We start from the raw sequence: 72,089 nt of genomic DNA, 5'->3' as shown, positions 1-72,089 counted from the left end.
ATACATATGGATAGATATTTGAGCTTGACATGTTTCTATGCTCTGAACTGTCTGGGATATTATATGATCGAAGGATTGAATTGCATGGTAACTCACTATGGAAGGGTATTTGGATATTTCTATCAAATTTCATATCTTCTAGATAGTTTTGAGATGTTGCTAGACATCAATCTTAACTTGTAGACTCATAAGAATTAAAAGAGTTTAATCTGAAAATTAATTAGAAGGTGTTCTGATTAATTGATGCATTTGGGCTAATCTAATCTAATCGGATTGGTTTAGATCATGAGCCTGAGTCCACTGCTGGCTAGATATGGAACCCAATAGATCACATATATTAAAAATTTGATCTTGATCAAATCTGATTGGATTTATTATAAATCTTATGGGTTAATTAAATTTCTAGCATATGAATTAACCCAAGTTTTCAATTTGATTTAGTTCAAAGGTGTTTGAGCTAACCTAGAACCTATGGCCTTGACCTAATAGGATTAAGTTTAAACCTATAGGCTTCTAGTTGGTTTAACTTATCCATATGGAAGAGTTCCATATGAAAACCAACACCTCCACACCAAAAGCCATGCCATATTAATTTCAACGCCCAAAATAAATGGTGCCCAAAAGGAAGAGTCCTTCTGGGCTACTCCTCTTAATTTTCCTGCCTAATCTTCCATGCCTTGCATTAATCCCATGCCTCTCTTTATTTTTTGCACCATCAAATGGCATTTAGGAATAAGTGGGCATAGAAGTAGAGGAGTCCTTCTGCTTGAAGGCTCTTCCATGCCATATTTATTCCTTGGTGATTTAATTCACGTAGAATTTAAAGATAACTCGTGTGAGAAAATATGGGACGCACCATATGGATGGCACCTTGCAATCTAAACACAAAAAGAAGAGTCTTCTGTGCTTAAAATTCCTCCATGCTCCTTAGTTTCATGCATTGGGATTTATTTCTCTACGTGAGGGAAGCAGAATGCCAAGATATATAGCGGCAATGGAAATGTTCCATGCCCCTTGGACTTTCATAAATAGGGGGCGCTACCTATCGTTGTGGTGTGCATTCCATAAGAGGATAAGGTGTGGGATCATATGAGAAAAAGTAGAAAAAAAGTCAGAAAAGAAAGGAAAGAAAAAGACAAGAAAAAGAGGAGACAAAAATAGAAAGAAAATCAAGAGGAAAAATGGAAAACAATTGTTGCTTGTCTTAGGATTCAGATTATTCAAGTATTGAATATTTGAATCTGATTTGTATGGTGAGATCTTTTAAGAAAAGGTTTCTAGTATCATTCTGGTGGAGGATAGAATGTAATTAGGTGGTGGTGCAATCTAATCCTTGAGAAGAAGTCTAGTAGTGCACTTGTGAAGATGGCTACAGCACTACATTAAATTGGAAAAAATCCTGATCTATCCCGTGTAGATCACTATTGGAGGATATCTATTTTAGAGTCTTATAGAGATCATGGTTCACCAGATCCTCATCTTCAAGAAGGTATAATATCTTACCTTAATGCATGCTTGAAATGTCTGATTGTAATCATCAAGGTGTTCTTAAGGTTTGTGTTCTGGTTTGCATGTTTTAAATGTTAAATTTTATTTTCAATAGTTGAATGTATGTGAAAATTTTATTTGAAAATCACATTCCACTGCATGACCGGAACCCAACACAGGATTGGTCAGGCTAAAGGAGCATGGGTGGATGAATTGCATAGTGTACTCTGAACCTATCGAACCGCTCAAAAGACATCCATTGGAGAGACTCCTTTCAATCTCTCCTTCGGAATGGGAGCCATCATCTTGATAGAAATTAGACTCCCTTCACATCGGGTGGAGAACTATGATGACCAAAGCAATGCAAAGCAGTTTCGTACAAATCTAGATCTACTCAAAAGAGTTCAGAGAAAGCATGGGTATGAATGGCAGCCTATTAGCAAAGATTCTAGTTAAACTTTTGTAATTGACTTGTTTTAGTTTGTTTTAGGATTTTTATTTTAAAAGCAAACTCGACTCCCACTATTTCTTCGAATCTTTCACACTCCTCAGGTGGAGAAATAAAAATTTTTTGGCAATTAGGATTTCAAGTAGATACTACAGTCCCACTGATTGGTGCACTACCTCACCTAATAATTATTAAGATGTGTCAACTAATGCATAGATAACTCTCGTCCAATACTTTTCAAGCATCTTATAGTGGTCTTCAGTCTCTAAGTCCTGCAGACCTCATCTGATAATTATTGGCCTCATTCCTTAGTTAAGTCAGATCCATCATTCTTGCATAAGTGAAGCCATTATTGGATCCATCACCTAACAGTTATTGGGCCTAACCCCATCTCCACCCCACAACATCTCATGTTAATAGAGTGGTTGCGCTTTTTCGATGTAACTGAACCACTTTATCCAGTTGAGAACAGTTGGGAAGGATCCCTCACTAGTATGAAATATAGATCCCTTGCCCAGGATCACTAAAACAAATGACAATGTCGATACCACAACAAGAAAGAAGAAGAAATAAAAATAGAATACAATCAAATATGTAGATCAGCTCAAGGCTTATCTCCATAAGGTACACAAATTTTATTATGAGAGAACATAACAAGTACAAGAGGAGATCATATATTCTCAACTCTGATACACTAACCTCTCTGTCAATAAAAAGCACAATCCTCACAAAAGCTCTCACAAAATCCTTCAAGGAGATCCTCTCACAGGTCTGTCGTGCCAGGACCTTGATGCTCCTGGATGCTTTTTGTGATACTCTCAACCACTATATCATGCCTCAGCCCCTATCCCTACACTCACGGTCACTCCCATGACCATTTCAAGACACTCTTGACTATTGTTGATGTACCCTAACTCCACAGACCATCAGGCCTTTAAAATGATCTGAAATAGAGTCCTAACAAAACTCTATAACCCCAAGCACAATCCTGATCAAAGTCCAAAATATCTCTGACCATCCGATCGCACCTGCACATGTTCTGAGCCGCCCGATCGTGCAAAATAAGGTGGTAGACCATGTGAAGATCGTGTTCACCTGTGAAGCCATATGACCCATAGGTGCACCAGCCTCCTCTCGTGTGCCACATCGCCCGTGCTCGCCAGCCACCCCATGCACCATGATATTCTCCTCTTGGACCACATCTCCTCCTATGGCCCACTATGGACCGCATCACACACCGCACCCAGTGCAGGGGGTCGTGTGCACTATAGGCCAACACCTAGGCCGCAAGCTGCAGTGGGCCTGTGTGCTGCAGGTCTTACACTCCCATGGACCACGCTTGTAGGCCTTGCACACCTATGAGCTATATCTCTAGGCTGCATGCTTATCTGTCCTACATGGACTCCTTTGTCTGGGCTCTGTTACTGTAGGTTTGGCTGCGATGGGTTGAATTCGAGGTGACAGAACAAAAGAAAAAATTAGAAAAGTGGAAGAGCTCAACAACAAAGGGATGGATAGGAAGTCTAAATCTGACTTTGAAAGCCTCTTCATACAGGCCGATCCTACTAAGAGGATGACTGTCGATCCTACCATGAGGCCTAGGAGACTCTAATTTGAAGGTAGTCGGGATCCTATATCGGGCACAGATGATACTCAGATTCTCTGTGCTCAATCTGGATCCGATTGTGTCAGGAACGAAGGAGGGTGCAACATCACACCCTTCGCTTGTACCGACAGGGGCTTCCCCTGAAGAGGAAGAGATTCAAAAGACCAGTTCTCACTAAGACACCTGTAACCCGCCATTGGAACACACAAAGAAAAGAATAGAAAGAGGAGCAGACACAGAAAGAAGGGCGATCCGACTAAAGAGACAAAAAGAAAAAACACAAAAGAAGGAAGGAGACCAACCTATAGCGGCACAGGAGATGAGGATGGTGATTCCATCAAAAGTGAGGATGGTGATTCAAAGAGGAGTCGTAGGTGATCGAAAAAGCTTTTGGAATAGGAAAGAGAATCAGAGAAAAAAAGAAAAGCTTGGAAGAGTCTAAAAGCGTGAAAGAAGAAGGCAGGAAGCATAACCTCCTTCTACAGGTGCAGAAGATTAAAACTGTTCGAATACAGAATTCTGCCCAACCATCTAATGACTGACACATGGCATGATTTTGTTGGTGTGCAAAAGATGCCAATCGGCCCATTAATGATTTTTATGGAAAACGAGGTATACCACTTTTCAAAATCTATCCAACCACCTCCTGATCATGATTACCCATTGATATGACCGTTCGTTCCACCTAAGAACCACAAGTGCCCTTTCGGTGAGAAGGACAACATGTCTTCAGTGAATCAGAACTCATATACTCCCTTCATCCGCACTGAACTTAGGAGTAGAGGCATGTATTGGGGGGAAATTTGTCATCTAGGATGAAGACATGTATTAACAGAAAGACAGATGATATGATATCAAGATCGATGTCACAATGTAGTCAGGAATGGAAGTATTCAATCTCGAAGGAATATATTTCTCCTATATCATAAAAGAACCATCTGAAGTCATTCAGTGCATAATCTGGGACCTCCTAATCCTAGCTTTAGCCCCTAACGATCCTTAACTCCTGGTGACCCCGTTAAGCAAAACACCTAGGATCGATTGACCCTAACTTCGACCTGCCCCTGACTTTAGCCTCATCCTGACTTTGGCTTCATCGAGACTTTAGCCTTAAGCCTATCTCTGTCTCCATGGAAGCCAACATTCGACATCCATCCAACATCTATAGACAATCGGACATCTAAATTAGTCGATCTCCAGCTTCAGCCATAGGTATACTTCAGCCCTCACCGATCTTTACCTCATTACGCGTAGTTGGCTCCAGCTGTCAATTTTCTTCGACATCCGTCTCCATCAGACCATGCCAAAGTCTCGATGAAAGAAGTTGGTCCAATCCAATCTGTGTCCTCATTTCAAAATTCAAAAGTACCTGTAATATTTAGTTGGCTCCTAAACAAATAAGGTAGGTGTAATCATCCGATCTCAAAAATTTTGATCAAAAATTTTGCCATACATATATAAATTGATCACGTAATCTGCCCAAAATGGCTTCTTAGCCCTTACCTACAAAAAGACCTCTAACGAAACCCCAAGATACGTGCGAATAATCTCTCTACACTCATTCTCACATATTTTTTCTAATTTCTGACTTGAGCATCGAAGGATTCTTGTCGGAGTCAACTCCAGCCAGGACTTATCTTGCAAGTCTCTTTTTCGAAAGGATGTACCACTGCTCCAGCCTTTCTAACTGAGTCTCAAATTTTAACGGTAACAAATATCCTATAAAGATACCTTTATCTGACTTGGTATCAAATTTTTCTAATTTATCTTTATCATTATTTAGAATGAAATATTTGCAACCAAAAATATGAAAGTATCTTATGTTTGGTTACTTTCATATTTGGTTCTATCTTTCCAAAGTTTGTATGGATTTTTTTTTTAAATCGATCGAATTAAAGTATGATTTAAAATATAACATGGTGTATTGATAGTGTCAGTCTAAACACATCTGGGGAGATTATTTTTATACAACATGGTTCGGTTATTTCTTTTAATGTTTTATTTTTTTCTTTCAACAATCCCATTTTATTAGATGTTTTGAAGCAAAAAAATTATGTTCAATGCCCTTTTCTTTATAAAATTTTTCAAAATACTAATTCTCAAATTTAGTTTCATAATCACTTCTAATACAAATAACTATTAAATTCTTTTCATTTGAAATCTTTTGACAAAATTTAGTAAATATTGAAAAAGCTTTATTTTTTTGATCTAAAAATAGAATCCAAGTAAATCTTGAAAAGTCATCTACAATCATAGATCCATATCTTTTACCTCTTAGGTTTGTAGTCCTACTTGGTCTGAATAAGTCTATGTAAAGTTATTTAAGACGTCTAGAAGTTGAAACAAGATTTTTGGATTTAAAGAAACTTCTAGTTTATTTTTTCAAATTGATATGCATCACAAATTTTGTTCTTTTCAAAGTCAAGTTTTGGTAAACCTTTCCCAAGATCTCTTTTAATTAATTTGAAAATCAAATTCATGCTAGTATGTTCTAATCTATGATGTCATAACCAGCTAGTCTCATTGATCTTGACATTCATTATAACTAAATATTGGCCATTCTTTATGAAATGATCATCACGATCAACCATGTAGATAGTCTTATGTGTATATCCATTGAGAATAATGCCATTATCAATAGGGCTAGACATAATGCACATTAAAAATTCAAAAACTAGTTTAAATCTTTTATCACAAAATTGACTTATATTTAACAAATTATGCTTTAAACTATCTACTAAAAGAATATTTTCTATGTAAGTGAAAAGAGTAATACAAATATTATCAATATCAATGATATGTCCTTTACTATTATCACCAAAGGTTACCACTCCTTTCTTAGCTTCAAGGATAACAAATTACTTCCTATCATCCATTATGTGCCTTAAGCAACCACTATCAAGGTACCGTTTTTCTTTCTTTCTCTTAACTATTATACACACCTACAAACAAAAATCAAGTAGAAGATTTAGGTATCCAAGTCATCTTGGATCTTTTAGAGTTAGTAAGGATTGTTCCTTTTGAAACCCAAAGTTTCTTAGATTTTTAATCATTTTTTATTTTTTGAAATCACAAGTATATGCTTTATGTCCTAATTTTCTACAATAGAAACATATAATATTTTGAGAGATAAAGGATGATTCTTTAACAAAGAAATTCTTTAAGATTTTTTTTTGTTTATTTTAAGGTTTGAAACCAAGACTAGCCTTGTTGAAGAAAGCTCTTTGGTTACTTAATATCATTTATAATTTTTTTGAGCTATAAGTAAATTTCTCAACTGTAGGCTTATACTTTTCAACTTCTTTTTTCAGTTCTTGATTTTCTTTAAGTATAGATTCTTTATCATTTATAAGCATTTCTTTCTCTTTGATTCAAGTTTGATTTGATAACTTGAGATTTTTATTTTTCAGACTAAGCCTTTTTAGTTCTTCAATTAGACCATAGAAGGCTTCTTGCAGTTCATTAAAAGTAAGTTTAGATTGGAGTTTAGACTTTACCTCTTCTTGTTGAGCCATGAGGCAAAGATTCACCACTTCTTGTGCCCCTCGTCTAAGCTAAACTCTTCACTATCACTCCAAGTGGCCATTATAGCCTTTTTGCTTTATTTTTTTAGAGGATTTATTCAATAAGGGACAATCCATCTTGAAGTGCCCCAATTTCTTACATTTAAAATAGGTGGGTGGCACTTTGTCTTTGTCTTTGTCTTTTTCTTTGCTTGGCTCACCATTGGAGAATGGTCTCCTCTTGAAGTTTGATCTCTTCTTTTTCATAAAGCATTTGAATTTTCTTGTTATGAGGGTCAATTCGTCATCTCCATCACCTTCCTCTAAGTCCTCACTCTCCTCTTCTTCTTTAGCTATTGATTTAAGAGCTATCATCTTTCTTTTCTTAGACTCATCTTCTATATTTTGCTTCATGATTAACTCATGAGTTATGAGAGAATCAAGAAGTTCTTTAAGAGGTAGGTGTTGAGATCCTTTGCTTCTTATATGGTTATCATCTTTGCCTCCCATATCTGAGGGAGAGACCTAAGGATTTTTCTCACAAGATCATTGTTAGAATAGGATAATAGGATCTACCCAGACTCTAAAGGCTATTTAAAATATTAGTTAAATGAGTGAACGTACCAGTTATTATTTCATGTAGTTTCATTTTAAACAACTCATACTTATGCACTGGCATATTAATTTTAGATTCCTTCACTTAGTTGATACCCTTATGGATAACCTCAAGCCTATCTCATATTTTTTTGAAAGAAATACAGGTAAAAATTTGATTAAATTTATTTGCATCAAGTGAACAATAAAGAATATTCATGGCTTTAGCATTCAATTGAACAAATTTTTTTATCAAAATTATCTCAATCTTTTTCTAGTTTGGGAATGATATTACCATCTACAGTGATAGTAGGTGTGTGTGGTCTATTGATTATACACTCCATAGATCATAGTCGAAAGTCTGAATGAATATGCATATATATGCTTTTCAATAGGTATAATTAGAACCATTAAATAAGGATGGTCGATTAGTGGACTGTCCTTTGGTGAGAAAAAAATACTCAATTAGACTGCTATCTGATCTTTTCTTCTAGATCATAAGACAAACAAGTAAAAGAGTACCTACTCTGATATCACTTATTGTCCAAAGATACAACTCAAGAGAGGGGGACAATTAGGTTTTCAAAAATTTTTACACTTAATAGCAGATATATGCACAACTAAGATTGTTTAAGAGTGAATGCAGTGAAAGCAATATATGAATAAGCAGAAATGTATAGCAATAATGTAAGAGAATAGAAAATAAGTCCACACACATAAACAATAAAATGTATAGTAATTTGGTGTCAAGCATAACAATTACATCCATTCTCCAAGTAGCCCCCTTAGGAATTCCACTATAATCATCAAGATTATAGTAAGATTATTTTTTAAATTCATAATATTAATCTAATTGATTTTGCAGGCTCATCAACCAAAATCTATCTCCAAGTCACTCCTAGGCCTGTACAAATCTAATTTCAAACTTAGATGAGCCTATCCTCCAAGTTTCAATTCTATTTGAAACTTGTAGTACATAAAAATTTGAATTCAAAAAATTAAATACAAACTTAAGCTCCTTAATAAGTGGGTGATGTGTCGTTGATGCACAAGTTGAAGAGTTGAAAGCTGTTGCAATTAAGACTCTCTTCTTTCTCTTGAAAGAAGCACAAGAAGATAGTTGTTGGAGTTGAATTTCTCTCCTTGATTGCTTAATGAATGCACACAGAATTTTTGAGGTATGTTGATAATTTCTTGTCCTCTCTTGATTTTTTTTGTTCTCTTGCTTCAATAATGGTTTAGACATTCATAAATCTTTATTAACATCACTAAAAATAGGTTTCTAGCCATTGGACCTTGAAAAATAATCATTTAAATATTTTTATGTAATTTTGCAGCTTCTGAAAAACTAGCCATTGAAGCTGTCAGCTATAGTGGAGTCAACTTGAGGTCTTTGGGAGTCAACTCGAGGTTTATGAAAGTTGACTTTAGCTCTAATATGTAGAAAATAGTTCTCTATTTTGACTAAAAGAGTCAATTTAAGGTGTGTGAGAGTCAACTCCAAGTCTGTGCTAATGTCACTCTACATGCCAAAGTCAATTCAAAATCTAATTGAGTTGACTTAAGGCCTGTGTCATATGCTGAAACTATGCTAGAGTCAACTCTACTCCTTCAAGAGTCAACTTCAGGTCTTCTTCATTTGAAGTTTACATGACTTGATCTCTTTAATCTTGCTTATTTGATCCTTCAAGATGAAAGTCCTGAGCATCTTTGAAATAAATTTCTAGCTTTTTAAGATTCCTCCTCAAATACGTAAATATTTTATTAGTACCAACAATATGCTCAAATATTTTGTTATTCATCAAAATCAAATCTAGGGTCAACATTGTAGAAGGGAGAGGACCTCTTCTTATAGATAGAAGCCCTAGAATTAGGCTCCAGACAAATTTCCTTTTGGAGAAGGAGAAGACTCGACTGGAGTCTTCTTCCTCCATTGCATTCTTTGTTTCTTTTTTTCTTTTTTCTATGCTTTAAAAGTTGTGCAGCCCCTTTGGACCACAATTTGCAATTAGGCTAGGTCAAGTGGACTAAGCCGAAGTTATTCACACTAGGTTATTATAGGTTGCATTTTACTCCAATGAGGTGATAAATACATACATAAATACACACACACACACACAATGTATGTATGTATGTATGCATGCATGCATGCATATACATTGGTGACATCCTTGCCGATCTCAGACACTTTATGAAATTCTAATCTTATTACTTGATGTGTTTTGAGAGCATTTTGGCTTAGTTCCTTGGCCATTATGGCTATCATGAAATTTTGATTATGCTTTAGCCTAGAGCCATTAGTATTAGCGCTCATGATTATCTTAAATGGTCTTTGTAACCATTTTAGCTCAGCTAATTTTGCTATGAACTAATCTTATTATGATCTTAAGTAAGTGGAGTTATCATGGCCTTTTCTTAGCTTTACAATCTTCTAGCCTCATTCAACTAATCTTAGAAACTTATATGTATGCATCTTTAGCTCATTTTGGTGTCCTTGAGATGACCTTGAGCAAACAACCAAGTAACAAATGAAAGAAAAGGTATGCTTGAAAATAATTTCATTTCATTAACAATGTGTGATTACAAAGTAGGTCAATCGGAGTCAACTACTATATTACAAAAGAAGAAAGTTGGGACTGGCTGAGCTCTAATTCTTCAAGATCGATGAATTCGAGAAGGTTGCTTGGCCTAGAAGACCACCCTTCACCTCATCTTGTGCCTCCATGGTGACACCAAGAAGTGCAAGAGGGAGGTTTGTAGAAGACTATTGCTTGGGGCATGATGGCTCCTCGGCTTTGCTGTCACTATTTGACTCTCTGACCTCATTGTTGCTATCCACGATTAGATCAAGGCTGCTGAAGTCAACCTAGAGGAAGAGCCTTGATATCTAGCTTCGACATTCATTGAAGCCCTCCACAAAGGACTCGGTTATGGTGAACCCAAGCGCCGCATGGTAGCTCCCAATGCTTTGAACTTTCCCATGGCTTAAGAAGCCCTCTTCTCAGAATGAGTGACCTAGAACCAAGCAACCTCTAGCTCTTCCTTTATTACAAGCACTCAAAGCAAGGCCACTTTGATCTGATCCCTCTCACTTGCTAGCTCACTTTTGAAGGATCCTACTTTGGCCTCTACCTCGGCCGTTTTCTTCCTGGCATCTCACAAGTCCGGCTAAAGCATCTCCGAGCAATATTGAAGGCATCTATCTCATGGAGGGGAGAAAAGCAAGAGAACCACCATCCAAGGGCAATTTAAAGCAACTGGCAAGTTGGTTCTACAAAAGAATTTTTTGGAGCAATGGAAAAGACATTCAAAACTCCTTTAAAGGTGGTAGATTTACAAGACGCTATCTCTCTCTTTATAGAGTTTTGATGGCTTGAATAAATCTATATGACTGGATCAATATACACATGCCACATCCTCTTTGCCCCCGACGGTCAACATCCCCACAAAAGGCCAAGAGATAGGGCTCGTCCTTTGGTGGACACTACCCATAAGTTAATGCCTTCTTTGAAATGGCTACTTCCTTCACTCGAATCAAGAAAGACATTTCAAACTTGCAAGTAGGACGGTAGTGTTATGTCAATAAATAATTAAGGTGATGTGGCATGACTAGATTCATCCAGCTCATCATTCATATGAAGACTTGGGTGCCCTCATAAATTCTTCAAGATGGTCTTGTTAGGCCTTCCAAGCCGACCTAAATGCTAAGATAAGTGGATCAAAATCAATTGGCCTCCAAAACTGATGTCTCTCAGCTTAGCCTGCAATCTCAATAACCAGCCCAACCCAAGCAAAGCCTTTGCCCAATGTACAGGAGGCTTCGACAATTCCATCGTATGTCAGGAGTTTACAATTCCATTATGTGAATTTTCAAAAGTCTATCTCCACCATATCAACCTGGGCATCTTTCTTTCATAACTCATTCGTTCATTCATTCTTCCATTCTTTCTTTTGTTGAGGTAATTAGCATTGATCAACGGTTGATCAGTATCTAATATTTAATCCTTGTTGATGGAAAGTTTAATTTTCATCCTATAATTCCTAAGCTATTTAATTTTTAGTCCCCAGCCTTGCATACACTTATACCTAGCTTGTACATAGTTAGAAATAATTATATGTACACAAATATAAGTGTGTGAATGGATAATATAATTGTGTTTAAAAACCAGTATAGGTACTATAAGTGTGTGCAAACCTCAAGATAAAAATTAAATGCTAATGGTCAAAGGATCTGGCGTATAAAATGGTGGTCAAAAAAAGGACCAGGTGTTGTGTTCCCAGTCTCTCCCTCTCTCTATCTCTCTCGCTCACTCTAGAAGGACTTGTAATCAATGAGTTACACAACAAGGGGGTTTCCCCGATAACCCTAACACTCCAAACCCAAGTGAAGGTGGGATTCAAGTCGTAAGTTACTCGGTCATCTTTCACCAAGTGTGTGTCATAGAATAGGTATTGAAAGCATGGAACTGGTTCAAGTGAATTTTGAAGTCTACATGCTCTTCTAAGTATCGGCAAATAATCATTCGCCTAGGTGTCGCATGACTGGCGATCAACTTGCATGTTTTTTTTTCTCCTTTCATTTTTCTATAAAGGAAATCTACTAAAGAAATGAGAGTATATTGTGAGTTACAAGTGCATTAGGGTGTCGTAGAAAGATTAATCTTATGGTAATTAGAAAATATTTATATATAATGGCAAATATCAAATTGAACAGATAGTCTATGTATAATGATATTCTGCCATACAGTTTTTGCTTGGACGAGAATAGCTTTGTTTCCTTTACTATAGTGTAGATTTGTTAGGACATGTGAGCCCAATCAAAGCAAATGTAGCTGTATATGCCATCCCCAGGGATGGAAATATGTCAAGTTGGATCTAGTTTGGATTGATTCAAGCAAGGATAATCACATAAAATCTTGATCCATGTCTAATCCTACCCATCATTAAATCAAGACCTCTTGGCCCGTACCCATTTATGAATCTAATATATTTTGTAAGGTTTAATTCCTAATAAACATAATCCAAGAAATCAAATCCAATCATTTAAATTTTTATTTGTAAGCTCCAAAATATTTATAAAATAATACAAAGAAGATCGACAACTCAAAAGATTTTTGTCTCAGATTTTGAGTTGACTTAATCTAAATTCTTCTAACCCAAATAGAACTTTTCTTAATGACCCTGGCTTGGATCAAAACTCTAACCCATAGCCCACAATCAATTAAGACTTTGTATCCAAAAGATTGGATCTATACTTAAAAGAATCATCATCCAAACCCCACCAAGATAAGGTGCATGTTGGGGAGTACCTTTGTGCATGTCAAAAGATTTAAAAATAGATTTTAGGTGTTTGGCAATAATCCAAAAGTAATTTTATACTATGTTGAGAAACTCCTAAAATGTGATTTATGTAAAGTTGATCTTCTCCCACTTTCAATAGATGTAGTCCCCCAAATTGCATGTGACATTTGTAGAAATTTTTTTTTTTTTTGTTATGAAAATGGTGCGCTATCCCTTGATACCCCTCGTACGTCTATTTCTAGCCAACTCTTAAACATATCAGAACTCTTCTTCCTTGACTCCTTAAATATCCTAAGCTCTTCTTGAGATTAATTTCTTATGTTATTCTCTTTCCTAGAAAAGAAAAGAAATCATGAGAAAAAAAAGCTAGTGCCTCTCTTCTTCTTATCTTTTCTGTGCTTACCTGGAATCCAAATTTAACTCATTGTGATCCCTAATTTTCTTCTTCCCAATGCCTCTCTTCTTTCTATCTCTCCTATTTTAATCAAAATCTTCTATGCAAAGTATGACTTTTCACTTTTCTTCTTCTCCTATTTAAAATCAGCTACTAACCCTCTCGGTCTTGCATCCCTTCCCTTCTCAAACAATACCATCAATACATTGTACAGTAAGTCCATTCCATTCCTCACTCTTCCTTTTTTTTTTGCCACCAATCCTCTATGTAGCATGGCTCTAGAGATCTAGATGTAGGAAAGTATCGTAGCTTTGCCACATATCCCATCCTAATTGAGTAGTTTTGTCCCGTTTTCCAACTAGGGTCGGTAGAATCCATGGCAATTTCTCATCCTCACACTAGGCACATATTTTTTTCTTATAGAACAATATATTAATCACATATTATCATCATGAGGTGTTTAGTATTGATGATGAATAGTCACATCCCAATATCCTTCAATTTTAAAATAAACTAATTTATTTATCAAAGTGTCTGGTTGAGTTCTGAGCACTATTTCCCCACCAGTCATCATGTACTAGTGAATTGAACAAGTGGCTAGGCATATGGCTTTTCATATTTTCTTCCTAAAAAATTCTTAAATACATATCATTGAATACATCTGAAACTGCATTGCAAGATTGATGCGTCAGACAATCCTACTCTTTTATAAATACATAGCAGAACCTTTCAAAGATTTGATTTTATAGTCTTCCAATCTCTAGTGGCTGACATTTCAATAGCCCCATATCGCTGCACCAGAAGTCAGCATCTAGGCAGCAAACGGGAACTCCAATATTTTTGGCTTAGAAACCTCACTGGCTTGTCCACATGTAGAAAGAGTTATAGCTTTGCTTAAATCCATGCATCCTAATTGGTCCCATGCTGCCGTTAATTAGTTCACGAATTGTGAAAGAGGAATACAACTGATGCTTTTTATCATGTCCCATTAATTAGTTCTATGTAGAAGAAAAGTTATTTAAAAAAAAATGAAGCCCATGTAAATGAAGCAAGCAACACAATTTTTTTAAAAAATGATGAAATAAAAGAATTTTTTCCTTTTTAGTTTAATAAATATGTACCTACCTACCTCTGTATGTCTTGATTTCTATAATAGTTCTATTCCTCCTTATCATTAGTCATTTAATAGTCTTTTGTAAATACTTTGTCCCCTCTCTGCAAATATTTTTAGCTGTTAAATTTTCAGCATCTCATATTGATGTTAAACTTTGAAATATTTTGATAGTCTTGAAAATGGCAAGTGAGCAGAATATATCCCATATTTTACTCTAAAATATTAGAGAGCGTACATTTGGAGTTTGGAAAAATAGATGAGCTATACTTAGCTGAACACCTACATATAAATTGGATGATCAAATAGGAATTATTATTGTTGGCATGGCACTTCATAACTATAGTAGGAAGCATGCAAAGCATGATGAGGAGTTTGATGAGGCATATAATAATAATAACTATATACCATTTATCGCAAGCGATCTTAACCATAAGAATATCATACAAGAACCCATACCCAACATTGTGGCACAAGATGATAGCTTTTTAGCTCAAGTACATGATAGAATACGTAATTTGTTAATGGATAGATAGATATTGAAGTATGCTAGTATAACCTTCTTTTGATTAAACATGCATAATAATCATTTATTATATTTTATTTTTTATATTATCTATATGTAAAAAAAGTGTTATAAGATTTTTGTTACATTTATTTTTATCATGGTACTCATTTGTGTTATATCTAAATAATTTTAGAATCACTTTAAGTATTTGTCCTTTTTGATCATTTTGCCATTTAAATCGGCTTTTGGGTTTGTCAACCAAATACATAACAAATCACTTTTACTACTTCAGAATAGCTTTTGGATCTATACAGCCAAACAGTTGACAGCAAAAAGCTACTTTATCTGGAAGTAACTTTTAATTAAAAGCTACAGCATCCCCAAACAGACCCAAAATCGGGTTGCATTAGATTATTTGTTCAAATTTTGCTAGCTATAGCCATCCATTAGGCTTTGTAGCCGCCCATATCTAGGAGTGTGCAACAAAATCGGCCAAACCACAAAATTGACCCCAACTGGTTATTTCAATTTGTTTGGATTGAATTTTTTCACATTCAGTCTGATTTTAGTTTGGAATTTTCTAGAACCAGAAATTAGTTTGATTTATCGATTTTAGTTTAAAGAAACCAATTTAAACCAAACTGACCCATATATACACTATCTAGCTTAGAATGGGTGAGCCAATCTGGTGTACTAGTCGCACCCAAACCAGCATAACTCAAGATTCCAAACCTGCTCAAGTAATAAGCTCTCACTACTATGCTCGGTAACACGCCCATAAGGCTTCTTGCTTCAAAGCTAGAAAACTTCATATAAATAGTCAATGTGGAACTAAATGGAACAAGCCCCTTCAACCCTTTTAATCTTAAGACTTCTAAGTCATCTAATCAAACATCAATTGCCTCCATCACCTAGGCTCCGATATATATTCACATACACACACACACACACATATATGAGCGCGTGTGTGAAGTGATAGTTATTGGTTTTGTTCCTCTAAATCCTAGCCACCTACTTTATGCTCTCTCTCCCCTACTCTCCTTGTTGCTCAACCTCATTTTCCTTGAAAAATTGCCACCTCTCTCATGACTCCCTATGAGCCTCCAACCATTCAGAGCCGAACCCTAACCCTAATAAACAATCCTCCTTCCAACCTCTTTTCTTGATATCCCTTGTCACCCCTCCTCCCATGGTCAATGCCACCACCTTTCCTATCCCATTTGGCGTGGACGATGAACACTTTCTCCTCCACTAGGAGTTTTGAGGCTAGTGTGAGGAGATAATTCTCCTCTTCTTCCATACCTTGGCCTCGATGTGCTGTGATGAGGCCATAGTGGACAAGTATGTGCATGAGGTTTCCAAGAGAGGGTTTTGGATGAGAGGATGGAGAGGGAGGTGGTGAGCTTGAAGAGGATGATAGGCTTGCCATGGTTACGGTGAACGTCTAGGATGCCGAGCTTGAGGGTGCACTAGAGAGACTTGGATTTGATAAAATTGAGGGTATTGTATGATTGGTTGCCTCTTCTAGATGAGTTCTATTACTTGTATATGAGCTAGCTAGTTTTCTCCTAAGTAAGAATCTATTGAGATTAATTTTGATAGTTTTAGTCTTTAGATCTAAACATAGCTAGTGGAATAGTTTTTGCACAAAGAATAGTAGATATTGGTATAGCCTTAGCCATAAATTTTTGGTTGATATCTTCATTCATGGTAGCATCACCATCTTGCATACCATTGCCATCCACTTCTACCTTACCCATCTCCTCCTCAAGTTCAACCTGATAAAGTGAATGGAATCGAACCTGATTTTTTGAGCTAATTTGAGCTGATTTTTGTATTAGATCAATTTAGATTCAATTTCAATTTCAACTGATTTAAATTGGTCATATTTTAAAAATATCTCCAAACCACCCTCAAGCTTGTACATGGGGATATTTGGTGACCCAACTTGGATCACCATAGCAATCTAAGATCACTAATGATCCAAATCCTGGGGTGATTTAATCCCTAGTGATCTAAGATTACTATATTTGGTTTGCCATAGTGCAGTGATTAAAGATCTCCGAATATATACAAACAACTTATTTGGTATGTTATGGAAATCTAAGATTACCAACCATATAATATCAAAAATATCTCTGACATATGTTAGATTGATTTTTTTTATGCTATCTATTGTAGAAGAAAGAGATAATATAAAAAAAAAAAAAAGAAGAAATAGAATTAGAGGAAAGTTTTAGATTATCGTGATTGGATTGAAGAAATAAAATCACCGCTTCTCATTGTGGGAGTTGAGATTGAAAATTGGGATTGAGAAAATTTTAGAATAAAATTAAATAAATTTTTTCTCGAAAAAAAGTTTTTTTTTTTTCTTACATGAAGATTACATCCTAAGTACTAATGCGCGTGCAAACCGTCTCTAAAAAAATAATTTAAAATTATCATCGTAATATAATCAAATATGATAATTTTATTCTCTCCATCCATGCCATCTTTGATTGCAGATGGACCACCCACATCAAACACCCCTTTGAGCATGCTTCTCTCTCCCTTCTGTCGTGAATCACGTGTGCCCAACACGGACGAAGAACGATAAGTCGACTTACGTCTGGCTTCTTCCCGTCATCCTGTTTTCTCCACTCCAAACCGCTCGCTCTCCCAATCCACTCTCTATCACCCACCGGAAAGGCCATGGCCGGAGTTCTCACCTCCGCTCCACTTTTCGTTCTCCGGCCACTAAACTCGAGGACCAAATCTACTCGGTGGGTGAAAGTCACCGCCGAGCTCCGCGAAACACCCTCCTCGTCTGCTTCTCTTTCCGTGAGCTCCGGTCAGGAAGAGGGGCAGAGGTTGGGATCTTCGTCTCTGCCTGCGACATTCTCACCTCCGCCTGGCTTCAAGCCTCCTCAGCCGAAGCGGTTCTCCGTCCGCCCGGACAAGTTTCTCGACATCCTTTCTGCTTCTCTCGCCTTGCCTTTCCGCCTTGGCACTGGAGCTTTTGTTCTAGGGTTTGGAATCTCTCTTTCTTATTTTCTTCCTTGTAATTTGATTAGATTAAGTTGAACTTTATAGTTTACGGTTCCGCTGTTGTCAAACCTGGGAAAGTTTTGTTTGGTTTTGGCTGAAATTATGTTTTCAAAACATGAGCATAGAATCGAGTAAGGCTGAGCGTGAAAGTCGTCCAAATTATTTTTCCGGTAAACAATTATATAAATTATTTGGTCACTAGTATTGTGATCGGTTTTGAGCCGTAGTCGCTGGTTTAATGATCTGGATTTCGGAGCAAGTTTGGAGAATCATGATTGGTATTAGATAATAATAATTATTGTTAGGTATAAAATATCCTCGGCCGAAGTTTTCAGCGGGATTGACCCTTACAGGTCCCCTCCGACTTTCAACTGCTGGTAAGCTTCGTCCGGACTCCTATGGGAGCCGGACTTCGTCCCTGACTTTAATTGCAGGAAGACTCCGTCCGGATTCCTACGGGAGCCGGGCTCCGTCCTCGACTCCAACAGCTGCAGATAGACTCCATCCGGACTCCTACGGGAGCCGGACTCCGCCCACGACTTCAACTGTAAGTGGACTCCGCTCGGATTTCTACGGGAGCCGGACTCCGTCCCCAACTTCAACTGCCGGTAAGCTTCGTCCGGACTCCTACGGGAGCCGGACTTCGCCCCTGATTTTAATTGCAGGAAGACTCTGCCCGGATTCCTACGGGAGCCGGGCTCCGTCCTCGACTCCAACAGCTGCAGACAGACTCCGTCCGGACTCCTACGGGAGCCGGACTCCGCCCACGACTTCAATTGTAAGTGGACTCCGCCCGAACTCCTACGGGAGTCGGGTTCCGTCCCCAACTTCAACTGCTGGTAAGCTTCGTCCGGACTCCTACGGGAGCCGGACTTCGCCCCTGACTTTAATTGCAAGAAGACTCCGCCCGGATTTCTACGGGAGCCGGGCTTCGTCCTCGACTCCAAAAATTGCAGACAGACTCCGTCCGGACTCCTACGGGAGTCGGACTCCGCCCACGACTTCAACTGTAAGTGGACTCCGCCCGGACTCCTAAGGGAGCCGGGCTCCGTCCCCAACTTCAACTGCTGGTAAGCTTCGTCCGGACTCCTACGGGAGCCGGACTTCGCCCCTGACTTTAATTGCAGGAAGACTCCGCCCGGATTCCTACGGGAGCCGGGCTCCGTCCTCGACTCCAACAGCTGCAGACAGACTCCATCCGGACTCCTACGGGAGCCGGACTCCGCCCACGACTTCAACTGTAAGTGGACTCCGCCCGGACTCCTACGGGAGGCGGGCTCCATCCCCAACTTCAACTGCTGGTAAGCTTCGTCCGGACTCCTACGGGAGCCGGACTTCGCCCCTGACTTTAATTGCAGAAAGACTCCGTCCGGATTCCTACGGGAGCCGGGCTCCGTCCTCGACTCCAACAACTGCAGACAGACTCCGTCCGGACTCCTACGGGAGCCGGACTCCACCCACGACTTCAACTGCAAGTGGACTCCGCCCGGACTCCTACAGGAGCCGGGCTCCGTCCCCAACTTCAACTGCTGGTAAGCTTCGTCCGGACTCCTACGGGAGTCGGACTTCGCCCCTGACTTTAATTGCAGGAAGACTCCGCCCGGATTTCTACGGGAGCCGGGCTCCGTCCTCGACTCCAACAGCTGCAGACAGACTCCGTCCGGACTCCTACGGGAGCCGGACTCCGCCCACGACTTCAACTGCAAGTGGACTCCGCCCGGACTCCGACGGGAGCCAGGCTCCGTCCCCAACTTCAACTGCTGGTAAGCTTCGTCCGGACTCCTACGGGCCTACGGGAGCCGGGCTCTGTCCCCAACTTCAACTGCTGGTAAGCTTCGTCCGGACTCCTACGGGAGCCGGACCTCGCCCCTGACTTTAATTGCAGGAAGACTCCGCCCGGATTTCTACGGGAGCTGGGCTCTGTCCTCGACTCCAACAGCTGCAGATAGACTCCGTCCGGACTCCTACGGGAGCCGGACTCCGCCCACGACTTCAACGGCAAGTGGACTCCGTCCGGACTCCTACGGGAGCCGGGCTCCGTCCCCAACTTCAACTGCTGGTAAGCTTCGTCCGAACTCCTACGGGAGCCGGACTTCGCCCCTGACTTTAATTGCAGGAAGACTCCGCCCGGACCCCTACGGGAGCCAGGCCTCGTCCCCGACTCCGGCTGCAGACAGACTCCGCCCGGACTCCTACGGGAGTCGGACTCCGCCCACAACTCCAACTGCCAAGTAGGCTCCGCCCGGACTCCTACGGGAGCCGGGCTCCGTCACCAACTTCAACTACTGGTAAGCTTCGTCCGGACTCCTACGGGAGCCGGACTTCGTCTCCGACTTTGGCTGCGGGAAGACTCCGTCCGGACTCTCACGGGAGCCGGACCTCGTCCCCAACTTCGGCTGAAGGAAGACTTCGTCCGGACTCTTACGGGAGCCGGACTCCGAGCTCCTCTCAAACGGGTAGCTAACCACCCCTCTCCGCCAGACACTCCAGCCGAACTTCAGCCGACAGGTCTGCACTCCCTGGCGAGCCACAGTAATGGCCACGACTCTGCTCCTCTTCCTGCGACGGATTCCGCGCGGCTCCATTACTCCCTGGCAGACCGCTATGATGCCCACGATCCTGCTCCACTTCCTGCGACGGATACCGCGCGATTCTTCCATCCTCTGGCAAGTCGCGACAACGGACGCCGCTCCACTCCCCGCGACAGACTCCACGTGGCGTGTCCCGGTGGTAGCCACGATTCCACCCCACTACTCTTCGTAACAAACTCCCTCTGACTCTGGATAGCCCACTGCCAGACGGTTACAGACGTCGCTATCAGTCTGTTGCTCCCTCCGCCTATAAAAGGGGGGACCCCAGATACGTTATTATATAAGCTCTCATTTTTACCTAGAAACTCTGCTAAAATTTTCGTTCGAGCACTCCATTCTTGTTGAGGCAGAGACTGACTTGAGCGTCGGAGGGTCTTGCCGGAGCAACCCCACCTCCAGTTTAGACTTCTTTTGCAGGTCCCAGCGGCGACCGCGACTCCAGCTTCTCCGGCGTAAGCGGATTTTTGCACCAACAATTATTATTTAGAGGGATTGGTGGTTAATAACGGGTCGTTATTTTGGTGATGTCCTTGTGTAAACGGTGGTTATCGAAGGTAGTTATTGCTGTAATTATATATGGTTTTTTGAGCGGCTATGAAGAGGATATTTTGGACCAAATTGTATCTTTTGGAGAACTAGGAGGATTGATCCCTCTAAAACAGGACTTTAGGAGGGTTGGTTTCCCACGAAGTGAACCTTTTCCATATATTTTCCGATTTGTTCTTTTATTTAAATTAGGGACTGTTGCCATTGAAATCCGGCTCTCGGTTGGAAAAGTTGGAGTGGTGGCACATCCTCCCGAAAGAGAGACTTGCAAGACAAGTCCTGGCTAGAGTTGGCTCCGGCGGAGATCCTTCGATGCTCAAGTTAAATATCAGAGAAACAGAAGAGAAGGAGAATTTTTGAGAGAGATTGTATGCGTACTTTGCGGATCCCCTCTAGACCATTTTATGGGCTAGGGTTGAGAAGCCGTTTTGGACAGGTTGTCTAGCCGAATTGGATGTGATATGACAACATTTTTGTCCGAGATCTTTGGGACTGGGTAGTTATGCCTATCTTATTTGTTTTGGAGTCAGCTGCGGTGTCATGGCACTTTTGAATTTGAAATAAAGGTGTAGATAGGATCGGATCGGCTTCAGTGGAGGGAGGTTCGAAGCGGTCCGATGAATAAAAACATCGAAGGAAGGAGGTGGCCGGGGCCAGCTGTGTTCAGTGGGATAAGGATTGGTGGAGTTCGAAGTATACCTACCGTCAAAGTCAGAGATCGACCTATCTAGATGTTAGCTTGCTATGGAAATTGGGATCGACTGGCAAAGTTTAGGTTAGGGGCCGAAGTTTGGACCGGTTGGAGTCTCTGATGTTCTGCATAGGGGGATCGCCGAAAATAAGGATTATCAGAGTCAAATTTAGGATCGGAAAGGTCCATAGTTATGTATCAAATGACCTCCTTCTGACAGCCCTCTCAGGTTCGAGGGAGATATATCTACCTCCGGGATTGGGCACATTCATCTCCAACAGTGCTGTGGTATTGGCCTGGTACACTTCATCATGTGCCCTTCCACCAACTCATGTCTTCGGCTTGGGCAACAATCTACCCCCCAACAGGGACATAACAATTGGTATGAGAGCCAATAATGTTATGTCATTGATACAGTATAGGAAATCCGTGATAATTTGGGTAATATCAAAGTACTACTTGAGAAAGCAATTGAAGAAAATTGATAGATTAGAGAATGCTTGAAGAATGTGGTGGAGAAATAATAGCAATTTGATCAAGGCTTAAGAAATGTAGGGAAGATTATTAAGGAAGCAAATGAATTTGGAAGACTTCTCATATTATGGCTTCATAAACCAATGTCATCAATATCTGTCGAAGAAAAATAGTAACATCAGAGTTTGAGATGAGAGCTCATTTTATAGGAAGCATCATCCTAGTGTGGTGATTGAAGAGTTGTCCTATTGAAGTTCCATGAAGATGAGGAAGTTGGTTGGCTCCTCCACTGAAGCACAAAAGATCAACTCAAGGTCAAGGTTGATTTGGGCAGCGTGGAAGGTTATATAAGCTTATTTATAAGATGTTAGATTAAAATTATTATCAGATTTAGGCGTAGTGATTAGTTGTGGGTTGTTACTTTAGTGATCTTCTTGTGTATTGATGGTTATATGTGGTTATTGAAAGGCAGTTATTGTTGTGATTATGAATGTCGTTATGAATGGTTTTGACATGGAGGAAATTATATGCCAAATTGTGTTCTATTTCAATGAACTAGGAGGATCGTCCACATTGAAAAGGATCTTGGGAGGGTTGGTTCCCCTCAATGTGAACCTTATCTCTTTTCCATGTCTGTGGAACGTCCAGGGAGCAATTGGAAATGAAAAATTAAAATGAAGGAAACTTGAGGATATGCAACAATTTGCATATTTGTAGATAAAAGAATTAGAGAGGTAAGAGATGATAAACAAAAGCAAAAACACCTCCAGCAACAACATCAGATAGCTTAATTAATTCATCTTCCGTGAATGTTTCTTGGATAAAATGTGAAGTACTTTTCACTAAATTGTGAAATCCATGTATCATTGGATGTTTCTTGTTCATTGCACTTTGAGAAAACAATAAAGAATGATTAGGTTGAGTAAAAGAGCAAGAATAATCCAAGATTTTTTCAATAGTATAAATAATTTTGTTACCATATCTTAAAAAATAGATCCTTTGGTTTTTTACAATATTATGAGAGTCTAGACTTCCATATGTGTTGGTTAAATTTGTTCCGTCTCATTGAGATCATGTCAACATCTTATGTGTGGCAAAAAAACATAATGTATGATTCATATGATTGGCAAAGAGAAGATGCCCCCAATTTGTGAAATTTATTTTCATGATGTGAAGATTTTATTGATAATATAGTTAGGGATACAAGTGGATTGGTTTGGATCAAGGATTGGTACACCTTAAATCTGATCTATATTTGAATCATGTAATAAAACTGAACACAAGTCCTTGTCGCTTCCATTAGCGTTAGATAGAGATTGGTTTTACAATATTTTTGTTTGATCCACCGAGGTTTCTTGGTCAAATCAGGTCGAAATTAATCCAAATATGAACCATGAGAAACATGCATATATAGGCTACTATATTATATTATAAGCATGTTTGCATGTTGCCAATGACTAGGGCTAGAATTGAGCTAGGTTAGGTTGGGCTTCCTTATGACCTGGGCAGGGTCTAGAGATTTTTTTTTTTTTTAGCAGTTGGGTCGAGAAAGCTCGTAAAACTCTTTAAGGCTTTGGTTGAACCCGATTGGAGCCTAAACTAGAGCCTTGCCTCAAGCTGAATTGGGCTAACTTGGATCTAGACCTGATAGAGTTGGCAGGGAATGAGAGAGAGGTGGGAGATTGGGAGAGAAGAGATATATATAGAGAGAGGGGAGAGAGATTGAAAGAGAGGAAAGAGTAGAGAGAGACTGAGATAGAGAAAAGAGGGCATTATGAGGAAAAGAGGAGAGGAAAGAGTGAATAGAGAAGAGAGTAAAGAGAGGTTGGGAAGGAAAGAGAGGAGAGAGAGGAGTTTGAGAGAGAGAGAGAGAGGAGATAGATCATAAGAGAGGTCAAGATTGAGATCAAGATCAAGATAGAGAGAGAAGGGCACTAGGAAGGGAGAGAAGAGGGAAGAGAGATGAAAGATCCAGGGAGAGAAGAGAGACTGAAGGGAGAGAAGGGAATGGGGGGGTGCTAGATAAAGAGAGGATAAGGGATTAGAGTGGGAATGTCCCTCAAGTTGGGTTGTATGTTACCCCAAGGTTCAATCTTGGTTTAGGCTGGGCCAAGCTAGATCCAAACACAGCCTTGGAAGTGTAATGAATGATTTGGGTTCAAGAAAAAGGTCATTCTTTTGGGTAGAAGCCATTGTCTGTTCACTTGACCAAGTACGCTGCACTTGTGTATCTAAACTTTTTTTGTCCCTCAAATTTCAGGCCCATGCTTGACTTAGTTATCCTTAGGCCAAATACAAAACTTAGTTTAAAGTAGATCTAAGCTGACAAGCCTCAGATCAGCCTCTACCCATGTCTAGTCATATCAATAGCACATCATGGATAATATTCGATTAATGACGGTGTATAAGCTACAATTAGCAATACAGGTTAATGACCATCTATATACTTGGAACCAAGGTCTGTTGAACTGGTATTGGGGGTTGTAATGACCGGCAAACTAGTTTGGTATAGTATGGACTCATATTGTGGCAATCCGATGCATACTAAACCAGGGAGAGGGAGAGAGAGTGTGATGTAGGATAGCCTTGATTAGGAAAAACACAAGGATGCTTAGTGGGTTGTTTTGGGCTGAAAAGGTAGTGAAATTGTGTAAGAGGCTATGGTTTTTGTTAGTATATGGATGGGGAGTGGGGATGGCAACGGATCGGGTAAGCCATCACTCGTACCCACCTCAAACTTGCCTCAAGATGGGGGTGGGGTGGGAAGAGTTAGATGGGGCACTGTTGGATGGATCAGGTTGGGTAAAGCCACAAAAATCAGTTTTTTTTGTCATACACATCTTTTTTCTCTTTTAGTGAAGAGTTATATATATCTGGATTGGGTTTGGAGTAGGTTTTACCATTACTGTGGCCGCCCCGGATCCACTATAAGTTAGGTAAAGCCTGCCCCTTTACGTTGGGTCGAGTCGGGTACTTAATAGGGTAAATTGCAAACCCTAATAGGAAGCGGATTTAGGTGTAATTTAGAGACAGCAAGGATGAAGTTTTGGGAGTTGATTGTGAGCTGGAAGTATGAAATTGGAATAAAAATTTTGTTTGCTGGTGAATTGAAGGCTGGTTGATAGATGGGTGGCTTCTGGGTAGTTGGGTTTAGTGGGGATGGAATTAGATCTAAATTTAAAAGTTTAAAGTGCTGTATTTAAAGAAAATGAGAAGAAAAGAAAGAGATTTTCTAGAAAGCACACCTAAGATCCCATAGGTATCAGACTTAGGGTTAGAATTGCATCACACACCTATAAAATAAAGCATAGTTGTCTAGGAAAAATTTCTGAAATTTTGACTGCCTTTCATAATGAGAGATTACAACCCTGTTCATAGAGTTCTAATATTTGTACTCCTACTAGTACTAATTGTTCTTTTGTTTAGTAAATTCCTTTTTGATTGTTCACATGATGAAGTGCACATGGGCTCTTTGGGTAGTGAGCTTTAAAGCTTGATTGTCAGAGTTGTTGTTGGGAAAGGATAGAATGGAAGGAACGAGTGCAAAAATCTAGCCAGCTTATATCTAGAAAGATTGGCCTAAAGAAGAGAAGCAAGATGTGGGGGTTGATGACCCTCGGGGGGCTTAGGTGGATCATGGTAACTCGGCGAGTCACTCTCATGAGATCCAGCTTTGCCTTCACAGCTACTGGTGTCATTACCCTGTAAGAAAAGGGCGCTGATGGGTTCCTTAGCATGTTCCTCGCCTGCCTATCATGTAAGGAGGAACCAGGGGGAGTGGGGGCAAGACTATTTTTCTCAAAGGCCTGTTCATGCTAGCCTCGAAAGAGTCACTACTTACAAACTCTTGGTGAATCAAATAGTTCCACCAATACTGAAGAGCCTATACCACTACATAAAATTCTTGGTCATCTGTGCTTACCTCTACTTTGTAGTAGTTAACTTCTCTTTAAGGAAATCAATTGGTCAGCCTTGTTGGCCGAGGACTGCACTTATATCCACTCCTGAATCATTGCATTCCATTTCAAAGACCTCAAAATTAGGCAAAACAAGAAGAGTGGCGGAACATACCTTTCTTTAATCAACTAAAAACTCTGTTTTGTATCATTGTTCCATGGAGACTTGCTGTTTTTCAAGCAATCTATTATTGGTGCAGCTATTGTGCTAAATTTATGAACAACTCTTCTGTGGCAAGTAGCTAAACCATAGAAACTATGCGCTTCTATTCCTAGGTGTGGGCCGGTCAAGAACTATTTTAACTTTATCATCACCCTTGTTCCATCAGCACTCACTACATACCCCACGAATAATAATTTATCCATCATAAAGTGAAACTTCTTCAAATTGATATATAGCCATTCTTTCCTCAAAACTTCTAGGACTTCTCTAATACATTGCAAGTGCATAATCTTATTTGCACTATATATGCGAATGTCAAGAAATAAACTACCAAAATTTTCCTATGAAAGGCTTTAACACTTGATTCATTTAACCTCATGAGTGGGCTTGTTGTATTGGATTATCCAAACAGCATGACCAACTATTCATACAATTCCTCCTTGGTCTTGAATTCTATTCTCCACTCATCCTATTCTTCAATCAGATTTTGATGGGAACTACTTTTCAAATCTATCTTTGAGAACACTTAGGTACCTTATTGCATGTCCAACATATCATCCATCAAGGAATAGGAAGCTGCTACTAATTTTATTAATAGTCCTACTATCAACACACATGTGCCAGGTACTGTTTTTCTTTAGGGCTTAGAAATATTGGTGATGCACAAGGACTCCTTCGCATATTGCTTTCTAATTCACTCGTTAACTTTCCTTTATAGCGCTTTATGCTATTTTGGCCTCATGACCAAATACGATTTTCCCTCCATTTGAGATTTGGGAGTTTCTTCTTTGGGGGTTGTTGCGGTCAAGGGATTGGATGGCTCAGATGGTTGGCTTATGCCTCCGCACTTGCATATGTGAGGTATTGTCCACTTTGGCCTCTGGCACTGTTACACGGGGCCTCATGGTTTTATCCTTTAAAAGACGCTTGATATGGGAGAGAATATTCTAATCTATATAAGCCATACTCTCTCTTGACACAACCGATGTGGGATTAAAGATGCTGTCCCTCCGCAACATTAACTCTTCTAGTTAGGAGGGAGTGTATATGCATGGGTAGGAGGTGATCCCACAGACGGTGCCATTTGTTGCGGTCAAGGGATCAGATGATTCGGATAGTTGGCTTATGCCTTTGCACCCGTATATGTGGGATATTGTCCGCGTTGGCCTCTGGTGCTGTTGCATGGGGCCTCACGGTTTTGTCTTTTAAAAGGTGCCTTACGTGGGAGAGAAGGTTCCAATTCATATAAGTCATACTCTCTCTTAACACATAATCAATGTGGGATTAAAGATGCTATCCCCCGATAACAGGGGTCAAGCATTATTCTCTTACCATCCTTATGAAGACCGAAAACATTCTTGTTTCCATGATGAAGTTTTTTCTATCAAATTACCAATGACATCCCAAGAAAAGATGGCAAGCTTCCATATCAGCCAGACCACACCAAACCTCATCAAAATATTTATTTCCAATCGAAAAAGGAACCTCAAAGTGATGGGTTACTATAACTTTGCTGCTTTTCTTGAACCAAGAGATGTAATAAGGCTGATGAGGCTTAACTTTCAGTTTTAATTGATCCATCATTTCCTTTGACACAAGATTTCCACAGCTAACACCAATAATAACATTATATGACCAGCCTTGATGTGCAATGTGTCCAAAATATCTTATTGCGCAGCCACTCTTCCCCTGTAGTTTTTGGCATGAAAAGAGTCAACGAAAAAAAGACTTAGGTGATCCCTGTCTCCTAATGTAACTTTATTAAAATTCTGACGATCATCATTACCATTGATATCATCATGGTGCTTAGCTTCGATATCATCATGATCTTCTTCAATATCCTCTTCGATTGTTAGTTTTGTGTGTTTTTTGACACTCATTAGCAAGGTTTGCCATACCATGCCGAACCGACCGGTACACCCCATCTCATATCGGACCGACGGGGAACCGACACGATTCGGCCGGTAAAATCGATACTCCGGCGGTACCGAAGAAAAAAGAACAGAAAGTGAGAAAGAGAGAGAGGGGAGGGGAGGGAGGAAGGTGGGAGCCGTCGGAGGCCGGTGGTGGCCGGCTGCGGCCGTCGGAGGGCTTTCGAGCCCCGTATCGTCCGATAGGACTTTCAAGAGAGCAAAAAAGAGAGAGCGAACGCTCGGGGGGGCGGAGAACCTACCGGACGGTGCCTACGTTGCGAGGCTCCCAATGGCCGGCGAGCCGACGCCGACGGCCTGAAGGCGGTCGAGCGGGCTGAGCCCCGGCTCAGGCCATCGAGCGGGGGGAGCCTCGGGGCTCAGGCCTTCGAGCGGGAGGAGCCTCCGAGGCTCCCGGTGGTCGGCGAGCCGATGCCGACGGCCTGAGGACGGTCGAGCCGGTGGAGCCCCGGCTCAGGCCGTCGAGCGGGTAGAGCCCCGGGGCTCAAGCCGTCGAGCGCTCGCTCTGATTGATTAGCATTCTGTTTGATTAGCATTCTGTTTGCTCGCTCTGATTGATTAGCATTCTGTTTGATTGCTCAGGCCCCGGGGCTCAAACAGAATTATCTAGTAGATAATTCATGAGCTCAGGCCGTCGTTCCTGCATTCTGTTTGATTAGCATTCATGCTTTCTTGCCTAGACAGGTCTATGACCCCATGAATTATCTACTAGGCTCTGATTCTACCTAAAGTATTTGCTGCTCAAGAAAGAGATAACTCAATTATAGAAGAAGTGGAACCAGTGGAACAATGTCTGAGCATGAAAGGAATGGCTGTTTAGAAGCCAAGCTTGAGAAGAAAATTAAACAGCTATTATTATTCCCTTTCAAAGAACATGTGTGTTATACATACATACATATATCATACATACCTACACACATACACATACACACACACACACACACGCACACACACACACACACATATATATAGTTCACTCACGGATGAATCCACAAACCTTGACTATGTAATAATCCGAATCTCAAAGCAATCAAAAAAAAAAAGAAACGTTGAAGACTCCGCTGGGAGTCTTCTTCCGCATGACCTCATCGGAGAGGAAGTCAAATCTGGGAAGGATTCGGCCTCCCCTCCGCCTTATAAAATCCCCTCTCCTCTCCTCTAAGGCTGGCCACGACGAACATCGACGAACATCAGTGATTTTCTTCTCTTTTCTCCATTGAAGCTGCGGCCTCCCATTATTGTATTCGCTGGAAAACAGAGGTTGGAGACGCTATCGGAGCTCAGGTAAGGCTCCGACCTTTCTTCCTCTCCCTTTTCCCTTTCTCCTCTGGCCCCAAACCTCACTGCCGGCCGCCGACTTTGCTGGAAATCAAGAAGAAAAGGAATGCCTTGTTTTTCTCCTATTCGGTCGAGCCCTCTCTTCCTCATTTTCGACCATTGGCGCCGCTGCCCATGGTGCCACACCCCTGTAGCATGACCCCCACGTCCCTACCTTTCCTTCCCTGAAGGTTATGGTTGTCGATGATCGTGAAAATAAAAGAAAAGAGATCGGGTCCCCTGTTTTTTTGATTTTTTTTATTTTCTTTTGGCTTGCCGCCTGCCGCCGGCCCTCCCTTGCTCCGTCGACGTCGACCAGACGCCGCCGCCTATGCCACCACACCTCGTCGGAGCGCGAGCCACCAAGCCCCCCCTCGTGTCCCTCTGTTCGGCTAGGAAAAGAAAGAAGAAAAGAAAAGAAGAAATGAAGAAGGGAAGAAAAAGAAGAAAAAGAAAAAAAAAAGAGGATTTTCTCCCTCTTTCTTTCTCTTCTCTCTCTCTTTTCCTCTCTCTAGAATTTCTCTCTCCTTCTCTCTCTAAAATTTATCTCTCCTTTCTCTCTCTAAGAAAGACCTATAGATATTGTATCGGGCTATCTTTTCCTCTTTTAAGAATCTATGTTGACCTCAGCGAGATGATTCCGAATCGATTTAATGTCCGAATGGTCTATCGGACTGATTACCCAGTCAATCATTTTTTTATTATTTAATTTTATTGAATATATGAAATAAAAATTGATCATGATTTAATATTTTAAATAGGGTTATCTGATTCATTTAAGAAAGACTAAAGATCTAGGACGATCGAGGTAAGTGGATCTTACGCTCTTTATTTATTTTTAATAATCATATTTTTTTATGTAAAGAATTATTGTTGATGAAATTATATTTTTCATAAAATAAGGATCAGCATATGTGATATAAAAAAGCATATTTTATTATGAGCATTAATTTTATGCATATGTCTTATGAAAATAGTATGGTTATGAAGTATGAATTTTATGATTTTTTCATCTATGTATAGGTATGTTTTAAGAAAAAGATATAAAGATTTCAAAAGCTCTCAGATAGCTATGAACGAATTTTTATAGAAAAGTCGACATCCGGAGCTAGCATTCATATGGACACAGGTCCTGCCAGCGGGTATAAAGTTGGCATATAAAATATGAACTTGTCGATTAAGAACATTGATCCTGTCATGGGTATAAAGTGATTATAGCAAGAATATTTGTAAGCAAGATTTAGAAATATGATATGGACATATGACAAGAATGATTTACGAAACATATTTATGAAAGGTTAATGATTTATACATATAAGATTGGTTTATGACTTGTTTTATTATATGTTCTATAAAATATTTTATTTTATATTATTTATTATTTTTTAAATATTGTATTATCATGAAAAACTTATGCTTGATCCGGTAAGGAAGCACAGGTTCTATTTATTGGGCTAGTATAGCTCATATTCTTTTTGTTTTTTTTTTTATAGAGGAATAAGGTTAGGATCGATAAAAAAAATTCAGACTTGGAGATCTGCGAAGCAAGCTAAAAAATTTCATAGTGGAAGTTTAGTTTATTTTATGACCATGGATTTGTAGTTATTATGAATATTGAGATTTGGGTTGATATTTATTTTTGGATTTAGATGCTCTGAATCAGTTTTGGTTTAATTAAAAATTTGAATTGAACTTTATTATTATTTTTATTTATGATGCATCTTTTATTATATTTAAGAAGATGAATATTGGCTTCGTGTTATCATGGGCTGTACCCCTTGATATCATGGCCGTATTATGTTTCGGATTTGGGGCGTGACATTTTATGGTATCAGAGCAATAGGTTTGATCATTGGTAGACTTAAAGTCCATTAATGGATAGCTAGATCTCATTTAGCTAGATCATATTTAATTGAATAAGAATAGATAAGTTTTTCTTAAAGTTCCTGTTGCTCATTTAAGGAAGTTAATTGATGTTAATATTTTTAGGTGACAATGAGCAACAGAGAGAATGAAGTCTCAATGAATCCTGCCAGTAGAAAGAGAGGAGCAAGAAAAATTACGAGGGGAGATGCCAACCAGTTCGTTGAGCATGTTCCTAATGCGTCAGCCACTCAGGCAGATATTGCTGGAGTATTTCAAGTGGTGGCTCAGCTTATTCAGCAACAACAGCAGACACAAGTCGCTCCTCAACCTACATCATTAAAGTCATATTATGAGAGGTTTAGAAGGCTTAATCCATTACTGTTTGAGAGTGTACCTGACCCTTTAGTTGTAGAGACCTGGATTCGAGAGATAGAGAAGATGTTCGATGCCCTACAGTATCCCGAGAATGTGAAGGTCAAATTAGCCATACCTATGCTGAAAGGAAACGTCGAGTTTTGGTGGATTGCAATAAAAGCTGTCTATGAGAATATCGATGATCAGTTGACTTGGGAGGAGTTTAAAAAGATATTTTATGATCAATACTTCTCTGGGACAATGAGATTAGTAAAGAAAAATGAGTTCTTGGCTTTGAGGGAAAAAGATGAAATGACAATATTAGAGTATGCAAACAAATTCAATGAGTTAGGCCGTTTCTGCCTTCAGCTTATGGAGTCTGAAAGGAGCAAAGCTAATAGATTTGAGCAAGGATTAAGATATGAGATTCGGTCTCGATTGTCTTCTCACATTTTTAATGATTATAAAGATGTGTTAGAACGAGCTTTAAAAGTGAAGTCCGAGATAAAAAGATCAGAACAGGAGAGGAGTAATAAAAAGAGATTGAGATCAAAAGAAAATTTAAATGATCAACAGAAAACTTCTACTAATATTGCAGAGAATAATAAAGAAGCTATGATCTGTGAATATTGTGACAAAAATCATTATGGATCTTGTCTCAAAAAGCTAGGAGCTTGCTTTTCATGTGGCAGAATAGGACATATGGCATGAGATTATCCTATTAAAAAAAAGAATAGTTCAAAGACTTCCAAGCTAGTAGATTAGAAACAACAATAAAATGCACGGGTGTTCATTTTGACCCAACAAGATGTCAATGCAAGCAATCAAGTACTTACAGGTACCATTCTAATCACTCCATAGATGCTCATATGCTATTTGATTATGAATTTTCTTATTCCTTTACATCTTCCAAGTAATAACTATATAGAATTGAATAAGCCACTATATGTTATATCTTCCCTTAGGAAAGTTATTTCTATCAATGTCTTGTTAAAAAAAAAAAATTGCCTCAATTTAGATGAGGAAGTTAGGATTGATGGAATCTGATCTAAGAGCATAGTAAACATAGTATGAAGATTAAGATCCCTATTAGTAAAAGAGCGAGGATATACCAAGTTTCGAGGATGAAACTTTTTTTTAGGAGGGGTAGAATTTAATAATCCGAATCTCAAAGCAGTCAAAAAAAAAGAAACGTTGAAGACTCCCTTCTTCATGATCTCATCGGAGAGAAAATCGAATCCTCCCCTCCGTCCTATAAAAGCCCCTCTCTTCTCCTCTAAGGTTGGCCACGACAAACACCGATGAACACCGGTGATTTTCTTCTCTTTTCTCCGTTGAAGCTGCGGCCTCCCATTATTGTGTTCGTCAGAAAACAGAGGTCGAAGACGCCACTGGAGCTCAGGTAAGGCTCCGACCTTTCTTCCTCCCCCTCTTCCCTTTCTCCTCTGGCCCCAAACCTCACTGCCGGCCGCCGACTTTGTCGAAAATCAAGAAGAAAAGGAATGTCCTGTTTTTCTCCTGTTCAGTCGAGTCCTCTCTTCCTCGTTTTCGGCCACCGACGTCGCTGCCCATGGTGCCACACCCCTGTAGCATGACCCCCACCTCCCTACCTTTCCTTCTCCGAAGGTTATGGCCGTCAGTGATCGGCCGATGATCATGAAAATAAAAGAAAAGAGATCGGATCCCCTGTTTTTTGATTTTTTTATTTTCTTTCGGCCTGCCACCTGCCGCTGGCCCTCCCTTGCTCCGTCGCCGTCGACCAGACGCCACCACCCGTGCCGCCGCACCTCGTCGGAGCGTGAGCCACTAAGGCCCCCCTTGTGTCCCTCTGTTCGGCCAGGAAAAGAAAGAAGAAAAGAAAAGAAAGAAGAAAACAAGGGAAGAAAAAGAAAAAGAAGAAAAAAAAAAAAAGAGGATTTTCTCTCTCCTCTCTCTCCTCTTTTTCTCTCTTTCTCTTTCTAAAATTTTTCTCCTCCTTTCTCTCTTTAAGAAAGATCTATAGATCTTGTATCGGGTCATCTTTTTTTTTTTAGGAATCCATGTTGATCTCAATGAGATAACTTCGAATCGATTTAGTGCCCGAATGGTCTATCGGATTGGTCACCCAGTCAATCATTTTCTTTTATTATTTAATTTTATTGAATATATGAAATAAAAAGTGATCATGATTTAATATTTTAAATAGGGTTATCTGATTCATTTAAGGAAGACTAAAGATCTAGAGCGATCGAGATAAGTGGATCTTACGCTTATTTATTTTTAATAATCATATTTTTCATGCAAAGAATTATTGTTGATGAAATCATATTTTTCATAAAATAAGAATCAGTATGTATGACATGAAAAAGTATGTATTATTATGAGCATTAATTTAATGAATATGTCTTATGAAAATAGCATGGTTATGAAGTATGAATTTTATGATTTTTTTCACCTATGTATAGGTATGTTTTAAGAAAAAGATATAAAAATTTCAAAGGCTTTCAGATAGCTATGAACGAATTCCTATGGGAAAGTCGACATTCAGAGCTAGCATCCATATGAACACCGGCCCTGTCAGCGGGTATAAAGTTAGCATATGAAACATGAACTTGTCGATTAAGAACACTAGCCCTGTCACGGGTATAAAGTAACCATTGCAAGAATATCTGTGAGCAAGATTTAGAAACATGACATAGACACGACAAGAATGATTTACGAAACATGTTTATGAAAGGTTCATGATTTATACATACATGATTGGTTTATGACTTGTTTTATTATATGTTCTATGAAATACTTTATTTTGTATTATCTGTTATTTTCTAATTATTGTATTATCATGAAAAACTTATGCTTGATCCGATAAGGAAGCGCAGGTTCTACTTACTGGGCTAGTGTAGCTCATATTCTTTTTATTTTCTTCTTTTTGTATAAAGAAATAAGATTAGGACTGGCAAAGAAAATTTAGGCTTGGGGATTTGCGAAGCAAGCTTGAAAATTTTGTAGTGAAAGTTTAGTTTATTCTATGACCTTGGATTTGTAGTTATTATAAATATTGAGACTTGGATTGATATTTGCTTTTGGATTTAGATGCTCTGAACCAATTTTGATTTAATTAAGAATTTGAATTGAACTTTATTATTACTTTTATTTATGATGCATCTGTCATTATATTTAAAAGGATGAATGTTGGCTTCGTGTTATCACGGCCTGTACCCCTTGATAGCATGGCCGTGTTATATCCTAGATTTGGGGTGTGACAGACTATGCTACTGCAAACAAAATATTAGAGAACTATGGCTAAACTTGATACTACTATCCTAGCTCAAATTGGATTTGATGCCTTTCTTCCTAACAATTGACATAATATTTTGTTGGCTGACCTGGGCTCTATTGCATCAATTTCCCAAAACCATTGCTTTTTTGATGTCAAGGTATGAAACCAAATTATGAGGACCTTCTTATTTGTCATCCCATCTGGATCTGTAAATTCAACTTTTACTCCTTTTAAATCTATTGCTAATGATATATAGTTGATTGGATTGATGAATTTGTAACATAATTAGGACTTGCAACTCTGTGGTTTTCAATAGCTAGAGGATGAAATTCAATGGTCTGATAAAGAGAATTAGAAGTATGAATTTTACTATGTGGGTAGGACTTTGAGATGGAGTTCTAACTTTGTCAATCTTCCTAATTGGTTCTTTGCTCTTTCGATCTTAGACTTTGTATGGAATAAACATCATCTGATAATGTTCAATCATTTGGAGAAACATGTGGTGAGTTGAAATTGAATCGCTTGAAGTTTCTTAAGACAATCTTGAAAATTTCTTGCTTCCTTTTTTAACCAGTCTGCTTCTGTTTTGGATCCTTCATATAACCTTTTAGCTAGTCAAGCAATCTTCATTTGGATAAATTGACTTTTATGATGTTAAAGTTTATCTTCTTTGTTGTCATTGCAAACCATGATTTTAGAAGTGAGATTGCTTCTTAAAGAGAGAATGGGATAATTATGGGAGATCAAACTATATATGTACCAACTGATGCCATAACTATACATGTCTAAGCATTAAGGAAAGAAAAGATTAGATAGAGGAAAATAAAGTAAGCAAGTGGATATATCAAGTCAAACCACTACTATTTTTATTCTTTTTTTCATTCATCAATTTATGACTATTACATGGCTTTATATAGACATATGACTCTATAGACTCGTTTGGTTTGTAGAAAGAACTTTTCTTCCTAGGAAGTTAGTTCTATGAAAGTTAGTTTCTGGGAATATGATGTTTGGAGGTATAGTTTTGATATGTTTGGTTGATCATGGAAAAATGGTTCATTTCAGAGTGATTTATGTTTGATTAAGCATCTACTTTCTTAGAAAAATTGTGTAAAATACCTATTATATGCTTGATAGATATGAGACTGTACCTTTTTGCTCCCAAACTCCATATAAATACTAATATAATATTTATATTAATATAAATAAAATATTAATATAATATAATATATCATTAGATCATAATAATTTATTATATTAACACAAAATATATATATTGATATACTATTAATATACTATTAATATTTTAATATAGCAAATTTATTAATATAGATATTAATATAGTATTAATATAAATATTAATATATTAATGTAAATATTATATTAATATTAATAAAAATATCATATTTGTATAAATATTACAATAATATTGATGTATTATAAATATTAGCATAGTATTAATATAATATTATATTAATATTTATAAGGATAATATTAATAGGATATTTTTAGAAAGAGAAAAGGACCATCACTTTCCATCCATGGGAAGTCCCAAAACCCCTTCTCTATGGGTTTACACTTGCCATGAAATGTGGGAAGTGTCTTTCTGTGGGAAGAGTTTTTTACATTCTCTTCTTTTAAAACTCCAATTGAGCAAGAGGACTCTCCACTTCTTAGGAATTGTCACTTCCCTTCTCTACTTCCCACGAACCAAATGAGTCCTACATATACCTTAATTAATACATCTACTTTCTAAAAGATGCATTCAATAATTACCTTCATGAACTTGAAAAGACATGCATGAAGTATGTTTGATAACAAGGATTTAAGTCCCATCAGGACAGGGGCTGTCCTGGCCATCTCATCCTGTCCCTCTGAGAATCCGGCACTTGGGATGGGTGCGGGATCTCGAAACGAGAATCCGGCCTCTGTCCCGGCCATCCCTTCTTCTTGGTCGGATCACTCGTCGGTACAGCCGTCCCAATATGACTTGCACTGTGATCCTTTTTCGATTCGTCATCGGCACCTAGGATGGGTGCAGGACCCCGAAATGAGAATCCGATCTCTGTCTTGGCCATCCCACCTTTCCGGTCGGATCATGTGTCGGTACAGCCATCCCGGTATGGCTTGTACTGTGATTCTCTTTCGATTCATCATGGGGAGGGAGGGAGTTGTAGTCATTTTTTTTCTGCTGCCATCGTCATCATCATCAGGAGGAGCACGGATGGGAGGGAGGAGCCACTCGGGGAGGCGAAGAGAGAAAGAGGGAGGAGGGAGCCATTCGGATCTCCGATGAGGAGGGAGGAGAGAGGAGCGCAGGGGAAGAATCGGTTTGTCAAAACCCTTGAGGCAGTTTTCTACTCTTTCGCCTGATGCCAATTGATCGTGCCCCACAAATCTCAAAGCATCGAACCCCTGTGATTTCATTGCGCATGCGCGTATTGGCTCCATGAGGCACCAGGTGCAATTGAACCAGGGCAAATCACAGAGTATTTACACGGTGGAGAGCGCGCAATCGAGAATCGATGAAATACAAGGTGTAGCGTGGCCTGCTATCCACCGTGGGATTTGCGTGGTCCAATTGCACCTGGTGCATGCAATACGGAGGACTTCACATGGGTGCGCGATTGCTTTGTGCGGGTGTGCACCTGATTGCTCTGTGGGCTCAAAACACTTAGACATTTGTGTGTGATTTTGCTTCATGCGTGATTTGACTATGCGCAGCCTTCACCCGTGACTTGTTGTGTGCATGGCAGCATTATTGGTCTTCCCGGCATGATTTAATTATGCGCGACTTGGTCTCCACAGCATCCAATGAAGCATCTAATGTGCCATTTAATTTCTATAAATTTTTACATCCAGCTCTCAGTCTCCCATGGCCACAGCATTCACCGAGAGTTTAAAGTGCAAGTTCTCAAGGCAGTGTTATTTTTGAGTGCCTCAAAATCTTATCTGAGAAAGGAGAGGAAGGGTGCCAGTGGTATTTCTACTCTCACCTTATTTTTATGTTTTATGCTTTCCATCAAATGAAGTTTTTCTTGTTTTTACTAAATGAGCTGATACAAAAGTGTGCCCAATGGTTTTACAATCAACCGATATTGGCACTAGATATTGTTAAATTTCTTTAATGCTCTTGCAGTTATCAGTAATTTAAGCAACTCATGGTCCTCACTAGCAGCTCCACCCTCCATTATAGCTTTTTGATGTGCAGCAAGCATCCTATTTATCATAATTTTTTTTGTGATTCATTTTTACAAATTCTGTTAGATGTGAGGGTTTGGCTATGAAGTAGTTAATTATTTAATCTTAATCATTTTATTCTGAACCAACCTCTTATGTGGGCTTTGTTACATTCATTAAAGATTATATCTCATGTAGATAAGCGATGATCTTATCAAAATCCCCATAAAAAGAATATAATTTTTTTTATCTATTGTTGTTTTTTTATGTTCTTTTAGTAATTTAAGGACATTTGCTGAAATTTTTCGGTCCCCTGTGATGTACTGGAGTATTTTGCTTGTCTTCAACTTTGTTTCATGTATGGATATATGCTGAATGTGCTGTGGATTCTATGTTTCAGTATCTCTATTAACTTGAGACAACAATGTTTTGATATCAAAAATATTAAATATCATAAATGGTGGTTCTTCTACGGCAATTTCTTCCTTTCTTTTATCTTTTAAATAAAATTACTTTTTTTTGATCAATAAAAAAACTATTCTATATTTATTTTTTAAATATTAGCCAATGAATTTGACTGTCGAGTGGTTAATTTAATTACTGATATTTAATATAGACTTAAGGCCTGAGAGCAAGCTACAGACTGGCTGTTGGTCTAGACGTCTCGTAATTGTTGATTAATCTAAATTGATACGTTTTATAGACCCGCAAGTATAGGTTTATAATTTTGTGATACCTGGTGTTGGAATGCAAAAATTGAATATTTTGTCTGATGGTCACCAAATGACAGAATTTCCCTAAAAACTCCTTGACTACCTATAATAAATATAATATATAATTAAGCTAATTTTTATTAATTATAAAAATAGTTATAAATTATAAGAATATATTTCAAAAATTATAAAAAATTCTAAACGTAAAAATGGATAGTTAACTGGATAAAATAAATATAATAAATAATTAAGATAAACTTTAGTAATTATAAAAATTTTTAGAAATTATAAAAATATATCCTAGACCTAGAAAAGGGTACATAGTGAATGTAATAAATATAATAAATAATTAGAAAAAAGTTTGTTAATTATAAAAATGTTTAGAAATTATAAAAATATATTTTAGAAATTACAAAAAATCCTAAACATAGAGATAGGTAATTGAATATAATAAATATAATAAATAATTAAAATAAATATTATTGATTATAAAAATATAATTTAGAAATTACAAAAAATCCTAAATGTAGAAATAGGTAGGTAACTAAATATAATAAATAGTTAAAATATTAAAAAATATTAAAAAATTATAATAACTTTGGAAAAATATGGATATCGCATGTGAAATTTAAATCTAATTTCTAGATACTCATAATTATTAATTTCATAAATTTTTTTAAACTAGATGGATCCCGATAGCAAGCAACAGAAGGATCTGGATATTTGGTGGCATTTTGAAAAAATGGAGAAGGATCGGCATCAATTGAAATGTAATTACTGTGGATTAGAAAATAGAGGTGGAGTCATCTGATTGAAGCAACACTTGATAGGTGGCTTCATTGTTGTCAAAAAGTGTCCAAAGGTATCTGTAGAGGTTCCAACGATGATGAGGGATCATCTGTAGAAAGAAAAGGAGGCAAAATAGCATCCAAAGCTTGAGTTGAAGGGAAGTATTTGATCATCGAATATCTCAATCATATGTTCACGTAGACTTAGATGATGATAATGATTATTTTGATCCAGATGATTTAGAGGCAGCTCATCTACATGAGGCTATTAGGACCTCTCGATAAGACCAATGGCGACATGAGGAGGTATTAAGACATAGAGCATAGTTTGGACGTTCTCAATTTGAGAAGGGTGGTGGTTTTGGTGCAGGAGAAAGATCACGTTTATATTTACAATTTGCTGGATTAGGGAGGAGTTAATCCACGAGGATGGAATCATCTTTAATCAAGTCATTGTTCAGTGCATTTAGGAAGAAGTCGAAGAAGAACTCAAGAGATCCTAGTATCCATAATCTAGATCTTACAGCATATGCAGATCTAGAGTCAAAACAACCACAATTGATGACTATATAAATAAAGATAAGAAAAATAAATAGGAAGGGCAATTAATAATTGATTTCACTTTAGCTATATTCCAGCATGGACAGCGATAAATACGTACTTTCGATTGATGATCGCTATAGTACAGAAAGTCGGTCTAGGTATTGATCTTCCTATACCCTATGAGACATATGGACCATATTTGTAATAGCAAGTTGTAGATATCAAATCTTGGATTGAGAGTTATAAAAGGGAATGGAACACTTATGGAGTGACATTAATGTGTGATGGTTGGTTTGAGCCTATTAGGAGTATTATCAATTTCCTAGTTTATTGTGATAGGATGACCATCTTTCACAATTCAGTTGATGCTTCAGACAAAATACATAATTCTAATTATATTTTAGGCTCAATGAGGGATGTAGTTGATGAGATTGGTGAAGAGTATATCGTCCAAGTGGTCATGATAATGGGGCAAACTATATGAAAGTAGGAAAGGATTTGATGCTAGAAAAGCAACATCTATATTGGACCCCTTGTGTAGCATATTGTATAGACCTGATGATGAAGGATATCGGGCAGCTACCTAAAGTAAAATCCACAGTAGACAGTGGACAAATAGTATTGAAATACATCTACAATCACACCTGGATACTTGCTCTTATGAGAAAACATGTACAAGGAAAGCTGCTCAGATTGGGGTTGACAATATTTGCCACTAATTATATAGTATTAAAGAGTCTTCTTGATAATAAGTTTGGTTTGAGAGCTATGATGACTTCTGATGAATGGAGGACTTCCAAATATTCAAGGATCAACGACGGACGACGTGTTGAGGGCATTATATCAAGTAATGATTTTTGGGATAGATGCTCTGAGATTGTTAAGGTAGTAGAGCCCTTGTATGTAGTGCTATATATGGTAGATGCTAAGAAGTTCCCTCAAATGGGCTATGTATATCCCAAGATGTTTGCCTGCAAAGAAGAGATTATAGCAGCAATAAGACAAAAGAAAGTAGCATTATATTTGCGTATCATTGAGGATAGATGGGATACTTAAATAGAGAAGGAATTACACTTGACAGGTAAAATTTGTTTGAATCTCAACTCTCACTTATCCTTTATCGAATAAGTTATGAAGATCTTTGTTTTTAATCAATATTGTTCTTATTTTTCGTACAATCTACTATTTAAATCCTAAATATTAGTATGTCGATAATATTGCCTTGGATGAGAAGTTTTTGATGGTCCTAAGGAATGTGGTGTATAGGCTAGAAAGTGATTTGAACTTGGTTGCATAAGCTATAAATAAGGTAATAAATGAGTAGATGCCTATCATTGGAGGATTGTTGATATATTTTTGAATTATACTAATTTATTGAAATTAAATGATCTTTAATGAGAAGTCTATATTGATTGGGTAGGGAGAAATTTTTCGAGAGAGCAAAGGGAGCTTTAGAGAATAAGGAGCATATCGATTCATATCTAAAATATCATCAGATATTAATATGGGATTATTTTTTATTATCTTTACATCTATGATAGTTGAGGACTTAAACATTTATATACATGTGTATTATCTGAATGTAGGAGAGTGGTGGGTCCAGTGGGGCGCATTCATACCAAATCTAAGAAAAATTGTCCTTTGAATTCTATCACAGACTGTCTCATCAAGTGGATGCGAGCGCAATTGGAGTACATTTCTCCTGATCTATACGAAAATAAAAAATCATCTAACCTCACAAAGATTAAGAGATCTGACCAAAGTTTGTGGAATCGGTATCGGTAGCCGGATCGGTCGGCCAGCGGTACAGTTCGGCACGCCTTCGTTCCATTCTGAATCGAGGCGAATCGATGAAGAAAAACAAAATCGAACCGGAGAAGAAAAAGAGAGAAATAGAAAGAGAGGGAGGAAGAAAAAAAGAGGGAGGGGGGTCTGTCGGAGGGCCCGTCGGAGGGCCTTCGATGGGCCACCGTGGCCGTCGGGCGGTGTAAACGCCTCCGCGCGTGAAACAGGGGCGATCCGCCTCTATTTTTTTTTTTAAAAATATTTTTCAATGTTTTTTTAAAAAAATGAAAAATAGAGGCGGATCGCTCCTGTTCCACGCACGGAGCCGCGGGAGGCGTTTATGCCGCCCGACAGCCACGACGGCCCTCCGGAGGCCCTCCGACGGCCCCTTTGGCGGACCTCCCTCCCTCTTTTTCTTCCTTTCTCTTTCTCTTCCTCTTCTTCTCTTTTCCTCTTTTCCTCTCCTTTCTTCCCCGGCACCGGCATGTGCTGTTTTGCATGTCGGAACCGTCTCGATTTCCCATCGGGATGGTTCAGCATGCCCTGTACTGGGCAGTTCGGCCCGGTACGGCATTCCTTGGATCTGACATTATAATATGAGATTAAAGCTCAAGTATGTCAATGAGAAAAAACAGCCCAAACAAGACCCATTCGAAGTGGATTTTGTCCATGATGAGGATCCTATGCTGAGTTGGATTACAGATCAGGAAGCACGGGATCTACCAATGTTGGATGAGCCAAGAGATCTTCCCGACCATGCAAAACAATAGCATATGAAGCAGGGGTACAAGATGTGCACCAATGGGCGGCTTCTCATTTATCTCATTCAAAGTGGAATGCGAGATACAGGTGGAGATGATTGTGGATCGGGTAGCAGGCAATCTGAGGATTCTGATCAACGATTTGATCGTGGAATGTTTAGTTGAAGACATTAAATAAGGATCTTCAAAGATAGCTAGAGCATTGAGACCAGTAGTAGAGATAGAATAAGTCAACAAGTAAAGGTTAGATAGAGCTCGAGAGGGATCCAGAGAGTTACAGTTGAGGAGAGACATGCAAAGTCCAAATCAAAAGAGAAGGCAATAATTGATGCACTAGAAGCAATTGAGATGTGCAGGTTTGAGATGGTCATATTGAAATATACGAGCCCTCTGATTTTGGATTGCCTAAATCATCTCATGATAATAGTAATGATGATAATGATAGCAAGAGTGATAATGGATCTGATGATCATGATGGTCAGAGTGGAGGAGATGGTTAAGCATATGAGATTGGTCTTTTTATTGAAGAAGTATATTTTCATCCATGCAAACATAGGATCAGGACCATTGGAGCCAGATCCAGATCTAGACATCAAGAGTTGCTGGCCTATAGAAGGAGAGGAAGAAGAATTGTTGTAGGACGTGGCACACAGGCTACAGATATTTTGAATTATTTTCATAAAGAGTTGAGAATAACTGAGGAACGTTAATGTCGGACATATCCAGAGTTTATGACATGGATGGAGCAAGATGCTTTAAGAAGTAGGTTAGAGTTTGAGCAAGCTAGGTCATCATCATCATCAATCAGAATAGGATTTGTTGGAGCATCAAATAGCCAAAGTGTATATCATGGACCTTCTTTTTCTACGAATGATTCAGATGTATCCTTCCAATGGTCATATCCTGAGGAGTATTCTCATATACAGTATCCACCATTATATAGATATTTTTTTGAGCCACAGTATGGTATTATCTCTCATTATCCTAATCAAGGATGGACAGTTTTTTACCCAATATACTATCAAGAGGGTTATTCTGGACAACATCAAATACAAGATGAACAATAAGGATGGATTTAGTATCTAAATTGGCATCATATTCAAAGCCTCGATTATGAGCAGGATCCAGATGTTTATGAGCATCATAGGCATTCCATCTAGAATTAGCAGTAAATTTGATATGTTTATCTTAAACTGATCAATCTATTTTGTGTAACATTGAAATTATTAGCATATGTATATTTTCATGTGCGAGTGACTAAGCTCAAATTATATGGATCGTAGCTTTTTCATCGAATTTTGACATTTTTACTGTATCAAATACTTGTGGATGCATCAATTATGAGAAATTTTTGCTTTATAATCAACAAACGATCTTCAATAATCTAGAAAATTCATAATGCATTAGAGCGTCAGTATTAAAATAGAACTGATCTATTATAAATATATCATTTTTAAAATTCAAATGTATTTAAACAATAAATACATTAGTAAAATTTTAAGATAAATTCAAAAAATATTATTGATACATATAAAAGGGTGTCCTAAGTGCATACCGGGATGCCTGATTGGAACGGCCATTGGGATGGGGCACGACGTGGGGCATCCCATTTTCAGCGAAAATCGGAATGCCTCCATCCCATAGGATTTAAAACCTTGTTTGATAAAGTCTTAGAAATCAAAGTTTGCTGTGCCAGTTAGTATCATACCATATTATACTAGGTATACCATATGGTACAAGTATGGAATTGGTTCGCCTGGTCAGTACTGTACTATATACCATAGTATACAAATACCAAATTGGTATGCTGTCTTGTGCTATATCAACACTCAGTACTTCTTATCATCTCATATCATACCGCATGCCAACACTATAATAGGGTGGTTCTGGTACGGGATCTGATATCGGGACGGCTAATCTTGCTACAAACTCTAGTGGTCATATTTCATATTTATGAATACATATTTAAAGCTTAATTACAATCTATTAAGTACATAATAATTGTTATTTGACTAGACTTCGACTTCTTCACTTACACTAAAATACTCTTTAGAATGGACTGATGTGATGTGACTAGTTCATCACTTCCTCATCAGAATTAATATTAGCAATAAATGAATATTTATTAGATTAAAGAAGCACTATGAAAATATAGTGTCCCTGCTACGGGTTGTTTATGGTCTAGTTTGGGTTGTATAGTGATCTAATATGCTCCATTTTTGAAAAAGGTCACAACATTAATCCATATAACTTTAATTCTGGTTGGACTAGATTTTTTGTAGGTCAATTCCAGATCAAAAGTAGGTCAATCGAATCCTCTTGTAGCCCTCAATACAATAGGCTAGAAAGAACATGGTTAGGAATGAGTAATACAAAGAATTTTATGAGGAGCACCAATTGTAGATACATTGAAGGAATACCATTTATAAAGGTCTGGCCATTTTCAACACATGCTGAACTAATGAGGAGGTTGTCTTGGGCAGTGTTGCATGGACACTGCTACGAGAATCATATTTGGATGCATATTTGAGTCATCAAGAGAAAAAAAGATAGATAATAAGACAAAATATAATTTTAACTGAATTATATTATATATAGTGTTCAATATTGTTTTGTTTAAATATTAAAAGAGAAGTATTAAAAATATACTTTTTGTTAAGATCTTAAAATGTACATGTTCTCATTTGAATATCCTAATTAACCTAAGGATATAAGAAAAGTAATATTTTACAAAATTGTTTCAATATTATTTCCTTGATCAATCTCCAAAAAGAAAAAATACTAGACTTGTTCATGGGCCAGGTCGAGCTTAGGTGAAGTTTTGTCCAAAGGTTAACACAGTATACGTATGCCTAGAGCCAGCCTAGCTTGGCCTTCAGGCCTACCTTCCAGGCCTAAACTTGGTCCTTAATTAGGCTTTGAGCCAGGCCTCAAACTTCTTGACCTTTTCTTTTTTTGTATTTTAAAAATGCTAAAAATGCCTTAAGAAATGCTAAATATGGATAATTAAATATTACCGATAACCTATAACATCTCTGTCATCCCATTAAGTTCACATATTAACAACAATTGTCAATTAAATATACATAGACATCAAACATAAGCAAACAACACAAGAATGATAAAAACAAGAAAAAAAAATTCAGGCTCGGCCTATTTTCCCAACCCATTTATTAAATGGGCCTATTTTCCCAGCCTAGCCTGCCTGGGGCTAAAACCTTGGCCCAAGGTTGCCCAAAAGGCTTCGAGCTTGAGTGGATTGGGTGGGCCACCTGGCTCGTGAACAGGTGTACTTCTAATATGAAAATAGAGTATTGAATGCATTGTTGGAAGAGTTCAAGTCTCTTTCAATCTTTAAAGTGGCTATAAGAGAACTTCATAAGTATCTAAGTGTTTGATACATACCAGATTTGGATGCATATCCAACATGAATTTTTTGAGTGGACAAGAATGTCCAGGTGTTGTGTTCATTGGTCTAAAATCGGTAGTTGATGGGATTCAAAGACGCCTGCCATCTTGCAGGATGTGGCCTTGGATTGGAATGAAGTGCAGAGGAGAATTCATAATGTTGAGCATAGAAGAATAAAAGAAGACTTGTTATGTTTGTCTATGTTTATTCATGATGTAATAGTGCATGTATGGATACTGATCCTCCTTGTTTTGTATTTTCACTGTGGCAGATATTCTGCATCCTTTGTTTCTGAGGATAAAATCTCATCAAACGAGTATGTAATGAGTATTGCAGGTAATACATGAAAATGTTTTCTATCTTTTGGTGGCTTTCAATCAAGATCCCAGTGTACCATCTAGTTTTGAAAACCAAGCTTGCCAAGAAAACCAGGAGAATATTGGTCAAGTAGGCAGTGGCTGTTAAAGAATTATTTATATCAACTATCAAGTATATAAATCATTAACCCACATTCATGATCTCTAAATGAAAACAACTTGAGACATCTATGCTTGCCAGTTCGCCATATTTAATGAATATTAGAAGCTGATATTCAACTTCTAGTAAGATCTTGCACATCCCAGCTAACAAGTTTTCTAACTATGATTCTAGCTATATTGACTTGTGCTTCTCATGAATAGGTTTGAAGTTGAAAGAGGCCTCAAAATTAGGCCCCCGTCCTGAGAAACCTATTGAGATTTATGAATTTGAAAGGTATTTTGCTTTGGTGCACTGTACCAAGTTCTAATGGGGTAATAGTCACTTTGTGATGTTTTGGTTAATCTTCCTATAAAATTGCATCATATTTCAAAATCTTCATGGTATTGTTAGACTAATCATCTGTGCTTGCTGTTGCCCCATATGTGGACTACCGTTGATCAAATGGACAACTCAGCTGTCCATTTTGTCGGAAGGTAATGCCATTTCCCCAATCTTGCAAATAACAAAAGTCATTCATAAGCATTCCTATATTTTATTTGATTTGTGGTTTTGCCATTTATGGTGGTGATGGATAGAGATAGAAATGAATTGCCTTGCAATTCTTTTATGGAGGCACATTTTCTGGTTGTTTGCTGCTGATGCTATTTTGTAGCTTTTTCTGTTAATTAATATCTTGATAATTTTTCAGGTCAGGGAGATTGTAAGCATATTAGATCTTGATGTTTTATTCTATCCTTGTCCGAGAAATGGTCCAAACTTCCGCCCAAAAGTTTTACAGATGGGTGGAAAACAGCAATTCCCTTACCTGGTCTGGTAACATTCCTTAAATTTTTTGTTGCTACCTAAGATATTAAATATTGAAGGATGTTACTTAGCTTTTCTCTCTTTTCATGAAATAAATAATAATATCACCAAAATGGACCTTGACATTTCCTTCTATCCTTTCTTCAAAAAGCAAAAGGTTACAAGTAGCATAACGTGATGTTATTGTTGTATGATTTTCTTCTGCAAAAAATATCTTTTTTTTCAAAAAAAAAAAAGAGAAAAACTCAAGGTCAGCTCTGGCTTGTTTCACTTTCCGTCTTTGTGAAAACAAACTGCTAGGTGATTATTTTTTTTTAAGTATGTGAAAACCTCTTATTAGCAGGAATATAATTGTGTTGAACCACAGTATGGGATGAATGCCATGCATTGTGTAAACTGACATTGTGATTTTATTTAACAGTATTTTTATTCATTATCTTGTGATACACTTCCATTGACCCCCTTCATATCTCTTCCATTTTGCAAAATTATTGATTGATCACCAAAAACAGTAAATATATAAAAGGTCATGGAACCAAAAAAAAAAAAAAAAAAAAAAAAATATATATATATATATATATATATATATATATATATATATATATATATATATATATATCCATTTTGCAAAATTATTGATTGATCACCAAAAACAGTAAATATATAAAAGGTCATGGAACAAACAAACAAAACAAACATACATACAGGTTTTGTTATCTGTAGATGGTGCCAAGTGATCTAATTTTCATTGTCATACATACATACATACATATTTATTTATTTATAGTTATCGGGTTTTGTTATCTGTAGATGGTGCCAAGTGATCTAATTTTCATTGTAGGTGGATCCAAATACAGGCGTTGCCATGTACGAATCAGATGACATTATAAAATATCTGGTCAAAAAATATGGTGCAATTGCTTATACCTTTCTTAGGTTTTTTTCAAGTTTTTGATTTTACCATTATCTCTTTTCATTTAATCTCAAGAAAATTTATTTGTTAATTCAATTAATAAAAGTATGTTGATGCGATTGTTAATGTTGAAATGCTGTAGTTTGAGAGGATATTGATTTTTCTTCCTTTGTTAGTGGTTTCTGAGAATTTCTTTCTTCCTTGTGGGACAAGGGAAATAGGTGTACTTATTCCTATGGCGACATTAGTTGGTTTTAGAGTTCTTTTTCCTTGAGTTCTTTCATTCCTGGCCCCTTTTTTCTTTTGTTTTTTTGTTTTTTTTGCTTTTTTTTTTTTTGTGGGGGGCGGGGGTGAGTATTCGTTGCTCTTCTTTTTTTTTTTTTGAATAGTAAAGCCACATGATCAATTGTTTTATGTGCCTCTATTCTGGATGTTTTATTGCACCTATATTGCTGATTTCTCTGTTCAGGTGATGGAACCACTCCTCTAATGCTGTCACTTGGCCTTCTTACTGTAAGCTCTGTGTAAAAATGTATCTGAATGTTCACCTTATTGACAGTTCTAAAAGATGGTTAGTAACCAGACTTATCTTTCTTTCTTTTTAATTGGTACTTTCTACAGACTTTGACTGCTGGTTTTGCAATGATTGGAAGAATGGGGAGAGTAAGAAATATTTGACCTTCTATTCAGGATATTTGTTTTTGGACTTTCCATGTCACTCATTGAAGAAAAACCTACGTAAAAGGCTGTCTTATTAAAGGTTTCAGCAATAGCATTATTTCATTATTATGGACCCCCATTGAAATTGTTGTTAACCATTATAACAGTTATAAACTTATAATGGATGTTAGTTTCCCCATAACATGGGATTTGGAATTGTTTATATTAATGTTATAATGATCATTATATAATGGAATTGGGAAATAACATGAGAATAATGACATTATTATCCAAACACTATTCTCAAAATATTTTTTACAGGTGGTTCGAACTTTTTTGGAGAGAAAATTGGCAGAAAAATTGAAGTTTAGAATAAAAAAATCTACTTTATTTAGGGAAAAACAGTACTACTGTCAATTGCCATTATTTCCGTTATATAGCGGCTGTTATAGCATTATCACATATGGTATGTTAAACCATCATTTTATGCTAACATTCAGCTTGCTGGAAATCTCCTAACCAGCTATAATTTTCTGCATATATCTTCATATAGGGTTCCATGTATACTCCTTCAAAACTCCCACCTGTACCCCTTGAATTGTGGGCATATGAGGTCAGATATCAGATACAACATACAAACATCTCTAGATATTCAATTGATTCATTAATTTAGATTATTAAATAAAATTTCATGTTTCAAGATATCTTCTCAGTATATTCTTGAAATTAATTGATATATGTTTTACTTTTGCAGGCTTCTCCCTTTTGCAAAATTGTGCGTGAAGTTCTAGTTGAGTTGGAATTGCCTCACTTACTTCACAGGTGCATTTCTTTTGTCTTTGCCAATTTTTCTGCTTTCATACAGAAATTAATTGTTAATGTGTCAGTCGTCATCCAGCGATAGAAGTAATGAAAAATTTTAAGAAACTCTCCACCTTTTGTCTAGTTTTCATCAAGAGATCTATTTTCCTTGATTTTATTTTGGCTCCATGCAGAACATGCTGTGTCCTTTTTTCCCTTGTTATTGGGTTGGAGGGAGGGGAGGGTGGTCAATTTGTTGGTAATCCATTGAGTTTTCTAAAAGCATTTCCAAGTTTTGGCAAAATTTGCCTTCCTACCAAGACATAAAACCCGTATTCTGTGATATATTTTTCTTAATTGAATTTAGTAACCAATATTTTCTTGATTTTCTCCCTTTTTTGTTGAATTATGAATATTTACTCATAGTGAAGGAATTCTGTATCCTGACTTTGTGGCTCATATTTATGTTTTTGTGCTGCTCTTGCCATGGTTGTTATGTTATCCCTTATGTATTATGGTAAATAGATATGTAACCAGACTTTGCTGGAATTCTAGCTATCATAATGGTATTCCATACACAAGGGTATTCCATGCAGGCCATCTGACTTTTAGAAGTTAAATAGGGTTCTTCCATTAACAATTGGATGGTTATACCCTTGAAGGCTACAATATATACCTATGTTGACACCAAACACACAATGGGAGATATAACTAGGGTCTAATTTAAGACATGTTTCATCTTATGAAATAGTATTTAATCTTCATGACATTTTAGAATTTCTAGAAAAAATAGTAAATCACGTGCCATTTTCATATGGGAGGATAGTGTGAGATGTGCTTATATATCCCTAGCTACCAAGATGCAAAGTGGATCAGAAAATATGGAGTTAAAGTCATCAAATGTGTATTACTCCTAGTTTTCTTGATTTTGGAACATGATAATGAGATGCATGTATGTGGTGTTAGGTTGATGATTGATCAATATGATATGAATGCAGTAGAAGTTGCAAGATTTGCGAAGAAGGTAAAAGCTAAGCTATAAAGGTCTAATCGTAATTCATTTAAGTGAACTTTCATGTTGCTACATGTCTAATGAAAACAGTGTATAATATGTTCTTTTAGAAGCTGGAAATATGAAGACATGTTGTGTACATTGGGAGCTACCTTTACATACACGTTTCTCATCTTGATTAAGTGCCATTATTTTGGCTATGGATTTCCACCTTTGCAGCTATTCTTAATTGTCCAGTTGGGTATACAACAGCATGGAAGAAAGGGATATGGAATCAGAGCATATCTTGTTATTACACCATTCTCATCTAATTGGCTATGATGGGCGAAATTTAACTGGAACATATGAGAGTATTAGCTGCAACCAAAAAAAATGGCAGGAAGTGATACAGTAGCTTATTTTTGGTTTTTCCTTTCTTCCTACATAAGTTTGTGTTTACAATGAAATATTCAGAAGGAAATTGAAGAAGCCTATCTCCTTTTTGCTAAAGGCGTTTTGAGAATTTATGTGCTTATTTAGAATCCAACAATGCCTTATTTGGCAATTAATCTTGTAACTGACAAACAACAATAATTATGCATCAAGGTTCCCACTCTTTTAAGGCCGGTTTTTTTGAACTTCTAAATTCTCAACAAATGAATTAGATTGCATTGTGTAAGGGACAATTAGCTGAGTCTCCTGTAACTCGCCAATTGCAAACTCTAGATTTAAATGCAATGCTGTTACTGCTCTAATGAACTGTATTCCAATTTCCAACTTAGTTATGTGGTTTATAACATTTATTAGAGTCAGCTGATAGAAAATTGGAATTGCAGCACCGCTCGTGGCAGCCCGAAGCGGCAGAAGTTATATGAAGAAGCTGGACATTTTCAGGTTTTCCAACTCTTAGATACGTTGATAAAGTTTCTTTCATTTCTCACATGATGTTACTTGAGGCTCTTGTCCCAATAAATCAATATTTTCCTGATTTGTTTCCTGGTTGCCCTTTTCTTTTTGTAAATTATGCGCAGGTACCTTACCTAGACGATCCTAACACTGGAGTAAAAATGTTTGAAAGTGCAGAAATCATAGATTATTTGAGAGCAACTTATGCTCTTTAAGAAGCTCAGGGCCATGTTTATTATATCTGTGTATATTTTTTCTTCTTTGGTAAATTCATTGCCGGTTACTATCTTGTTATGACTTTTTGATGACTTATTACTAAAATGATGCATAAAAATAGTTTATATTGTCTTTGTTACATTAGTTGCTGCTTTAATAGCTTGGCAAATATAGTCGAGAAATCTTTAGGACACGAAGCAATTCAATGAATTTTTGGATAGAATATTATCATTAAAATTGAATGTGGTAATCGAAGCACTTGAAAATTTTGCCAATGCGTCCCACTTCTCTTCTTTATTCCTCCTGTTAGTAGCTCATGATTTTTTTAAAAATTGTTTATAAAAATAGGATTAAATCTCAATTGATTGATCCAAATATCATGGATTGTCAACTTAATAAATTAGGTCCATTTTAAGAGCTCTTGATTGCACAAGTAGACCTAACAGCCTCTTCATTCCAAATGAGATAAACACCGCATGTAAAACACACAAATTGGACCCTGCAACCTTTACAACTATAATCTAGTCACATAGAAGATAGCTAGTAGAGAGGGGAGATTGGGGTGGAGTGTGTCGGAGGATTGAAGGAGGTTTGGAGGAGTTGAATGGCGGCAAACTGGAAGGTCCGAAGCCCCTCTAGTGTTAACTGGAGAAATGCATGCCTCTATAGAATCGTATGGTGCTAGCTAGTGAGACTTTAGGAGTTATCATTCTCCGTAAGGGCCCTATGCCTCTGAGTGCCCTTGTCACTCAGTTATCTACTCTTTTCAAGCCTTAGAGAGATATTTTCTAGGATGCAATTACCACCACAAATCGAGAGTGGAGTCATAACTTTCTTTACTGGGCATTCAACTCTTTTGCTAGAAATATTGCCTTTAAAAAGCCAGTGACCCGATTTGATCAAGAGTAGGGACCTCTTAAAAACCTTAGGGGGTATTTGGTTGGGGGAAGTGGGGGTCTGGAATTGAAATTGGAATGGGTGACTCTCATTTTAACTGTTTACTTGGGAGGAGTCTCATTCCGATTTTGATTGCAGGATGGAATGGAAATGGCTCAATCTATATAGAACTCAATCCCTACTCTCCTCTATAGATTTAAATTTTCATTCTAATTTCGATTCTGATTCTAATTTCGGTCACGAACCAAACGCTTCAAAGGATTTGACCATTCCGATTCTGATTCCCAGCCATTTCGATTTCAATTTTCATTTCGATTTCGGTTACGAACCAAACACCCCCTTCGTAGATTCAAGGCCAACGCGTGCTTCTAATGTGGAGATGTTAGCCATTTCAGGCAGGAGTGCCGTAATCCTCTAGTTTGTTTCAGTGTACAGGAGTGGGTCAGTAAGTGAAGCGGTACAAAGTAGGCCTAATGATGATGGATAGTGTAGGTGAGCTCTTCATCTATGGAATATTGGAAAGGGTGTTGGTCTTCCTTTCCATTGAAGAGGGTCATCTTCGATGGTATAAGAATCTTGCTAGTGTCGGAGTTGTTCATGTTGCCTTGGCCAGAGATGGTGCCCGATTGTCGGGACTCTCTTAGATAGCCAAGGTGCTCCAAAGCTTCCACCTTTGTTTTGAATAGGATCCAATTGCTTTGGGTTATAACCTTCATCTAGTCTACTTCCTTTCTCACTCCAGCTTGCTGTAAGCTTCCAAGAGAGAAGGCTCGATAAAATAGATATATCTATGAAGATGTGGACTATCTATACCTGGATAGAAAGATTCTATGAAACTTTTCTGTTCTCTAGGATTGGTTTTGGGCCTTTCCTACACAGCTTAGATGGAAGGCAAAGAAGATCTCTTTTTGGGGGGGCCCGAACAAAGAGACACAATCACTTCTCCTTCTCCATAGAGCCTTGGCCATATTGAGAAGGAGCTTCTCCTCCTTAATTTGCTTCAGTTCAGGGTGGAACTAGATTTATATGGTGTCCCTTTACATACTTAGGAACCTGAGATTGCTCAAAGATTGATCTTAGGATTTGCTCAATTGGAAAGAGTGTCTACTGTGGCCCTAATAGGTAGGGATCTCTCTATTTTTGAGATCTCTACCTTCATGCAATAATTGAAGATGTCCTAAATTCTATCTTGATAATCTTGAGAGATGCTATCTATTGAACCTTGGTGTCTATCTAAAGTGCCTCCTCGAGACAGCCATTGTCCTTTGAACTAGCCCAAGGGTGGACTAGGAAGCTGGCTAGCCATCGAGTGATCCTCTCTCTCAAATGGAAAATCTCCCTGAAGCTTTGGTATTGCACAGTGCGTCCTTGATGGGGTTAGCTCTTCCATGATTCTAGTTTGACTCCATGTTTGGTAGGCATTGGGCTCTGGCCATCAGACAGCAAAGATAGGGTACACAAGTTTTGATAGGAAGAATCATCCTTCACCCTATGTCATGCCCTCTCTTCTTCCAATCAAAGAAGATTTAGAGGTTTAGTCTCCAAAGGGAGAGGTCGATCTTTGTTCAGTTATCCAGGGAGTTGTTGAGGATGTGAACAAGATGGGTAGAGAGTTGGATAATGTTGTGCACTGAGGAGTTGAGACGGTCAATCACCGATGTATTTATCGATAGCTCTCACTTCGACACTCGACGTCTTTGTTTCTGGAGGCTCTCTTGAATCGGATCTGATCTCAAGTAGTCCAACTAATTCCCTAATGATTATGAATTCTGAAAAAATGCTAGAGTTGTGTTGAGGGATGGGCTTGAGATTTCTACTTGGGATCTCATCAACTGGCAGTTTCTTCCACTAAAAGGCTTTTCAAATGATCACCCTTTAGAGTCCATTTGTTTGGGGTATATCAGATTATGAGATAATTTAATGATTCCTAAAAATTATTTATATGAGAAAATGACGTAGAGGAAAATAATTTTTACTATGTTTGATTGGTGGAAAAAATACTTCAAAAAATAACACTGAAAAAAGATTACTACATTTGATTGGAAAAAATTTTATATAAGAATATGATCTGTTTTACAAATATATCTATCAATATAAAATAATTGTTTAATAGCAGTATAGCATTATCATCTCCACTCAATTATTATATAATGATTGCAATCGATTAATCTTTTATATAATGCTATCTATATCTTAATTTTTTTGCAAAAGCTTTTTATTGAATAAATTTAAGAAGACATCAAAGTAAATTTAATGATTACATATGTAATCTATTTTCTAAGCTTCATTCTTTCTTTATATTTTTATTATCATCAATATCTCGTTATAAAGGTATTTTTATTAAGTATGCATTATTATTATTTAAAAATTTATCAAACATCGATTTTTTTACGGTATTTATTTTATCTTTTTTTTCTAAAAAATAAATATAAAATCTATTAATTATTTTACTATATATTTTTTTATTTTTCACACTAAATATGATAATTAAATATAAAATTTATATTTTTATATCAAATTAACCCCAATCAAATGAACCTTAACCTCGAGCATTTCTCTCCACGCCTAAAAAGGTGTTTGGCCCCTTAAAGACCATTAATGATCTCTTTCGTCTTTACGAGGAGTGTGAGGCTGTGCATAGTTTGAAGTCAATGTCGATGTTAGAACTGCCACCTCCCAAGGCTGCTGTAGACCTTGAAGCTCCAAGTGAGTTTTAGGATCCCACTAAGAAGGGGGTGGACCTACCAGCCTCTTTGGAGGTACAATATGTTGAAGCCCAGTTCAGTGATCCATGTGGTGTTTCTTCTCTACCTCCCATCCCATTTGAACCTATGGCCGATGCACAATTTAAGCTTGAAACTGAGCCCTTCCCCATGCTTGATAACAAAGCCATCCCACTGTTTTCTTTGATTTGAAAATCTTCTAGAATGAAGGTTGTAGACATAGTAAAACAAACCACAACTAAGCTGAGCCCGATTAGAAGGAAGAAGAAAGGCTTCAAAGGAGACGAAGCTAGCTCTAACCCTCACCTTTTGCTCTTACTTCCTCATTGTTTGCTGTTAGATTGGGGTGGGCTTGTGGTTTTTCGTTCTCCAAAGAGATTGCACAGGATGTGATTGATACCCTCAAGGAGTTAGAGAAAGGAAAAGCTAGAGTATTGTCATGATGCTCTCTTCACTTACTATCTAGTTTAGAGGTGGTAGGTTGGATATGTTCTTAGATCTTTGTATCTATTGGTGGTTTTCTTTATATACCTTGTTTTGGCTGGTTTTGGGATTGGGTGTTCTATTATTGGCGTGGTGTTAATATTATTAGTATTGGGGGCAATATTGATTGGACCATATTGATGGGTGGAATTCGAATACCTATTGGCCTTAGTTTGGTTATCAGCCTCTTCTTCGTTTGGTGTTGCCTTTGGATTATTGGGTTTCCTACCCTTTCTATGATCTATATTAATTTTCTAGATTCCTTGTATTGCTTCATTTGTTTGGCTTGGAAAGAGGAGTTGCACTATTGCCATGATCATTGTCTTGTGGAATGTTAGAGGCTCGGGTGGTTCGAAGAAGAGAAGAGAGATTAAAGATATTATTTTCTCCTCGTCTTGTGATATCATCCTTATCCAAGAATCCAAAGTTTCCAATCCTTCTCCAGTCTTTTTGAGTTCCATGGATGGCGGTAAGCTAGACTGTTGGGCTCATATAGATGCATTGGGCACTTTTGGGGGTATTTTTATCAATTCGAATTCCCAATTATTTGATCAAAGATCCTCTATCAAAAAGGAGTTTCCTCGTTCTGTTTCCCTCCACCACTATTCACTGAACAAGGTTATCTCTTTAACAGCAGTTTATGGACCGAATGACAAAGCCCATTGAGTGGAATTCCTTGATGAGATTGCTTGTGTGAGAGTGAGTCTCCTGAATCTTTGGCTACTAGGGGGATTTCAACATTACTAAATGAGATGCTGACTGAAGAGAAATCCATTAGTTGGAGAGATTGTTTATAGTTTATAGACTTCATTTCCTCTCTCAACCTTATTGACATGGAGCTAAAAGAAAGAAATTTCACATGGAGCAACAAAAGGGATGGACCAACGATGGCACAGTTTGATGCATTGCTACTCTCATTGGAATGGGATGGCCTCTTCCAAACCTCTATCCAAAGAGCTCTCTCTATAGTATTATTTATGATCATGTTACTATTTTCTTGAAGAGAGAGGTCAAATTCAATTTGCCAACATTGTTTCATTTCATGAGTTATTGGCTTGAGGAGGCTGATTGCATTGATGTGGTTATTAACAACTCATGACCTATTAGACGATGTGCAAATCCCCCTGCAGCTTGGATTGACAATTTGAGAAGGCTCCGGTCAGCTTTGAAAAGATGGTCCTTAGCTAAGAGGGTCTTTAAGAAAGAGTTGAAATATAGGCTATTGCATGATGTGAAGCTTCTTGATAAGGAGGAGAGTATCGAACTGTCATCAACGGAGTTGGAAACTAGAAGAATGAATTATTAGGCAGTCTCTTGAGGACATTTATCATAAAGAGGAACTGCACTAGAAACACAGGTTAGATCACTTGGCTTGTCGAGGGAGATAGGAGTACTTCTTTCTTCTATAAGGTTGCTTCCAAGAGGATTAGAAATAGTATGAATAGTTCTTTCAGATGATGGCATTGTTTGCTCTTCCCATGGGGAAATTGAAGCTAAACTGCACTCTTTCTTCAATGATTTCTTTGCTAATGCTCACAAGCCCTGGATCTCCACTGACTGAAATTTGTTGTATGGTGATTGTCTTCTAACTATAAATGAGCTCGAAAGGGATTTTTCTTTGAAAGAGGAGAGAAGTGCGGTATTTTCCTTCAGTGGTGTCAAAGCGCAGGCCCGAATGGTTTTGCCTTCTATTTTTTCCAAAAGTTTTGGGATCTCATTGAAGATGATATCATGGTTATGAAGGAAGAGTTTCACAAAGATATCTTGGCCTTGACAGCTTGAACATTGCTTACATTACTCTTATTCCAAAAAAGAGGGATTGCTCTGGAGTTGGGATCTTCATCCGATTAGCCTCCTTAATTGTCTATATAAGATTACCGTGAAGATCCTAGTGAGGCACTTGGCTAGCTTTCTCCCTGATTTGATTCTGCATTTGTTAAGAGTAGGGTTATCATTGAAAATTTTCTTAGTGTGCAAGAAATGAGGTCCTATTGCAAAAGGTCTGGCTCCAAAGGACTGGTGTGCAAATTTGATGTTGAGAAAGCGTCTAATAAAGTTAATTGGGACTTTCTTCTTAACGTGCCCTTGATCAGAGGCTCCCCATAAAAATGGATTTCTTAGGTCTGAAATATCTTGTCATCGTGGCTCTTCTTGTTAATGGTGGACCCAGCAAACTCCTACAATGTAATGTGTGTCCTCTTACGCCTTTCCCATCTGTTCCTATGTAAACTCTGCTTCCCCTGTTTTGTCAATATTTTCATATCTGAATAAAAGCTGGGGGCTGGCCTTTACGGCCTCCAATTCTATCAAAAAAACAAAGGAAAAAAATGCAAACCAGATGGGACCCATGAACCCGTGGCGCTCGGTGTTTCTCCGAATAGGTTTTCAAAACTTTTATTGTGATTTGTGGTGTAATTTTGACCATATCATAAGCATGAAGGTGCATGAAACTAAATTGTCAAACAAAGCAGGGTCGTTTTCCATTGACGTTATGCCCACTGGCCGCATGAATTCTGAAGCATTACCCGGTCCAAGTGGGTTGTTGGACAGCATTAACCATTTTGCAAGAGGAAGTGATGTCAACGGCGATAGCACTGACAGATTTGTATCTTCGCCGGTTGGTATTCGAATTTTAGAGGTTTTGTTCTCCAAACACGACCATCTCATTGTTGGCATCACAGTCATGATTTGATGAGCCCCATGAATTGTGTAAAGCTTGTGCCAATCACAAATTACCATAATTGGAGAACTAGCACTCTAATCCTTCTTCCAAAGTTTTGAAGTATAGATCAAACCATGTGTTTTGTATTCTCATATATCTTATGGACGCATAAATTGTAGTATTTCTATATTTATGGACGCATAAATTGTTCTTCTTTTTTTTTTCTGTACAACATAAATTGTTCTTTCACTGGTTCATTTTATATAGGGTTCTTCCTTTTCTCACTTTATGATTTATCATCATCGTACTGGTAAATAGTGTTTCATAGACTTTCAAAACTTTGGAAGCTATTATATAGATATATAACTGACTCCAGGGATCTGGATTGTATCTAGATTAATTAATCTTCTCTCACGGTCTCAAAAGTTGGATCATATTTTTTATAGCTTCCAAAGCACGGCATCAACTACGATGAATGATAAAAGAAAGATGTTGGCTATGGTTTGAAAACTGTACAAAATACGATTCAGTAGTTGAGATTATAAAAGAAGATCAATAATTTTTTCGTATAAAAGGTATGTTTGGAGCCCGACTCTTAGTCATCTATGTTTAATAATTTTATGTGTGCCCTTGATTTTGACGATGTGTCAACCATGAATTTTGTTGAGATGCTTCAAAAGATATTTTTATCTTTTTATTTTTTATTTATTTCAGACCATCAAATTAAGTATGAGCCGTGCAAATTTTAACTAAACGAAGGATCTATGTGAATGACTGGTACGATAAATATTTCAAAAAATAAAATTCATTCATACAATAATTAAATTATTTTTTCAAAAACTGTTCTCCAACGAAGGTGCGGAGGGGGAGATCATGGAGAAACCATGAGCTGCCGCTGGTGGGATGGGGGGTGCAGGCGGAAGGGGGTGCATTGAGAAAAAATCGTATGAGGTGGCAGGAGGACGGGGGAGAGGTGGGATGGTGGTTGCGGCATGAAAAAGCTCCAGGCTACGCGGGGTGGGGGTGGGACAGAATCGCAAAAAAACTGCGGGCTCTCAGAGTATGGGGGCGGAGAGAAGCTCCGGACCACGCCAGGGTAAGGAGGAGGTGGGGCGAGCGGCGGGCAAAGAAGCCGCATCGCTGTTAGAGGCAGGGGTGTGAAGGCATGTGGTGGAGCAGCAGCTCCAGATGAAAAGAGAGGGGAGGATAGGGATACCTTCTTTTCTATCTATTAAATTTGTTATACGAATCCTCTAACCTAGAACAAATAAGCACGCATATTACTGCCACATTCCTCAAGATCAAACAAATGATCAATGCACATGACTCTCCCATAACCGTACTCTTCCAAGCTCCTAAGCTCATTCCATTGTCTGATTGATGCACCCATGCCCTCTTTTCATGCAAATCTCTCAACAAAAGTATACCATGAGCACTCAACCAACCACCTCCGAGCGGATATGACCACTAAAACAGGAGAACACCGTTTCCATAAATAAGAAAAAAGAAATCAATATAACCAATGATATACCATGAATCTTATCCCCCACATCTGTACACCCTCCAACGCACCAAAAGCGATGAGATCATACAAGAAAAGAAAAATATTAACAAACTCAAAACTTTGGAGCTACTCTAACTTCATAGAAAATTCCAACGAAGCCAAGGCGCGAGCCTCCTACTCCCGCCATCACTCCCCATCCCCCACCGAACCTACCGACCGCCGGCCCCACACCCCCACCCGAACCGTCTTTCCCCCCGCTCCCGCCTCCGCCTCCGCCTCCGCCTCCGCCTCGGCTCCCCACGACGCTGCCCTCCGCCCCGACACGAACCGCTTCATCTCGCCCAAGACCGGCGCATCCGCCAGAGATTCTGGCACACTCGCGGCCAGCGCCGGAATATTCCTCGGCGGTACGGTGATCTTTCTCTCCGCCTCCTCCTCCGCCGTCTGACCTCCCCCACCACACCGGAAAATCGCTCCAAAGCCCGCCGAGCATCGCCACCCCTCCCATTCCCCCTCCGCCGCCCTTAGTCCCTCCCTCCGGCGCCGCTCCCGCTCCCTATCGGACAACACTTTCCCGAAGCACGACACCTTCGGCGACCCGGGCTCCGACTCCGGCACCGCTGACTTCCCTCTGCCGCCTCCTTCGGCCCTCCTGGCCTTCTTTTTCGGGAAGATCCGGATCCGCGGCGGCCGGCGGGCGTTCCGTCCGTCGAAGCCGGAGTGCTGGATCTTTCCGGGGAGGCCGATGATGGGGGTGTTCGCCTTGAGATTCGTGGAAACGAGCTGGGAATTCGATGCCGCCGATCCCCTCCGGGCGTTGCTGGACTTGGGATTGGTGCTTCCTGTGGTGGAGTCGTTCCGACCATAAACGGCGTTCCGGTCCGCCCAACCGATCTCGCGCTCGAAGGACCCCGCCAGGTTGTCCGGGTCCTCCACCGCTGCCAGAGGCGGATTCTGCCTCGGCTCTCCGCCGCCGGCGACGTCGACCAGGGTCTCGCAGAAGACCTTCCGGTTTCCAACGCAAACGAATTTCTCGAGGTCCAACTGGGGCATCTAATGGGAGAGAGTAGAAAGAGAGAGAGGGAGCGCGGCGAGGAGGGAGAAGGGGATGAGGCGCTGAGTCGAGGGGGCGGGGGGGTTTGTTAAATGGAAGAATTGGGGGCATTGTGGGAAATTTCGGTAAAATTTTCTACGTTGTCCTTGGAGAAGTTTTCCGTTTTCTCTGTTACGTACGTGTTGGGAGACTTTTTTTTTTTTTTTTTTTGTTGTTGTTGTGTAGGAGGGAGTCCAGGGGCGAAGTCGGAGTGCTGGAATTCTAGTCTGCTGACCGACCCACCCACGGGCACGGAATTTGCCCAAGTCGTGTTTATAACGTCGGTAGATCAGGGCCGTCCAGACATTAAATCCGGTCAGTTGCATGTAGGTGGGCAGTTGCCCGGCGACTGACGTACGAGAGATGTTTTTCCAATAAAAAAAAAATTTAAATAATCCAGAAAGTTGAAGAACCATCGGAGTTGCTACAAGATGACACCTAAAATGGCGGATTTTACAAGGATACGAAGTCAAAGAGCATGGGCGCTGGCATTAAGCCAGCTTTAATCCCTGTTCTTTAGTAGGCTAATTAGGACAAATAATCCAAAAATAATTTTGGAGAAATTATTAGATGGACAAGTCTATAGTGGATCTAGGATGAAATCATCTCAGATAGATTTATTTTACTCTAGGATGAAATTATTAGGTGGATTCGTTCCATCCTATATCCATGATAGATCTGACATATCTAATAATTTTACAGAATTCTATCGTAGGTTGGGAGGTGGTTCATGGTCATTGGATTTTTTCCCCCCTCTTTCTATTGGATGTTTTGAAGGTATTATTTGCCTCTCAAATCATCACTGCTCATTAGACAATTTCACTTTTGCTGGTAGGAGTACTTGTTTTAGTCATGAAAACAATAGTGACTTTTATTGGCTTTTGCATAGAATCTTTGCCTCAACGGACGCAACAGCTCAAATATCAACCTCCCAATCTCTGGGGTTCTCTTGCTTCACCATTCCTTATTATTGGAGATTGTAATGCCATACCCTTAATTTGCTTCGGATAAGAAAGGTAGTGTGGATTTTTTCTTTTGCTAGAAGGGGAGGGCAAAGTCCACCCACTTTATCAAAGAAAATGAATATGCACAAGGGGAGATAAGGAAGAAGAAAAAAAAGGGAGAGAAGTATCAAAAATCAGGGGAAGAGAGAGCAAATACCATTCCAAACAGCTTGTCAAGTTTAGAAGAATCATTAGATTTGATGCCGATTAATCTAGTCATTATATGTAGGCTTGTATAGAGTTTGAGAGTAAGATCCATTATATCAAAAAGCTAAATAAGATGTCAAACATCTGAAGGCCTTAACCTAAGTATGCTATGTTTAATGGAGATGGTATTTTTTTTTTTTTTTGAAATTAAGTAATGTTTTGAGCTCTATGATATGATTGCTAAACTTATGGGCTCAGGGCACATAGTGATCATGGGCAAGTTATCAGGGGCGGCTCAACATCTTTGGAGGCCTAAAGCTAAAAACGAAGGCGGAACCAGAGAGGGGCCTTCTTCCGGGCTCCGGCTTTCGAGAAACGAAAGTGGACCGGCGGACCGCCGGCCCGGCGCACAACCGGGGTGGAGGGGGAGTGTCGAAAAACAAAAAAAAATGAAGAAACTTACCGATGGAAGCCAGGGGGTGGACCGGGACGTCGGAGGCGAAGGCTGGACGCCTGGATCGGGACGCCGGAGGCGGGGGCTGGACTGCGATGCCGGATGCGCGCGAGCGGGGGGCCTCCTGGGGGGGGGGCCTAAGGCAAGGGCTTCGGTGGCCTTGCCCTTCAGCCGCCCCTACAAGTTATGCCTTTTGGATTTCAAAGTTCGCTAGTTATAGATTTTTTTTTTTTAACCTAAAAGAGACTCTCATCAAGCATGTCTCTCACTCTAGGAAAAGCTTTGGCCACATGATCAAAATAAAGATTAAAGGAAATCAAACACATTATTTTCTGATAAAAAAAAGAGCATAGTGATTGAGGGGAATCAAATAGATATTATAATCTTATTTCACCGATAGTTGATAGAGAAAGACTCTAATTTCTCAACGAATTATTCCTGGGCTTCATTCTTTCGTAACTGCCAAAGGTAACTTGCTACTCACCAAGGAATCGAGCATAGTGACTGAGGAATTTACTAATCAGGAGTTTGATGCTATCATCAAACATAGTCCACAATTCATATGATATCATTGACTTCAAGAAACCCATCATTTAATCATTACATTACAAGAAAAGAAAATTTTTGCAATAAATTTTTTTACAACGAAAAAAATTTTCATAGCAAATAACATTATTTACAACGTTTCAAAATTTTCATCGTTAATAAAAAAATATTTACGATGATATTATATTTTCATCACAAATAAATAATATTAGCAATGAAAAAAATTCATCATAAATATAATTTATTTGTGATGATTATTTTCATCATAAATAATAAAATATTATTTTTATTTTAAATTTTTAAATATTATCGATGAAAATTTTTTTATCGTAAATAATACAAGTGTTTGTGACAAAAAGTGATTTTCCATTGTAAATATTTATTATTTACGACTAAAAATTTTTATCATTAATATTTGAAGAAAAATAAAAAATTTTAAAATTTTGAATATTAAAGATTATTTGCGACATAATTTTTCATCGTAAATAATTATCTTATTTACGAAGAAAATGATATTTATGTCACAAATAAAAATTATTAACGATAAAAATTTCGTGAGTAATATTTAAAAAAAATTAAAAATTTAAAAATTAAAAATTATTTACGACATAAAAATTACATCGTAGATAATAAAATATTTACGACAGAAAATATATTTTTTTATCGCAAAATACTCATCATTTATGATGAATATTTTTCATCGCTAATATGTGAAAAAATAAAAAAATTTAAAAATTCAAAAACTCTACTATTAGCGATGAAATAATTTTTATCGTAAATAATTAACATATTTACGATAAATAAAATTATTATGTCGCTAATACCAAAATTTTTACAATGAAAATATTTCATCGCTAATAATTAAAAAAAATTAAAAATTTAAAAATTTAAAAAATACAGATTATTTATGATGAAAATATTACATCATAAATAATCTCATATTTATGATGGAATTTTTATTTTTTATTACAAAATCTTTGATTATTTACGACGTATATTTTTCATCGCTAATATGTGAAAAAATAAAAAAAAAATTAATTTTTAGAAACTAGACTATTAGCGGTAAAAATATTTTCATCGTAAATAAGTAGCTTATTTGTGATGGAACACAGGTTTTCCATCACTAATAAACCTATTTTTATGACAAAATTTTTACGTCGCTAATATTTAAAAAGTTTTAAAAATTTAAAAATAAAAGATTAGTTGCGACGAAAAAGTTACATCATAAATAATCTCATATTTGTGACAGAATTTTAATTATCCACCACAAAATTTTTGATGATTTACGATAAATATTTTTCATTGCTAGTGATAGAAAAATATATTTCCATCGCTAATACCTTTTTTTATGATGAAAATATTTCATTGCTAATATTTAAAAAATTTTAAAAATTTAAAAATAATAGATTAGTTGCGACAAAAATATTACTTCATAAATAATATATATTTATGATGAAAATAACAGATTAGATAAGCAAATTGAAATAAAGTCACCAAATATGTATTCTAGACATCATGATCCAGTTTAAATAATTTTTCATTGGAAGATTTAGATCCCAATTCTAAATCCATTCTCATATAAATATCAAACAGTACTGTTCATTCAATTCTAAACAAAACCAAACTTATATCTCTAAATTTTTTCTTTTACATTTATGTTAGTTGCCCATCTTATATTATAACTTTACAATCATGGTCTAAAATATAAGTGGATTCTGACATAATAAAATGATGTATGAATTGTTGAGGTTGTTGGGAATAGTGTCCCAAAGCCAATCGTCAGCTTGTTGACGGTTGTGCTCCTTTTTGTATTAGTACATGAATTATAAATAAATAAAAGTTATTTTAATATTTTTTTCATCACAAATGTTTCATCTTCTAATGAACTCCTGTGTTGTGGTGAAGTCCTTAGGACTATTTAGACTCAATAAAGGAGGATTTGTCGCTTACTCCTTAAACATGTTCGCGACCAAATGATACGTTGTTACCAAGGACGACAACGTTTATCGAGCATAGGTCATTGTGTGCTATATGGGTTGGTTGTCCTCATAACCAAAGAGTGTAGAGACACTGGTATGGCATACAGGTGAGATGTAATGGTACATCTGCACTGAACGTGACCAACTCCGGAGCTATTTTTGCTGTCAAGATTTGCTCCGATGGGATATGGGTATAAATGTCCCTCCGACCTGAGACCGCCACGGTGACTTGCAAGCAACTCACTGCACTTAGGCACTGGACTACCTGAATTTCTAATTCAGTGACGGAAGGTTGCTGGGTGTAGTCAAGTACTTGACTTGTCGGTGCGTGTGTCAAGATGGGATTGACCACTCCAGTTTAGGAGCTGTGTATAGTCGTATTTTAATTTAGCAAAACCTTGGCCAGGGTAGTCCTAGTGAGGAGTCACAGGACTAATTGAGTTGAGCACGATTCGGATGATATCATCAGGGTTGACAGTTTAACCCTGAGTCGTCCTAAACACAGGGGTCAAAAGGGATGAATTATACGGTAACCATATTCACGTAGGTTCTGAATGTTGCGATTGCGATTATTCGACCTATCCGGTCGTCGGGTACCATTGCTAGATGGTCACTTCGATTAGTACAGGAATTGGTTCCTGTGCTACCGATTTAGGTTCGAACCTGCGGGGTCACACACATTAGAGGTTCCTTTCTGATCTGATGGCTGATTATGAGTCTTATCTGTCTGGGACTCTATGATTGAGAATTAGGATTCTTTGATCATGAGTTTCACACATTTTGGGTACCGGGGTCAAAATTTTGAATTTCAAATTTTGAATTTGAAATTTGAATTCTTTGATCAGGGTTTCATATCGATGGTCTCTGATGCCTGATTGCCCATCGGATTTGGACTCAATATTTATGAGAGGTTTAATTAGTGATTTGATCACTAATTAACTCAATTTGATTGAGTAATTATTTTTGGATCAAGTCCAATTGAATTGGATTCAGTTTGGATTGACCCGATTAGGTTAAATGTTGACCTAATCGCTAAGGTGGTTTAGTCCCTGATTTGATCAGGGGTTAGGCTTAGTTAATTCCTGATTTAATTAGGATTTTATTGAGCCTAATTATGTTGGGTTTAATCTATTCTAATTGTGCTTAACCTATTTAGATTGGTTGGCTCAATTTGAATCAAACCACCTTGTTTTAAATTCCCTGCGACACCCAACTTCCTTGCACCCATTTGAATTCACGAGAAGAAACTTCTCATAAAATTTTTCTCACGCAAAACCCTTCCCCACGCCCTCATTTGTGCGCCATATGGATGGATAAAATAATTAGTTAGCCATTCAAATTCAAAGCATGTTTGAATTTGAATGGATAACTTATCACTTGCCCTTTCATCCTTATCTATTTTGTGCGCCACATTACTTACACGAGAAAAGGTTTCTCATGAAATATTTTCCATGCACAAAGAGCCACGCCCCTTCTCTTCTCACGCCCTAAAGGATAGGGATAAGTTGGTTTTCGTTTGAATTCAAATTTGATTTGAATTCAAATGTGTAACCTCTTGTCTTTATTCTCTCACGCGGATAAGACACGTTCGACGTTGTTTTAAAAAGAGGAGAAAGGTGGGACGTGCGTAGAAATTTTAGGAGAGAAACTTTGAGGTGTGAGGAAGGCTTCTGCGCAAGGTGAAGGTCCAAAACCTTCCGAGAGAAAAAGAAAGAAAAGAGAGAAAATTGGGCGCAGGGTTTTTGGTGTGTACCCTAGGGTTTCTACCTAGGGTTCGGGAAGTGAGATTGGTGTGCCACGAGTGTCGTGAGTCCACCAAATTTCAGAGAGAGATCCATCAGCCTCTCAAGCAACTGTGCAGATGATCCAGAGTATCCGAGAAGTCGGCACACATCGATCGAAGGAGTTCGATCAATATCTGCCATCAAAAGGGTGAAATCACGAACTAGCATTCGTGAGGAGCTGATCAGACGGGAGCTTCGTGTGGACGATCTGCAGAGGCCAGACATTTGTGTGGTTGTGACGTGATGATCAGAGCCCCCCGACGGTGATCAGATTGCGATGATCGACTACCCGCAAAAGGTGATGTGTTCTGAACATAGTACTGTAAAACGTTTACTGATTCAAATTTGAATTTCAAATTTAAATACATGCTGTTGTATCATATTTAGATCCTAGTGTAGGGTTAATTAGTATTAATTAATGAGATTAATTAATAATTTCACTGTAAAATAGTAATTTTGAAAAAGTTTTAAAATTACCATTTTGCCCCTGCACTAAATTTTCGCTTCAAATGGTATCAGAGCATAGTTCTAGAATATGATATACATATGCATGCATAGATTAAGGTGTAATCTATAAGTTTAAATTTGAAATTCAAATTTCAAAATTCAAAATTCAAAAAGATTTGAAATTTGAAATTTAAAATTTGAAAATTGTTAGAAGTTTCAAATTTGAAATTCAAAATTTAAAATTTGAAATTTGGTTGAAATCTCAAATTTGAAACTTGAAATTTGAAATTCAAAATTTGAAATTTAAAATTCAAAATTCAAAATTTGAAATTTAAAATTTGGTTGAAATCTCAAATTTGAAATTTAAAATTTAAAATTCGAAATTTAAAATTTGAAATTCAAAATTCAAAATTTAAAATTTAAAGATTGGAAATTCGAAATTTGGTTGAAATCTCAAATTTGAAATTTAAAATTTGAAATTTAAAATTTGAAATTCAAAATTTAAATTTTGAAATTGGTATATTTAGATATACTTGATCCAAGTAGCAAGTAATCTAATTGGGTTGGTTGCCATGGCCGTCCGGTCATAGGAGAAAAGTAAAGTTTAAAGGCCCTCTCTTCTCATTCGATGGGGTCTCCTATGGCGGTAGGAGTGAAGCATGCAATTATATCCCATGCCGATGAAGCAGCGAAAGGACTTAATTAAGAAATTTATCATATATGTGTTAGATTAGATCTAAAAAAAAAATTATGATTTATTTTGAGTTATTTTCTGTTATGAAATGAGCAATAGAATTGCTGTTTATGAAATGTGCTGACCCGTTTGTGAAATGAGTTAACACATTTGGTGAACAGAAAATAAAATCTTTAAAATTTAAAAATTATTTTCGAAATACCAAACCCTGACCCATCAGCCCAAGTACTTAATTAAAAGAATTAAGTGTTGTCTAGTAGGTCTAGAATTGTGAATTAAGACCTAAGACAATTGCATAAACTTGTGGGTCAATGGGTTAGATGAATTAGGTCCATAATTGGGTTAGACCTAAGGTTAGCTTAAAAAATGGACTAAATGGAGTAATTGGTCAAATCTAATCAAAAGTTGAATTAGATTAGGTCAAGGATACTCTAGACTCAACTTCAATAGTTGTAGTTGAATGGGTCCATGTCTTTAACTAGACCAAGATGGACTTAATTCATGGCTACGCGGTGGAGCCCTATTTACTAAGTTGATCAAAATTAAAACTAATGAACCGGTTGGTGTCTAAGGTAAGTTTGGCAGTTTTGACCAGTGGTTCTTAAGCGGGAGCTACTCGCATTGATTCGATCATTGACGAGTTAATGGCAAATCTCCACCACTGATCTCACTTACCTGGCCAATCTGGTAAGTTAGATTTTGATTAGATCACTTGGTGATTAGAGCTCACCCATGTCATTAGGTAAATCAGTGTGACTGATTTAGGTGCTCCTAATGCCAGCTTTAATTAAATCCTTTTTTAATCTGACTTGATGAAGTCAGTGGGAGGATTGAAATTGGCTGGATGATTTCTTCTCTACTATTCTTTAATAAAATCCTCAAAATTATTAAGTCCCTAAAATGATTAAGTTATAATGATAACTAAGTCATAGCCTCCCATTAAGTGAGTGATAATGAGTCCATTAGTTCAATGATCATTGGAGGCCCAAAGGCCTGGTGCTCATTGGCTAATGGAATTATTATTCATAATATGATAATTTGATTGAGTCTTTCTGATGGTGGTTAGGTTGGCCGGCCAAAGTCGGGCTTGATCATTTATTGGTCCGATTCACTAAATTAAGTCATGTTAATGGTTGGACCTAACCAGATCTTTTCAGTGGAGGCCAAAGCCTACTGATTAGGTTCTGGGGCAAAATCAATTACTAGAAGTTGTTTAGAGAAACAACTGGTTAAGAACCTATCCATAGATGCACATGGGTTGACCAACCAAAGTTGGGCTCGTGTGTAGTCTGTGTGGATTCTAGTACCCATTAAGGAATTAAAGTAATTCCTCGAATTGGAGGATGAGGCTACCAGTTCGTAAAAATATTGGGAAAACTTTAGACTAAAATCCAAGTCTTTAGTATTAATTTATGTACTAATAGAGGTCTCGTTTTCCTTTAAGCAGCTATGGCCACTATCCTGTCGCTCCGGTCATTATTAGATAATGACAAGCTCATGGGACCCAATTTCGATAGCTGGTATCGAAAATTGAAAATCGTCCTTGAGTATGAGCGGATCCTTTATGTAGTAACGGATCCAGCACCTGAGGAGCCAGCTCCGAACGCTAGTAAGGCGATCCGAGACACTTACTTGAAGTGGCTCAATGACCGCACCACCGTTCGATGTATTATGCTGGCAGCAATGAATGACGAGTTCAGCCGAAGGTTTGAGAACGCCCAGCCACAGGAGATGCTTCAAATGTTGAACGACTCCTTTGGCACGCCTGATGATGTTGAAAGGCACAAAACTAGTTGTGCCATTTTCAATGCTCGAATGAGGGATGGGGCCTCAGTCACTGATCATGTACTGTACATGATCGAGATGATTGAGCGCCTAAGCAAATTGGGCTTTCCTCTGCACGAGCAGCTCGGTAAGGATGCGATCCTTAATTCCTTGCCCAAGTCCTTCCTCCCATTTCTTACTCATTTTCGAATGACAAAGCCTGCAGTAAACTACCACGGATTGTTGGGGTTGCTACAGAACTTTGAGAAGGATCACCAACTCCATAAGGAGTCGGTGAATGTAGTGGGAGGGTCTTCTTCTCGTCGTCAACCCTTTGGGAAGGGGAAGAAGAACAAGAAGAAGAAAAATAAGAAGGTGCAATCTCATGCTGGGATAGTAGCACGGGGTCAGACCAAGAAGCGCAAGCACGATCAGAGCCAGACGGAGTGCTTCTTTTGCAAGAAGCACGGGTATTGGAAGAGGAACTGTCCTCAATACATTGCCTCCCTGGACCCGAACAGGCCAAAGAAGAAGCAAGGTAATTATATGATAACTCCTTGCAACTTTTCGATTTGTGATACTACTGCCTGGGTATTGGATACCGGAAGCCCTTATCATATTTGTAATTCGATGCAGGGTCTGTAGGTCAGTAGGAGATTTGATGAAGGCGAGAGGTTCCTAAATGTTGGAGATGGAAGCAAAGTTCTAGTTCTAGCTTTAGGAATCATGAGTCTTGTAATCAATTCTCGTAATGTAATTCTGAGTGAATGTCACTATTGTCCAAGTTTTTTATTAAATATTATTTCTGTAGGCCTTTTGGCCATGTACGGTTATGATTTTTTAATAAAAAAAAATATTTACAATATCATTTTGAATGGTGTTACAATATTTGTTGGATAATTAAATAATAGAATTTACTTACTATCACAGCCTGTTAATGTGGTTCAAAAATTCGATAAACGCTCTAGAATAGATAATGTGTCAGAAGTCTACCTTTGGCACTGTAGGCTAGGTCATATCAATAAGAACAGGATAAACAGGTTGGCTCAAGAAGGAATTCTTGAAGTTAGTGATTGTGAATCACTTTCAACCTGTGAGTCCTGTCTTCTTGGGAAGATGACCAAGTCACCTTTTACTGAAAAAGGTGAGCGAGCCAGTGAACTCTTAGGTCTGGTACATTCTGATGTATGTGGACCCATGAGCTCAAGTGCAAGAGGTGGATTTTTCTACTTCATAACCTTCACAGACGACCTATCTAGGTATGGGTATGTCTATTTAATGAAGTATAAGTCGGAATCATTTGAAATGTTCAAACTATTTCGAAATGAGGTAGAAAAATAAACTAAAAAGTGTATTAAAACTCTTTGATCTGATCGAGGAGGTGAATACCTTTCCAATGAGTTTCTGACGTATCTAGGAGAGAATGGGATTCTCTCTCAGTGGACTCCTCCTCGAACACCACAGCATAATGGTGTGTCTGAAAGGAGGAATCGGACCCTGTTAGACATGGTTCGATCCATGATGGGGTTTGCTGGTCTGCCGATCTTCCTCTGGGGATATGCGCTCGAATTGGCTTGTTACCTTCTAAATAGAGTTTCGAGTAAGTCTGTAGCCAAAACGCCATATGAGATATGGATAGGACGTAAGCCAGTACTCTCGCACCTTAGGGTTTGGGGGTGTCCGGCTTATGTTAAACGTTTAATTACAGACAAGCTTGGACCTAGGTCTGACAAGTGTAATTTTATAGGGTACCCAAAAGAGACCAAAGGATATTATTTCTACCTTGCTGATGAGCAAAAGGTGTTTGTCAGCCTTAAGACAATCTTTTTA

At 38.1% G+C, this 72,089-nt stretch overlaps 2 protein-coding genes across 4 annotated transcripts; one reads left to right on the top strand and one right to left on the bottom strand.

The window, feature by feature from the left end:
- The first annotated feature begins 17,560 nt into the window (after positions 1 to 17,560).
- On the top strand, positions 17,561 to 52,217 carry LOC105033756 (uncharacterized). 3 transcript variants are annotated; one of them, XM_029261398.2, is made up of 13 exons: positions 17,561 to 17,961; positions 46,579 to 46,643; positions 46,988 to 47,060; positions 47,242 to 47,260; positions 47,476 to 47,595; positions 48,433 to 48,502; positions 48,974 to 49,017; positions 49,126 to 49,167; positions 49,718 to 49,777; positions 49,919 to 49,986; positions 50,932 to 50,989; positions 51,793 to 51,850; positions 51,988 to 52,217. In XM_029261398.2, the coding sequence occupies exons 1-12, from the start codon at positions 17,645 to 17,647 to the stop codon at positions 51,829 to 51,831; spliced, it is 975 nt and encodes a 324-aa protein (XP_029117231.1). In that variant the 5' UTR covers positions 17,561 to 17,644; the 3' UTR covers positions 51,832 to 51,850; positions 51,988 to 52,217. The 3 variants fall into 3 exon arrangements, with proteins under 3 accessions (XP_029117231.1, XP_073116807.1, XP_010906968.1); XM_073260706.1 differs by lacking the exons at positions 51,793 to 51,850; positions 51,988 to 52,217 and adding an exon at positions 51,088 to 51,117; XM_010908666.4 differs by lacking the exon at positions 50,932 to 50,989 and having other exon boundaries at positions 17,564 to 17,961.
- Positions 52,218 to 60,339: 8,122 nt separating this feature from the next.
- LOC105033759 (uncharacterized) lies at positions 60,340 to 61,568 on the bottom strand. The gene has a single exon (XM_010908670.4). The coding sequence runs from the start codon at positions 61,398 to 61,400 to the stop codon at positions 60,534 to 60,536; it is 867 nt and encodes a 288-aa protein (XP_010906972.1). The 5' UTR covers positions 61,401 to 61,568; the 3' UTR covers positions 60,340 to 60,533.
- Between the last annotated feature and the right edge of the window lie 10,521 nt (positions 61,569 to 72,089).

This window comes from Elaeis guineensis, chromosome 7, assembly GCF_000442705.2.
Source record: "Elaeis guineensis isolate ETL-2024a chromosome 7, EG11, whole genome shotgun sequence".
Classification (NCBI taxonomy): domain Eukaryota; kingdom Viridiplantae; phylum Streptophyta; class Magnoliopsida; order Arecales; family Arecaceae; genus Elaeis; species Elaeis guineensis.
This window is presented reverse-complemented; position numbering and strand designations above follow the sequence as displayed.

Excerpts from the sequence above, each read along its gene's own strand:
- LOC105033756 (XM_010908666.4), top strand. The coding sequence starts at position 17,645 with ATGGCCGGAGTTCTCACCTCCGCTCCACTTTTCGTTCTCCGGCCACTA. Across the intron at positions 49,778-49,918 it reads TTGAATTGTGGGCATATGAG|GCTTCTCCCTTTTGCAAAAT; the intron begins GTCAGATATCAG and ends TTACTTTTGCAG. Across the intron at positions 49,987-51,792 it reads TTGCCTCACTTACTTCACAG|CACCGCTCGTGGCAGCCCGA; the intron begins GTGCATTTCTTT and ends TTGGAATTGCAG.
- LOC105033759 (XM_010908670.4), bottom strand. The coding sequence starts at position 61,400 with ATGCCCCAGTTGGACCTCGAGAAATTCGTTTGCGTTGGAAACCGGAAG.